Here is a 72,089-nt window from a genome sequence, read left to right as displayed (position 1 = left end):
AGTTCTCAAGAATTCCTCTGAGAAATGGATTTTTTCCCCCATCTTAAATCTGAGTTGAGTCTCTAAAAAAATTCTGTATTCCTCCATCATTTTGCTTTAATTCTCCATTTCTTAAAAAAAATTTTTTAAGTGTAGTTACTGGGGACTGAACTGAGGGCCTCATGCATGCTAAGCACATACTCTCCCAAATGAGGTATAATCCCCCCCTGTTTTTTTTTAAACTTTTCTTTCTTAATATTCAGAGGTTAGAGGCCTCTAATTCTTTTTCTGGAGACTTGTCCATGAACCTGTAAATCTATAATTAATGGACAAAACTTGGTTTATTAAAAAAATCAATAGAATATTCTGCAATCCATCCAAAAGGAAATGCTCATTGATTTAAAATGTTTCTCCTTTAAGGTGATTTCTACTTTTTGGTCCAGCTTAATTTATTAACAGCCATCCTCATCATCATAATGACCAAACTCACTGTGAGTGGACACTTACCTAAGGCTAAAATGCTTTCCTCATGTTTTACTTCATAGCAGGTGTTTGAGGGTAGGTATCAGTGTCTCCTTTTTTGCAGCTGAGGGATTGAGAGATGGGCCAGCTTGTCCCAAATCACACGCAGCTGGTGGTGTCTAGCTCGGTGCTGGAATCCAGGCTGCACAGGATGCAATCTCAATTGCTCCTCTAATCAGCCTCCCATTGAGTGGTTTCCCGAGCTCCTGTGAGTCCATAAATGACCGATTTTAGCGATCTCAGCCTGATGAGGTCTTCAAAGGAGAGACACCAGTGAGAATGTGAGACAGAGTGGCATAAATTAAAATTGTACATTTTCACAAATGTTTTATTCTCAGGTAATGACTTAAAAAAGTATTTTTTTTTTAATTTTAGTGCTTTGTAAGCACTAAAAACAAAACATTTAAAATAATTATTGTGCAAAACAGAAGTGGGCTTTGAAAATCCAACCGTTGCTAATGATGTTATTGTTTTTCTCTAGGGGTGCTTATTGACTGAAAAATTTACAAAGACTGAATTGGTTTTATGTAGTCTTATTATGGAAGAAAAGATTGTCAGTGAGTATTGTAAGTAAAATCCTTACTCTTTTGTTTCCTGATGATGAATATGTTAGTTGTTTTCATGGCTTAAATACATTTCGTTTTTTGTGAAATTTGAGTAATATCGTTTACCTTGTCTGACTGTGAGAGTTAGACGTCTTGTATACAAAGCACCGTAGAGGTGCTTAATAAAAATGTGCTGTCACAATGACTGATACTTTAGAAGTAGCAACTCTGAATACTAAAACGTGTAGCTTATTTCTGATGCATATTCAGTATGTATATATATGATATATATGAATATGGCTTAAAATAACAAGGATTCAGTTTTTTTTTCCTTAGTGCAGTATGAAGTTTTAATGAAATCTGTATCATTCTTGTGAGACAGGGAATATTTAAATTGCCTTAAGCAGACGACCTTGAAGATTATTTACACAGAATGTGTAGTGTTAAAGCTCAGAATTCATGTTGCCGTGTAAACATCCACTCAGACATTTAAATTCGTGGGATTCTGACCAGAACCATTAAGTTTAGAAAAATCCACATTGATCATTTTCAGGGAATAAGCTTCTCTCATATGTGATTAAAGAAAATTTTGATATTTTTTCTGCATTCTTAACAGGTTTTAAAATATCAACATTTTGATTTGACATGTCACATTTTAAATAGAGAGAATAAAGCTCAGGCTGTTTTAATATGTAAATAAATGTTTTTGTATTTCAACAAACTTGTATGATTTCCTGGCTCTTTGAGAAGTATTTTGCAAGATACTTTGATTACCTGCTTTTGGAAAAATACAGACGTGACTTTTATGAATATAGGCCTAGTACAGATCTGTTGGTTTTTGCTACAGTGCAAGACATGTGGCCTAGGAGAGCTTTGCTGCAGATTGCCAGGACATATCCAAGGTTTCAGTCTCCCCTCCTGTAAAATGAAGTGGCTGGACTGGATTCTTTCCTCTTCTAAGATGAGTTTCCATGAGCCTGTGTCTTTTGTTTATATTCAGGAGTATTAGCAATATCAGATTAAATACTGAATACCCCTCCCTTCCCCCAAAGCAAAGTGCAGTATGTGGTACACAAGTTTTTAGTTACCTGATTCTCCTTTCTGATCCTACAGGCAATTTTTGTGTTGCATATTTCCCGGGAACCTGGAAGGTATTTTTAGCCGTAGGTGGCGCTGTTGCACATTCTTAGAGTCTTAATTTTCCTGTTTATAAAAGAAGGCTTAAAAAACATGATTTTATTTTGATTTCTTTGCTTAATGCTTCAGAATACCACAATGTCCATTGTGTCTGTCTACCTGGAAAAATTATTCTGCTTATATCTTAGTTTTATTCTGTCATCTCGCTGTGAACATTTCAGACTTGCTGTGCAAACAATGGCAAAATCGGACTTTTCTTCCAGTGTTAGAAATCAGTGGGCCGGGATTTTATAAAAGAGCAAGAAGTGGCCTCTGGAGCAACTTAAAGCTAAAAAGTGTGTTGAGTTCCCTGAGAATTGACCCCGCCGATGTGTGTTAATTGGTGGGAGATGATTTGGTACATATACAAAGGAGTGTAGTGTTTTGACTTGGGTTTGCGTGCACGTGCTGCCACTGAGCCACGTGAGCCTAAGTCAGTTCGTTCTGAGATTTCCCTCGTCTGTGAGATGGGGACGCTCATATCTGCTTTGTAGAATTGTGAGAATTAGAAGTTATGTAAAGTGTTTACCACAGTGGGTATGTCAAGAGGGCTTATAAACTTTAGCTGCTGTTTTGTGTGAAGACATCATTTGATGGTCTTTGGCAATTACTAAGAAACAGGAAAATAAGAAAAGCTGATTTTATGATGAAAGATATTTGAGGAGGTTCCATAATTCCTATACCCATAATTTAGCATCATCAGAGTCAGAACTGTTACACAGTCGCCCTGAAACAATGTTAACCCACAGAATTCTTTGTTCATATATGTTGGGGCCTAAGAGGATCCAATACTTATACACATGTTGTCTCCAGCAGCCAACTGAGAGATGACGTAAAAGACTAGGCAGGCAATAAATGTCTTCTTTGTTACTGATGAAGCCACGTTCTCCATGAACTTCAGGGCTGTGGGTAAATGAGTGTCGTGATACTGTGTCCCAGAAGTAGAGACTTACCCTGTCCCATGTATCTCTGGGCCACAGCAAGCCTTCCCTTGAAAGGATCTGCCCCATCATGTAAAGGGCTGTCCTGCCATGGAGCTGAGCACCCCAGGTGCTTCCAAAGGGTGGGCAACACTGCATGCAAAGGAAGGGTTTCACATGTCCTGCTTGTCCCCCTGGAAACACACCTCACTCTGTTATTGTGAGGAGGGCTAGCTGTGGACCAGGGGTCAGTGGTGTGAAGGGAGAAGCACTCTCCATGGCCCAGAGGAGTTGGGAGGAGGCATCCCCTCCTTCAGTTTAAACAGGTGGTGGGATGGAACAGAAGGGTACACCCCAAGAGTTTATAAAAGGAGAAATAAGGATTTCCTTTGGGAATTAGTCTAGCCAGGAAACACAGGAGATGATTAGAAAGGAGACTTGTAAACCACTGTAATATTAAGTTGACATTTGTTGAGCACCAAAAATGTGCTACATTCTTTTCTGAGCGTTTTACACAAATGCATCCTTCAATCTTCTCAACAAGCGAGTAAGAAAAGTTTGATTGTTATCCCAGTTTTACAGTGTGGAAACTGAGGCACACAGAGGTTAAGTTGGCCAAGGTCACAGAACTAGTAAGTGGCAGAGCTGGTACTTAAACACTGGCTGTCTGACTTTGAGGCTCCGAAAATGGGCTTTGGGTGTTTAGATGTATCTGCATCCCTGGATTTCTGTACATCTCTGCATCAGTTAGCCCAGAAACGACAGGGAAAGGAGAGTTACACAGGTGCTCACAGTCGTGTCTCGGCCACTGTCCATGAAGAGTGCACCGTGATTAGCGTTAATTGTTTTCCAGGAGGTAGATCTGTTGGTATAACAGAAATTTAGTCCATTGAATTAATCTAGAAACCCTTCCTGCTCTGCTTCTGTCCACGCTTGCCATGTGACTGCCTGCTCGTGATTGGGCCGTTGAGGAGAACATGTACTCATGGTTGAACTCTGATATTGCAGTCTGGTTCATAGTTTCACGTCTTCTGTTACATTAATAAGTTAAATTTCTAGTTTTCTTGCATCAGTGTCTCATGAGTTTGGTTAATGAGAAACCAGTCCATGGGAGCCCAGGGGTAATGACGGTATAATTTCTTAGCACTTTGTGGCACTTCTAGCTGTGCAGACCTGCCTGGAGGATGTACGCCTTCCGCACTGATTTACCCCAACAGCAGGGCCCTCTCCCACCCCCGGATGTGAGACTGGGAGCTCTCTGAGTAGGCCAGTCAGAGGCCAAGACCACCAATCAGAAAATGATGAAGTACCTGGAAGTGGGTTTAATAGAATTAAAGGGCTTCCGGGTAGTCCGATGGGCTGTTTGAGTAATTTAGTGAAAAGCTGTCCACTGTCTGTGGTTGAGCTGCTTCTTTGCTGTTGAAAATTCTGGATTAGATGAAGGGATTTTAAAAAGCAGAAAGGAGTGATTTCAGGTGGTACGTCCACACCGGGGAGAAGTGATGGATGACCGCCTGTGTGAGGCATAGACAGAGTCTTACAAACTTAATAAAACAGCTTTAAAAGCTCTGCCATCTTAATGCACTTCATATTGGGTCCAGTTCATCACTGGTCACGCTGAGAGGGCAAATAATTTATGACGGCAGAAAGGACACAGAGGCAACAAAAAGGTCTCAATCACGTTCCCGTTTTAAAGAAGGTGGCACAGTGTAATATATTTGAGCTGGTTTTCCACTGAAAAATTTTTAGTGTTTTCTGGCTCTCCCCAGTTCCCCAAGGTTCCATGCAGCTGGGTGTCCCCTCAGTGCAGCTCTCTCAGCTCTTGCCCTGGGCTGACGCGTTGTCACGGGGAGCAGGACGGTCAGCGTCCCCGACTCCTCCGAGCTCCGTCTCCTCATCCACAGTGCCGGGTTTCTCATCCGTGTCTACTTAGTAGGGTTGCTGAGAATCACACGTGATGGTTGTCAGATGTGATTTGTGGTTGTCTCTGTGATTGGCATATAGTCAATATTTGATAGAAACACTTGTTTTTTTATTCCAATTGTGGCTCCTAGATTGCAGTGGTTTTTAGTCTGCATTTTTTTATAACTTTACTCATTTTTAAATATGCACTTATTTTTATTTGTTTGGAGGTACTGGGGACTGAAGCCAGGACATTTTGCATGCTAAGCAGGTGGTCTACAACTGAGTATCACCCACCCTCCTTGTCTGCACTTAAAAATAAATATTGCAATACACAAAAGAGCTCTTAATCACCATCATGGGACCTAGTCTCTGTATAGGCATTTGAACATGTATACTATATCAATAAGAGTAAATGTTGTTGGGACAAACTTTTCTGAATCTGTTAATGTGCTTAAAAACGATCATAGCTAGTGATAAACATGAGACTTGGATCCAGTACTTCTTAGGGTCTGTTTTGCCATCATGGGAAATTACATTCTACAGAGAAGTCTAATTGGGTCTCTTTGATAATTGGATGGTTTAGCAGATGTTCAAGGCTTTCAAAAGCTGACAGTTTTGTATTTTAAATTAACTACAAATTTATATTCTAGAAGTTGGAAGTCCTAAGCTTGTGAAGTGTCCAGTAATCCAGGGGGAATATGTCTGTGTCTCTGTGAACGATTGTGTGTGTGTTTTCAGGAAGGTAGAAAGAAGTTCCATATAGACTTCTGATATATTTCTCCTCTAGTTTAAGCTGTAGGCTTATATTTACACAAATAAATTGATATTCTTTTGTCATTTGGCATATTGATGGGAATAAGTCGTTCTCATACTTGTTTCAGAAGGGTTGGGAAGCATGAGCTTAGAAAATGGGAGGAGAAAGAGGCAGGGAGGCCCTTCACATTTTGTGCAGGATGAGAAGCAGTAGCTTTTCTTTTCTCTTTTATTCTAAAGCAAACTGGCACTGAAACATAACATACTGTTACTCAGAATTGCTTTTCTGATCAGATACTAGTGCCTCAGATTTTTCAAGGCAACATGAATGATGAAATGTGTTTTAGCATTTATCTTTAAAAGTAGTTTTATTTTTCAAGGAAAAGGCTATAGCTTGTTCTTTCTTCCAGCGGTACATGAAGTTCTCATTGATCCAGGTACATGATCTATGTGCTTAGTTTCTTTGGGTTTTTTGTTTTTTTTAAGTGCGTGTTTCATTGTGGTGTGAATGAATGTTTAAAATTTCTGGATTTTGATCTTTAGAACATGCTGATTTATCAGAACTGTTAAAAACCTGATTGTTCTTTGGCCATTGTTTGATGGTTCACCCTATTGATTACTGTTGTCTGTTAAAGACAGAAATTCTTCCTCTAGCCTGCAGATCATTAAGTGAATGGTTTGCAGTGTGCCTTTAAATTTCCTTGAATGCATTGAACATGATTGTCCAGTGAATTTTGGATTGACTCATAGTAATGACTTTGCTTTGTTTCTGTGGCTTTTGCTCCTCTCCACAAGAGTTTGAATTCTCTATTGCATTTTGTATAAGTGTTCTTAACAGGGGAAGATATTTTGAATTTTTTACAGAGGTGGGTTTTCCTAACCCCTCTGAATGCCTTCTGTAATTGATACAACAAAAATCTGTTATTGCAGTTCTTAATTATTTCATACACTAGTTTTTGGCTTAATCAGAAACAGTGAGAGAGTGATAATAAAATATAGGAAAACCTTCCTTCCTTTGAAGAATAGAAATCAGGTGGTCAGGCTCACCCATGCTTTACTCTCATGTCATTGTGTATCATGATTCGGAGATGGAGTTGTTTCAGTTTTATAGATTTTTCTTTAAACATTTGTGTTGAATTCTTTCTCCAGGCTGATGTATCCTTTTGGGTTTGTTGAAAGTGTAGAAGGGAAGCAAATGCTTTTTTTTGTTTTCCGGAGGCCTGAGTTGCTGATGATAAAGAGTTGAGGGTGGGCTGAGGAACAAAGTGACACTCCCTCTACTCCCAGCTGAAACTGATGAACAATGAAATCAATTAAGTGTATTGGTATTTGACCAATAGAATTCAGCGAGACCAAACTGGCTAGTTATGCCCAAAGAAAGTACTGAATTCACCTGCAGAATTAGTTGCTTTACCAAGAAGAAGCAGCTTAGAGCAATCAGAAAAATCAGTCCTATAATGAGATATAAAATGAATATAATATCTTTTATTTCTGAAACTTTTCTACGTTAAGTTGTGTAGAGCTAAAATTAAGTTTCAAGCACCAGGAGTTAAGAGTGTGGGTGGTTCTGTAGGATCATTATTCAGGGATCTGCCTAGACCCTGCTAGAGTGGCTGAAGCTGGCAGGAAAAGGCCCAGAGCCAGGATTTGTCACCCAAGGGTGTCCTCCATAATGGTTCCATGTGGGAGCCCATGATTGGGTTAAAAAATTTTAACAGACCCCAGCCGCCTGTCAACATTAAGGAGAAAAAAAGCTTAGTGACTGCTTTGCCAGCAAGCGCCTGTGCATCCTCACTCCTGTCTCCTTGCCTTAAAAAGCAGAGACAATGCTTTGCTTGTGTAGTTGAGGTTTTAGATAGCACTCTGCTCATTGCAAAGCAATGACCCAGGCCCTCAGCTATAAACGCTGGGCTTGTGTGCAGTTAGATAGTCTATTATCCCCAAAACAAGGACTTAGCTGGTCTGGTGGTCTGCTTTGTAATTCACATATCTAAAGAATGTATCTTATTTCCCTCACCCCATGACTTCCCTAAAGATACACTAAGACTTTGTACTCATGGTGGATTCTACAATCTCTTTCTCATCCCTTCTTTCCCCAAGTTCCTGCTTACTATCACACAACTGTTAATGACTTTTTCCTTTGATTATACACAATAAATATGGGAGCATTTGAGAGGCTCGTGGAGTTGGCTCCCTACTCCCTATCAATTTCTGGGCTTTTTCCACAGGGTCTTGAGTAATCATTTACTGTAGGTAAGAATTCTGCAAACCAGAACCCACAGATCCAGGTGAGAAGGATGCAGGTTTATCTCTCCTACCCGAGGGAGAGAGAGTAGAGAATTGAGATCTGCTTCCTTGTGGTCTCTTCCTGCCCCAGGGCAACTCCAGTTCACCTGCAGCCTTCTGGCCTCTGCTCATAGGGCGTCTGTCCCAGGACTGACCGCAGCCTTTTCTTCCCTTGTCAACATTTCCTGTGTCTTTTAGAAGTTGGTCTCTTCTCTGCAATACAACCCTTGAAGATGTGATGGTGGTCAGTGTGCTGGTGGGCAGTCACTTGGGGACTGCCAGGAACCATGCTGATTCTCCTGAGTCTCTCATTTGGGGTTACAGAACTGTCGAGCACCGGAGGAAGCCCATTCACGTGAGGCCAGCACAGCATTGCATCATTTTTATTTTATTTTTGAATTTTCAGTGGAGAAATTATTTGTAGCAAACTGTTCCAGATTTTCGGCCGCCTGATTTCCTCACCACCATTTCCTTGTTATCTCTGGTGCTTGTTCTAAGAACAAGGTATCTTCTCTGGTCATTTCTAGCAGCTGGGCTTGCTAAATCCTTGATCTGCATTTGAAGCAGAATGTTTTTCATGATGTCGAGCTGATTTTCCTATTTCTGAATATTTCGTGTACACTCAGCAACTGTTTCAAGTGAAATGCTCTTGTCCAATTTCAGTTTACCCACACTTGATGATCTCCTGCTTTCATGCTGAGGGCAGTTTCTTCTTCCTGTAATAAAAGTTAGCAATTTGTATCTACTATTTGAAAGTACTGGCCCTAGGTGCTTTTGTCCTTAGCAGTTTTAATACAATTCACCCAATAAAATGTACAGCGGTTTTTACTCTATGCCCAGAATTGTGCATTGCAGTCAATTTAGAATATTTTCATCCCACTACAGGAAGCCCCGTATGCACAAGCAGTCATTCCCATCTTCCCCATCCTCCCCCAGCCCCAGGCAGCCACTGTTCTCTCTCTGTGGATTTGCCTGTGTTGGACATTTCATGTAAAACGAGACATTTCATGTAAATGGAACCGTCTCTTGTGACTGACTTCTTTCACACTGAGTAACGTTTTAAATGTTTGTCCACGTTGTTGCCTGGGTCAGTACTCTATGCTTTGCTATTGCTGAATAATATTCCACTGTATGGCTGGGCCCCACTGTTTACCCATTCATTAGGTGATAGTCATTTGTGTTGTTTCTGCTTTTTGGCTGTGATGAGTAATGGTGCCGTGAATATTCCTGTAGGAGTTTTTATGTGGACATTTGTTTTCAGTTCTCTTACGTGTGTACCCAGAGAGCAGAAAGGCTGGGTCATTCATAAACCAAATGTTCAAACCTCTGAGGACCTGTCAGGCTGTTTTCCAAAGTGGCCACACAGCGTTACGTCCTCACCAGCAAGGGCTGCGAGCTCTGCTTCCTCTGTGTCCTTATTAGTGCTTGTTACTCTTTTTTTTTTTATTATAACCTATTGTAGTGAGTGTGAAGCGGTTTCTCCTAGTGGTTTTGACTTGATTTCCATTACAGCTAATGATATTGAACATCGTTTGATTGTGCTTATTGGCCATTTGTATATTTTCTTTGAAAAATACATTTTCAGATCCTTTATTCACTTTTTAATTGAGTTCCCTTTTTATTGTTGAGTTATAGGAATTCTTTTTTTATTTGAAGACAAAAATTCTTAATCAGATAAATGATTTGAAAAAATTTTCTCCTGTCTGTTGTTTTTTCACTTTCTGGATGGTGTCCTTTGAAGAAAAGTTTTACATTTTGATGAATTCCAATTTATCACTGTTTTCTTTGTTCCTTGTGTTTTGGGTTAATATTTATAATCTGAGGTATTTTATTTAAACCTTTATATATAAAATAACTTAATTCTTAGGACCGTTCTAGGAGACAGGTGCTGTTGTTGTCCCCAGTCTATGGATAGGAGACTGAGATGCAGAAAATTTCACTGACATATCAGTGTCACAGCTACCCAGTGCTGTGGGAGTTCAGACCCTCATGTTTGTCCCAAGCATCTGTGCTCTTCACCAACATGCTCCACTCCTTCCTGAATCGTTATGGAAAAAGTCTTTCCTTTTTTGATTTCTTGTTAGTTTGTTTTCTCATTGAGGAACTCAACTCCTCATTTTCCTTGCAGAGATCAGTGTAGGTTTAGTTTAGGTCTCATGTAGGAAGAAGAATTGCTATCAGTTTACTTCTTTATTATTCACTCTCCATTGATGATTGTTGCTAGTTGACCTAATCAAGTCATGCTTAACTCTTTCCTGCTCATGACACTAAAAACAGAGTTATTACTTAGAGAATACTCAAAGAAGAAAGTACTTGAGTGATTTTATTTTTCTAACCAATCAAACCAATCAAATAAAAACCCCGGTGTTAGAACAGATTATAAGCCCTCCAGAATAGGGTCACTGTCATCCTTGTGTTTCATTTGTTTGTCACAGTGTCTGGATAGTGCCTTGTTGTCCAGCAGTTATGTTAGGATACGGTGCTCGTGAATCATTGTAAGGACAGAATTTGGCAACAGATTTTGTTGTTCATTTCACGAGGGAAAAGATCATATAGAAATACTGCTCAGATGTATTTTAAAATTAAGCTTGGAATTTTGAGAAGAGTTCAGGGAACCATACAAAGATCTTTTTCACTAATTTTAGAACTATCTTACACATATTATGGTTACATAGCAGAGTAAATTATCAACTAGATTTGACAAGAGGAGTGTATTATTGATTATTTGTTTTAGTTGAAATATTCTACCTGGGATAAAGTAATCAGTGCCCATAAATGAACAAATATGTTTGTATATCTATGCAACATGGGAGCAGACTTCATATGTTTCTATATAATATATATGACTGTGTGTTTTAATCTGTCTGTCAGTGTTTTTATAGTTTTTCAGCAATGTTGTAACTTTAGAATTCTTCTAAGAAAATCACACCCAATTCTAGTGCAGTTTGTACTGTGTATCCTGTCTTATGCATGGGATACCACTCTCCCCTCAGTGAGGAATTTCCTCTCCTATTAAGTTAGTAGCAGAGTTAAAGGAACTGTGATTTCTAGGCCTTTGCTCTCCATGTGTTTGCAGTTGGCTGTCAATCACGATTTTCCCTTTCTTGAGTTTTCATTGTTCAATTAGAATTTTTGAAAATAACTATTAATATGTTGCATCGGTCTCCCTAGAAACTTGATGTGTTTGTACTTTTCAGTTTTCAATTTATGAAAAATGTGAATGCACTCTTGTTTTAAGTAGTCCTTTTTCACTAGATATTTGTTTACCTCTTTATAGTTAAAATATTACTTTCCCAATGAATGAATCGGTGTGCATGTTTAAAAAAATAACTTACTTTTTATTTTTCTTATTGTAACAGTTATTTTCATTGTAGAGAATTTAGAAAATAAGGATAAACACAATAATAACTTAAAAATGGCCTCTAACCTCACCTGGAGATACAGTTGTAAGGTTTGAAATTGAGAATTACAATTCCTCTCATGTTGTTCTTTTACAAGCACATTTTGGTTAATGAGACCCTTGAATTCCCATATGAATTTTAGCAGCAGCTAGTTAGTTTCTGCAGTGGAGCCGGCTGGGATTGTGATCGAGACCACGTTGTATGTATGGATCGCTCTGGGGAGCACTGCCATTCCAAGAGGGCTGTCTTCTGATCCAGGAATGTGCGTGGTGTGTCTGTCCAGGTATTTAGGTCTTCTTTAATTTTTTTCAACAATGCTTTGAGTTTACAGAGCATTATTTTACTTTTTTTTTTTTGCCTTTATACTGAGGACAAGTGTGCCAGGTACCGGGATCAGAAGTTTCTTTGAGCCCCGCCACTTGCTGCCACCATGGACGCTGCGCTCTTGCTTTGCCCTCTGTACAATCTTGCACAAAATAGGACCTCAGTAACTCTCTCTTGAATGAATGATAATATGATTGTTGAATGATGCTTGACAGTCCTTGTGATGATGTCTTTTTCCTAGCCTTTCCCCTATTCATAACGATGCCCTTTCCCTTCCTTTCCTCCAGCCTGGTTTTCAGCCTGCCTGTGGCATTGATTTTCCCTGTCTGTAGACTCTTCTTTTCACTGGTTCACGATAATGTTACATGTGGGCTGTGGAAACTTGCTAAATGACAAGAAAGAGCAAATCCATTGCATGCTAGTATTTATAGAGTGTGTTATTCTTTTATCGATTGAAATTAAATCAGGCTGACCCCCTGAGCCCTCCCATGAGCTTTTTCCGCCTTCCTACAGGTGATACTGCTCTGGTTGCTGCATGTCCCTGCCCCCAGCCTTGGTTTTGGAGTTGAGTATGTCACCATCAGTGGAGCAATCTCTTTAAAAGTTGAAGACAACATTTGCTCCTTCTCCCTCATTGGGGACTTGGATGAGATGAGGTACCAGATAAAGAATGGAGCCCCACCTCATTCTGGCCCCCGCTCTTTCCATTCCTTTCTCCAGGGGAAAAGAGTACAATTCAACAGTATAAAGATTGATTGTGAGCTAATGAGATAGACAAGACAACCGAACATTTATTAAATATCCTTTCATGCCAGAAACAAATGTATTATACACACAAAAAGCACACAGAGCACGTAATACCGTGGTTACAAACGTGGGTCCGTGTTCGAGTCCTGCTCTGGAGTGACCAGTTCTGTGAGATGGAGAAATGTTAGGTCAGCTTAGCCTCTCCCGGACTTGTTTCCTGTCCTGCAGAGACGGGGCTCGCTAGGCGTCCTCCGCCGTAGAGGTGCTGTGGGTGTAAATGGCGCGCGTGGGCAGCCCGAGCACAGCTGCTCGTTCCTCGTAAATGCAGGATAGAATGGATTTGTGGAGACAGCTTTATGGCCGCACCGTGTAGACTCTCAGTGCTCTAAAGGGAAGACTTGTGGTTTGGAGATGGGATTCTCACTTCTGTAAATACCCAAGGATTGTGTTATTGGGCTCTTCTGATTTGAATCTATTCTTTAGAAAGTACATATCATAGATATATTTTTTCAAGCATGCATGCTTTTTTTCTTTTATTATTTATAGTTCTACCCTCTCATCTCTTGGTGTGACTTTTCATGGAATCCAGGAAACAGCCCTAAGCTACCTGCCTCTTCACACTACTCCGTGGTGGTTTTCTTCCCTGACTAGAAGAGGGTTTTGCATAGGAAATTTTCTTTGTTCCCCTTTTCTTGCAGTCTCTCTGTCTGTCTGCCCTTCTACGCAGCGCTCGACTGTCCATTTATCTACCCACTCATTCTTCTGACATGTTCCAAGAAGCACTTCAGGCAGCTTACAGAAGAACAGATACCAAATAAACAGGTGAGAACATGGGGCCAAGTTCAGACAGGGAGGCTAGGAAGTGAGCCTCTGTGACGGTTGCAGGCGTGAGACACACGCCTCTGCCCTGTGACTTATAAGATCGACAACAAGAGTGTGCCTGAGGCTCCCAGCAGACACAGGGAAACAGGGTTTGTGGGAGATGCTCACTGGCTGTGAAATAAATAAGTGGTTTAGGAGAAGCCCAGCCTTTCCAGCTCCTAAGGCTTAGGAGAATATTTTGAGTATCTTCCAAAATCAGTGTATTTCATCTTTTATTTTGTCAGAGTTCTACATATTTTTGGTTACATTCTAAACCTGGAAATTTCTCCAAAACTCCTTCCCACATGAGTCCCATGGCTCAGGAATGGGGTGGTCCTGCTCATTGACGGTGTTTGAACAGAAACAGAAAATGACAGCCTCCAAGGAGCCTGGGATTTTTCAGTTATGTTTTGTCAGTGCTGTAGATTTCAGACAATGTTTTCACCGTTTCTTTCCATCTGAGGCAGCAGTGTGCTCTCTTAGCAGCATCAGGAGCTCAGTGCCACGGGATGGTGAGTGCTGACTGCACTGCCTTCAAGGCATCTAAGGTAGTGACTGCAGGCGTGGTGCTTTTACATACGGCATTTCATGTTCTTTAATAGAAGGTTTCAACAGGGAGTTAATTGAGTTAATTAACATTTAATAAATATGATGCTTTGTTGAAAAGACAGTTATAAGCAGAATATAAGCTGTGAAGATTTTAAGAACGGTTTCATTACTGAAATTTCAGTAGGGAAGATTCACAGTTTACCTTATTTATGCCTCTCTTTTAAAGTAACAAAGAAACAAGACAGAAAAAGCATACGATGATTTCTGTTCTTCCTCTTGGTTTACAGGTGCCCTCACCTCCAGTGACATCCATCCAGACACCAGCACTGACACTGGCCGTGCTCAGAACTGCCTCAGCCCTGAAGACACAACTGACAAATAGAAGGGGGCCGTGCCCTGTTACAGCAGGTGCTCTCACTTAGTGGGTCCTTATGTAACTGTGCGGTGTTAATCAGGATCGCCCATTCTACATTGTGTGGCACTGCTGAGGTATCTCCTAGTTACTTGTTTCTATATGTACTCGTGTATTTTCTCCAATGTGAGGTACTACACATCTTAAAATGCTTTCTTTCAGATGAAAAATAATGTGTATTTAATATAATAAGTCTGAAAAAAGGGGCAAAAGAGGCTATCCTGATCCCACTACTCAGAGATAATAATTAACACTTTAACATCTATTTTCTGTTCTTTACATCAGTGTGTATCAACTCTCTCATAAAAACCAGTGAGCACTCTGTGCCTGTTTACTTTGTGGAGACCTCCATTTTCCATTCAGCTTATTACATGTTTTTCTACAATATTCTAATTCCCCTGGCATGATTTTTAATGACCAGTATAGCATTCTGTCTTGTGGAGGCATCGTCCATTTTACTTTGGACTTAAATAAACTTTTAAATTCCAAGTATACTTAACTGAAATACTGAAAAGAGAACTGTGGTGGTACTTAAAGGCCCCTCCATCCCTTCCCCTTTTTTCCTGAGGGCAAAACTTTTGGCAATGTGGTGTATATACTTCATGACATTTATGCCTATGACATATATATATACCCATACATACATACACGTATATGAGAAATCTATGTATATGTGTGTGTATATATGCTTTATTGAAAAATAAGGCCATAATATAAGTTTTATGCAGCTCGCTTTATTCACTCAGGGGTATATCATAGACGTTCTCCCACTCCATACTCACCCGGTCCTTTCAGATAGAGTGGAGGGGTCCCCTGATGTGCAGTTGTGTTCTCTTGTGCAAGGACACCTTTGTTGGGAGAGTGCTGTGGACAAGGCCTTGGACCACGCCGAAACGCTGGCCCCATCAGAGCACACAGCTCGCCGTGTTTTACCGCTTCGTCGTCTTGATGGTCGATACTTAAGTTTTCTCCATTTTCCATTGTCAGAAAAGATGTTTGACTGGCATCCTTCTTCTGTAAATATTCCTGTGATCTCTTATGAGTATTCCTTTAGTTAAGGCTTCTGGAAATTTAGTCCCTGGATGTGACATTTACATTCATCACAGGCTCTTTTCAAGTGACTCTAGAAATTGCTTCTCCAGTGAGGAATGAAAAGATGTAGAATTACTTATGTAACCATTTCTCTATCACTGGATTTGATTTCACTTCAGCTTTTCTTCCCACCATTGTAAACAGTGCTGTGAAAATATCCTGATGAGTACATCTTTTTGAACTGATTTTTTTCTAAATGAAACGATTCCTAGAAGTGGAGTTGAATCTGTGTGTACACACGTTTTTCAGAGTTTACATATCCATTGACATGTCATCCTCCAAACACGTTGCTCACAGTTTGTTCTCTCACAGATGGACATTAGCTAGAATAACTTTTGAAAATATTTGCCAACATGATGAGCAAAAGTGCTTTTTCATTGTTTTAGTTTGCATTTGATGACCAGTGAGGTATTCAGCATTTTTCACTTATTAGCCATCTGACTTTTAAAAAGTGAATGATCCCTTTTGTCCTTCGCACACAGTTAAGTGAGGGAGCTTCTTGTTGCTTTGTGGCAGCTCTTTGTATGTTATGAACATTAACCCCTTGACTTCATCAACATGTATCACGCAGCTTTTTCTTGTCATTTCTTGCCTTTCATTTTGTTCAGTAGGTTTACTTTTGTTGTGGCCCAAAATATACTTAAGATAGTAAATGTTTTCTTTTTGGGTTTTATTTTTGGTATTATTTTAGAAATACTTTCTTATAATGGTACAAATCTCTTTTGTAGGTTTTTTAATCTCTAAGATGGAGATGATAGTAGTACTTGTTATAGTGAGAGGAAGTTGAATTAATATGAGCAAATAGTTGTATTTGCTGTTATTAGTACTTTTTAATATTTACATCAATATCTGTAATTTTTCTTGTGGTCATTATGACAGGAATATAATTTGTTCTTTCCAGGTGATTCTCTGATTGTCCCAGGACAATTATTGAATTCATACTTTGCTCTTTGATTTGAAATCCCACCTGTACAAAATACTTATGTACACCAGAGTCTCTTTTTGAGCTCATGCTTTATTTCTGTCAATCTTACTTTCTTACTCCAGTGCTATATCTTACATATTGTAAAATTTATTTAATATCTGACAGTGTGATTTTTTTTTGATTCTTTTCTTCCATCCCAATTTTTCTTGGCTAGTATTATGACTTTATTATTCCTGAAGAATTCTAAAATACTTTATTCAAGTTAAAAAAAAAACAGATAAGGGTTTTCATAGGATTTTTTAGTAAGTTTTGAATTATCTTTAGGAGAACTTACATCTTTACAAAACTGCTTTCCTCCATGCAATATGTTGATGTCTCTATATTCACATCTCTTACTTTACCCCTCAGTACAGTCCTGTAGTTTTCTCCATGTAGAACATGGGCATTATTTTTGAGTTTAGCCCAGATTACTGTTTATGTTTTAGTTAATTTTGTAAGTGAGAATTTTTTGCTATTATATTTTTTAACTCTTTAAACTGACACCTAGGAAGGCAGATTCGGTTTGTAAATACTCACTTTGTAACTTGTCATTTAAAATTGTAAGTATTAAATACTTGTTCCAGAATCCTTTCTTTTCTGTTTTTCAAAATTTGCTTCCAAGATTATCAAAATGGTCATAGCTAAGTAGTATATTTGGGGAGACTGATGGAGAGAGGTAGTGTGGCTCATGTACAAACTCTGAGCAGTTTCATGGCTGCCTTTAGGCTGGAGAGGCCTCTGAAGAGCCCAGGTAAGACCAGGGATGGCTTTTTATTCACTTGAAAGCCAGCATTCCTGCCTTTATGGAGAAGCCTGTTGGACGTGACAGGTAGATGATCAAGGTCCAATGGAGGCCATTGGCTGCACAGAGCGCTGTGACTGTGAGAACTGGAGACCATCACCATGGGAAATCCTTGGCACCAGGAAAACTGCAGGGGAGCTGGGGAGCCTGTGTGTTAAGGATTTTCCAGTCCTGGGAGTGAGAAGAGCAGACTCTGCATTCAGATCTGAGTTTGAATTCATCCTCTCTTGTTTACTGGTCCTCTGACTTTTTTCAAGTTATATACCTGCTTTGAACTCCTGTTTTCTTGTGTCTCAAAATAGGAGAATTACAGTCTGCTGCTAGAGTGTTTGATCAGGGTAAATGATTTGTGTCTATAAGATGCCACGTACTGTCACAAGTTCAGTGAGAAATGGGCTGTTGCCTATTCTGCAACTCAGTGTTCGACAAGACATTGGGGGAAAGCCAGTCCCTAATTTGTGTGTGATGCAAGTAGGAACAAAATTAATGTCTTGCTTTTCACTAGCAGTATTCTTACTCCTTTGCTTCATTTACTTCTTTCCTCCTTTCATTTCCCCTTTCCCCTCCTCCACCAAAAGAGCCTGAGAATGTCTCAGAACACTAGATTCAAATTACTTTAAAGGTTGTCTCAGCCTCATGAAATGACAGTAACATAAAAAAATCTGTACACATCCCAGAATTCATTGTATTTGATTTACACACACACACGCACGCGCACACACACACACACACACACAATCAGGCTACCTCCCACTTACTGAGGAAGGAGAACCACTTATTCTGAGTTTTCATTCACTGACCGTGAGAGCAAAGTGTCTTACGCAGACTTTCACCTGGCTTCATGCATGGTGTTTTAGTTGGATTTCTGCTTTGTGGCCATAGAATTATTCTACTAACAGAAGAGAGGAAGTGGAGACATAGACATTCTGCTGAGATATTGGTGTCATCATATTTGAGTTGGGAAGGACTTAAGACAGCATAGAGTAGTAACTGTTTATGGGTGAGAATCCATGATGTTGTAACTTGGACAAGAACCTGGATCATCTACCATCGTGTCAACGCAGGTGAAGAGGCAACTTGGTGGGGGATGGCAGTGATCCTTCTTGCTTGAGTTCCAGGGTCTTGCTAGTTTTCATTGCTCACCTGCCTTTAGTTTATGTCCATGTGGCCTCTCATGGGAAGGTCACTCTGTTCTGATAAATAAAGTTACTAATCAGCAAAAGCTCTGGAACCACTAATATTTCCTAGAGTTTTTCGCTGACCTGCTGACACTTTATATAAATGAGACCTAAGAAATTACTGGATATAAAATCCTCTGTGTTATCATTAGCCCTCGAGTTCCATAGGAATGGGGTGCTGTCTCAGGCTGTCTAAGGCTAGATCTGAATAAAGATAGGGTGATAGACTTTGCTGCTGGACCCTCCACAATCAAATGTGTTTTCCACCTTAGTGTTTAGAATCAGGCAGATGAGATCAAATCTTGCCTTTACCAGTTATTAGCTTAGTGACCTTGGGGAAGAAACTGTACTTATTTGTGTCCAATTTTCTTTGTTTGTAAATAAGTTCAGTATTTATTTTAAGGTTTTTGTTTTAGAATTGAATGAGCTAATTTCCTCATTTATACCTAAAATACAGATCGCGTGGCTCTATGATGGTGCCTTGGTTGTTGATTACTAAGGCACTCGGCAGGGAGAAAGTGGGTGGGGGACCCCTGGATTCTAGAGCTTATATTCCAGGATATGCTTGTAAAAGACTGGATGTGCAGTGGATTTTTAGTAAATATCCATTCCTTTCCTAATCTGCATTGATTGTGTATATACCTTTATATTAATATATGAACAATTTTATAATGCAATTTAAATCTTTCTGTAGAATTTAAAATATGTAGTTGTAACAAAAATACATGAAATAAAATGATTTCACTTTTATTTTCTTTTCAATAAGCAAAACAAAATAAAATATAAAAGAATAAAAGGTTTGAAGGAGTAGAAATAACTTTGTTTCCGTAGAATCAATTCCCTAACATAGATTTATAGGTTGTTTTGTTAAACAGCATATAAAATTGATAGGTTGTGACATATTGGAAATGAGGAAACAATGGAGACATACTACCACCAATGCAGTCATTTTGTTACCAAGTCCAAACTCATTCTGCTTGCTGCATGACAGGCCAATAAATCAGGAGATGAGGTGTTGGAGCAAAGAATAGTGACTTTATTTGAAAAGCTGGCAGACTTAGAAGATGGCATACAGATATCCTGGAGAACCCTCTTCCCCAAGTCAGAATTAAGTCTCCTTTTATACTAAAAAGGGGCAGGGGTGTGGTTGATTGTTGCAAACTTCTTTCTGTATGAATTGTTTGTCCTTGGAGTCCTTTGTTCTTACAGCTGTCCATGTGGGTCAAATCATGTGCCCCTGTAAAACCTCCAAAAATAAACAAAGTTTATTCTCTGTTTTAAAACTTGCCATCTATATATAAGTGCAGAAGAGCTAACATTCTTAAAGATCACAGCCCGGAGAATAGTCTCTCCTGGATATTTCAGCCTAAAGGCAACTTTCTTTTACAAAAGGTCCAGAGCTAGCAAGTCTGAGCCTAGAAAACAGGGCAGAGGTTTAAAGCCAAAGGAACACATCTAATATGGAGTCAAATTTGTTCTTTTCTATTACAATTTCTTTTCCCACCTCATAAATAATTTTAGTAAGAAACATGGGCAATTTTTTTTTTATTTTTGCTTCTTAATAACTGATAAGTGGTCCAAATACATTTTTGTGATCAGGGATGCTGTGCGTGCCTTGGGGTCACAGCAAACTCTTGTTGGGGGTGGTCGACACTGCAACATGCCTGATGCCCCATGAGTGTTGGTGAGGGTCCCCCTAACCAGGGGCTCTCTTCAGGAACCAGCATATGGACATTGACCTCAGGAGACCTCTTTTTCAGGTGCAGGAAATTTTTTCAGATTCTGTGATTGAAAAATCACTCCAGCTTGGGAAAATTAGGGAATAAAGGAAGAGGAAAAGGGCTTGGAGTAGAGTAGAAGAGAAGGACAGAAGATTAGGGAGCCTGGAGGCTTGGCAGCGTGGCCTCCGGAGAGAGAGAAGCAGGGGTGGGGAGGTGCCCGGCTCCGGAACCAGCTCCTGCACCTGTCCCCGCGCCCAAGCCACACAGCCTTTAATTACCCAGGACTCTCTGCTGTCTGGGCATCACCCTAGGCAGAACCTTGAGAATCAAAATTAAGGGGTGGGCAGTGCTAGTTAGGGGGTCACAGAGGACTTTGTTAAAGTCCACGGTGCGTTTTCTGGTCATGTGTCTTCACTTGTCCTTTATCTTAGGATCTGAGGAACAGGAGCAAGGAACTCAGAGAGAGATCCAGGAAGACATCTGAGTGTGTTAGGGGGGACATTCACAGCGACACGGGGAGCGAGGACACTTGCAGCAAAGAAAAATGACTTTACAACTATTGCATCAGAGCTGCAGGTGTGAGAGAGCCTAAGCCTGTTTCAGAGTGCAGGGGACAAGCGGAAAGGAATGGTAAAATTTCCACTGACAATTGAAATTTTGTTAAATAGCCTGCTACTCTTAATTGTATCACTTGAATGTAGGCAGGTGTATTTCTGTGAGCATTTATAGGTTCACACAAACCCACCAGCCCCTCTTGCCCCCATCGGGGATAGGCTTTCTCAAGCACAGTGCACCTCCTGCTTTGGGGGACCACGCTGCATGTCCTCGCCTGGGGCTGGGCTGCTGCAGGGCACTGAGTCCCCGAGGCACGGGCTGTGAGACACGACAAAAACATCTCTGCTCATGACTGAGAGCCTCCGTTTCCCCCTGCAGTGTAAGGATGCAGGTGACTGAGTTAGAAGCATGCTTCGAAGCTGTCCGTGTCCTTGTCATCCAGAAGCGGAGCCTGGGAGCTTCCGAATTTCTCCAGAATGTGGTTTACATTCACCTTCAACAGGTGAGTGTATGTCCACTTACAAGTGGAGGAATTACTGCAGTTTTTCTGAAACTTACTTACCACTATTCGATCTGATTTTTCTGTGCTAGGATTCAGTATACCCTGCTAAAAATTCTGGAGTCAGATCTTGAAACCCTGATGAAGAGGACTATTTATCTTATTTCTTTATATGATAGTATTTTACTTTCAAAATTCAGAGTTTTCAGTTCCTTGAGGAATTTTTTCGGGGGTTGGAGAATCAACTTTGCTATTACCATCTTTGTGACCTGTTGCTATATGCCTCTCACCTGTCTTCTGTCACTTGTGAGGCAGTTCCATTTGTGACCCTGTCCGGGTTGTTCATGTTATAAAAAATAAAGTCTATAAAAGTACAGTCCCTTTTACTCTGAAGACATTCCACAAGTACTACTTAAATCTGGGTGTGGTTTTTAGAAGACAGAATCATTAGAACATGTACTTGCAGGTTGCTAGTGCAAAACCCCCAAATCAATATTCTAGCTCAACATCTAAAATCTTTCTAATCTACCTTGGATTTATATGGACAAGTGAAGCAGTTTGCTAAGAACAGAAGACCAGGTTTACAATACAGGCTGGTGTAACTCAGCAGGTCCTCCCATGCTGAAGCTCTGCCAGAGGGAAGGGGCCGACCGGAGAGGGCGTGTCCTGCCCGCCCTGAGCTGACAGTTTGATGACAAAGATCTTCACCAGGTGAAGAACTGGGAGATTCTTCTAAGAAGAGTGGGTTTGAAAAGAGGCCTAAAACCGCGGGAGTGACACAATCCCATTTGTCTCAAGTAGGGGGGAGCAGCTGTGGGGCCACTTGGGAGACTCGTGAGTCCAGGTGGTCAGTGTTGGTGGCTTCCTCTTGAGTGGTGCGACGGTCAGTGAGTAAAAGCGAACAGATTGAAGGCATGTTTAGATTGTTAACAGGAAAGGATGAATGATGTCTGTGAATGTAGGATGGAGTAAGGCCCAGGTTTCTGTGTGCATTAATGAGGTAAATGATGGTCCCGCTGTGCTCTGAGGAGGGAAAGCTGCAGAGGGATTTCTGGGGGAAATCTGATGAGTTCAGCTGTAGGTAAAGTGAAAGGCTGTTAGATGTGTGGTCTGGGATCTCCGGTGAGAGCCAGTAATGAGTAGGGTGAGGGGAGAGGGGGGGAGAGAGACTTTCAAATCATTTTGTCTTGTGAACATACAAATAAGTGTGAGCAATGACACACTTTACACATCTATATTCTGGATTTAAAGCCCTGTAACATTTTGCTATATTGACTGCAGAGATTCTTATTTTTTTAATAGAAATAAAATAAATAGAAACAAAATAGTGGAGTTAATGAACATCTTAGAGTTGATGTGTGTCCTTGTATATATTTTGATACCTCATCTGTTTATAACCATAATCTACAAAAAGTTAACTTGCTTAGCATAAGAGTTAAACATAGGGACGTGAAACACACTGTTGGGGGTTGAAGCTGATCACCTTGGGCAAACTATGTCGCCTCTCTGTGCCTTAGTTGCATCTTCTGTGACTGCCCCCGGGCCCCTCATCACAGCTGATTTCCTAGACTAGATGTTGGGAGGGAGGCTGCTGAAGGGAGTAAGAAGAGGCAACTGCTAGGGATAATGAAGAGAGAGACAAAAACAGATTAAAGCCGATAAACTGAGTGCAAATACCCTCAAAAGAGAAAGAATCCCACAGTGTTTTGAGCCACTTAGCGTAAGGAAAACAAAATCACGTGAACCCAAAGCTCTTGAGAATGTGAGTATTGTGGGTAGGAGGGTGTCATCAGAAAACAGTTGAGAAAAGGCCTTTTGTTTTCCCTTGATGTTTCCAGTAAGGATGGGGAGCAGAAGCTAAAACCAACCGCTTCACAGTGGAAGCTGCTGTTTTGTGCAAAACTGACCAAAGGTTGGAAACCAGTCATCAGCGGTGCTAGCAAATGAAGAGACTTCTGGATTGGGTGGGACACTTGCTGTGACTTCCAGGTGAGCTGCTGGCTGGGGGCTGTGAGGTGGGCAGTAGGTTTGCAGGGTGACCAGGGCATAATCCCTGGCTTGAGACTGCTGGTCTGATTAGCAGACCTGGGCACCCGCAGTCCTAATGGGGCAGCTAGGGATGTGGCCTGGGACATCTGCCATGCTGAGGGCGAGAAGAGGTCTCCCCTGAGGGGGTGTCCCTGCGGAGAGTGGAAACATCCTCCTGCAGGGGAGGAAGAGCCTCTGAGCAGGGGGCCGGATGCACAGGCAAGACCAGCCTGAGCACGGAGGGTTTGGGAAGCTGGAATTCATACAGTGGCCCAAACAGCCTTGTTCCTGAGATACTGGAGGGAAAAGATGATGATAAAGGAGGGCTAGGGTCCGAAACTCTGTTGGGTTATGAGTGACAGGAAAGGACTAGACGGGCAGGCACGAGAGAACCCTGTGGGTGTCCCAGCTGGGGCGTCACACCAGAGGGAGGAGCAGAGTTATAGACTTTGCCACTTATTAGCTGTGTGACTTTGAGCAATATCACCCCACCTCTCTCTGTATGTATCTTCATCTGTAAAGTGACAGAGTGACAAGCTCGTGTCATCAGAAGGCTTAGTTTAGCTCTGATCCTCTGTGTCCAGTCCTGTCAGTGCTGCCCTGCAAGGTTCTGCAGCGGCTGCTCTTACTCTGAGATGGGAGAGCATAGATGGACATTGTAGCACCCGAGGGCAGGAAGGGGTTGCTTTAAAAGCAGACATATAGCTTCCTGCAGCTGCAGACCTGCAGTCAGTTTGATTGATGGTCGTGGAGAGGACTTTGGAGGCCTTAGCTTTGTCTTAAGACTTGTTTTCACTTGGGGACCAGATTTGCCTTTGCAGATTAATATTGAAAATTTGGGCTTCTAGCAAAGCTGTTTTCAGAGATGGGTATATACGTAACATATCATATAAATTAAAATGATTTATTTAACGTGTGGGACTTTGCAACTTTTGGGAACAGCTCTCTTCGCCTGGTCTCCACGGAGGACTCTAGGGGTCAGCAGAGCGTGCGGGAGGGCAAGCAGCCCGCAGTGCTTTTGCCGGCTCTTCTCCCCAGTAGGGCAGTCTGCTGAGTTGACTCTTCTCTGAGTTTGGTTGCCAGATGAGCAGACAGCAAAGTAATGAGTTCTGGTGGGATTGTATAATGACAGGAAGAAAGAGGAACCCGTAGATTTTTGAGACTAGAACACGCTTTTGGTTCCTGATCCAGTGTGTTCCATTACAGAATTGGTGAGTTTTGTCTATTCTGGGATTTGATTGAAAGAAACGTTCAGCCTAAAAGTTAAGAGTTATGTTTTATTTGGCGGGAGGACTCGAGCCGGGATGACAGCCTCTCAGATCACTCTGAGGGACTGCTCCCAAGAGGTAGTGGAGGAGCTAGGATATACAGGAGCTTTACAACAAAGACCAGGTAGTTGGAACAGTAAAACAGTGCTTGTTATCTAAAGAAAGCCAGGTATCTCAAGTTCAAGTATTTAGTGCTTTTCTATGTATGGGAAGAAGCAAACATTTTGGTAATCGAATTCATTCATTTTACAAGCACCTAGCTATCTAGGGCCAGTATCCTGTCGTTTCTTATTCTGAGTCAGCTCAGAGGGCACCACTGTGATTGGCTGAGAGGTTGGGCTGCAGGAATGTCCTCGCTGGGGAGTTGCAGCAGCCACTGATGACTTGGGTTCAGCATTCTTTGTTTATTGACATGGTTGCAGTATTTTCATTCACATTGTAGTACTTTCATTCACAGTACTACCCCTTGGTCCTAAATTCAACCAATATTTTGACAGACATTTCATGACCTATTTTGTCCCACGGTGCTAGGATGGCTCATTCCTAGTTCAGGTGAAGAATCTTCTGAGCTGTCATTCAAGGTGTTAGTTTTTCTATCAGGACCTGTTGATACTAAAAGTTCTCTGGATCACCTGTCTTACTAGTCTATTATGATCCAGGAAATGTTTAGCCTTCGTTGTGCATTCCCATACCTAGAATCACACTATTACAATTATTTTATGCAGGGTTATAAATTTTATCTATTTCTTCAAGATGTTTGCCACCATCAATCTTTTAGGCCTAGTTACACATTGGGAAATGTAACAGACAAGTTTATTATATAGACAGGATATAAGTAATTCAGCTAGTAACGTTAATAAAGTCATGAGTAAGAATTTAATATTCAAGAAGTTATATTTTTTGGTTAAAATATTGCTTGTGTTTCCGATTGAGTTTGAGTGATCTTATGAGAAATTTCATATTTATGGTCAGGGTCAGAGCAGGTATTAATTGGCCAGGTGAGGTCTCCCACCTTGTAAGATCAACAGTGGCCTAAACAGAACTATAATTTCCTTTTTAGAATAACGTTTCTGAGGGCTATCTAGTTTGTGCCTTGGAGTAGGGAAACCCACCAAGGTAACACAGAAGTACTAGACATAGGTAATTTACCGTAAACTTAACAATTGGAGTAGTTCATAATCAAAGGTAGGGGAAATTATCAAAGTAATTGGTATACAGGCCTGGTCCGGTGTCTTGGGTCAGCTGTCTTACCTCAGATGTCGTCTTCTTCTCGTCCTGTCCTGGGTAGCTTTTTCTCCATTTGGGCATTGTTTTAAGATGAGCAGTGCTCTATAGGTCAGGGCACTGTAGGGTCTGATTCTGATAGGAAATTAATTGGAAAGTCTGTTTCCTTCAGCTTTTGTGTGTATGGACTAGTTAAGAGTACCTGATAGAGGGTCCTTCCATTCAGCTTGGAGACAGTTCTTTAAGTCATGCCTGTTCCAGTATGTATAATCCCCTGGCTGCAGGTCTTGGGGCATTGGAACTTTACCCAAGGATAGATTACTGAGCTTCAGAAACAAACCTAGAGTATCCTTTTCATAATTCAATTAAACTTTACAGCAATGTGACATAACAGCAAGGAATGATCTGGGAAATGTCTTATTAAACATAGACCTCAATTAACAAAACTAGAATTAAATATCCACTAAAATATACTCCTTTTTCTCTCTAAAGTTACCCTCATTTTTCTCAAATATAGCCAAATCAAGATTAATTTGTTTACAAGTTAAGTCTGACTATTTGATCATATAGGCTTTTTTAAATTGGCTGTGTTGGAAGTTTTAATAAGGAGTCTCAGGGTAGAATGTTAATAAGGTTTCCAAAGGCCAGGAAAGCCACGTCAAGGGCTTGTCATGGGTTTCTGCCTTACAGATATAGGTAAATTCTTTTCTCTTTAAAATCCTTAAAATACCTTGAGATTCCTATATCTGTTAGGAGATAATCTTCCTAATTTGTCTGATAGAGCCACTGGGGACCTAATAGTTTTTAGTCTCTTGAGGGATCAGATAGAAAAGATAACTGTTCCAAGTCGGATTACATAGGTATAATTTATCAAATTTCTGTGAATCATAACTAGCTTAAGCAGAATAGTTTCCTTATGTCTGGGAAACAGGTTAAAAGCCAGTAGTATTTCAATCAAAATCAAAAAGTATAACCATATTCACCAGTTTACTGAGTCCCATGTAACTAATTCATTTAATCAGAGTTTTCATTAAACCTTTAAAATTTCTTACCCAATTTACTTCAGTGCTATAGTTTGAAATTTATTAGAAATCAGTAAATCTCCTTGAAGAGAAAGCATTTTTCAAACTCATTAGAAGAAAACAATTAACTGTCTATAAATGACAATAGATTTAAAAGCATGGTTAAAAACCACTACACTATAATCAATAAAGAAACCTGGTCACTACAACCAGAATTATGACTGGTAACATTTCAGATATACCAGAAATTTAGGGAGTCCATATAATTTCTAGAATATCTATATTAATAATACTTTCTCATACAGTATAACCTAGGAAGATTTATTATTCATTTGACAATACCATGTTATTTAACATGCAAAATGAAACTTACTAGTTTAAAATCTCTCTTTGGGATGTTTCAGGGGCCCTCTGTAGCATCCCAAACTTAACTGGAGATTAAAAGAACTTTAATTAGAAATTGATATTTGGGTAGCTTGTTAAAAGATTTGAGAACACGTGGTCAGATAAACGTATAGGTCACTGTAAACAAGTACTTATTCATTAACAAGAAAATACATCAAAGTAAAGGCAGAACAGTTCAGGTAAGTGGTATAAAAGCTTTACAATTTGTTACTGAAAGTGGATTAACATTTTAAGAAAATTTTGTCCTCTTAACAGTGAGAAAACCAAATCTATTCTTGTACCAGCTTGCCTCTAAGATTAATTTACTTTGCCCAAGTTGATTCTAAACTTAGCCAATTCCGACCACGTACAAAACTCTTTCCTCAGGGTTCCTCTTCCACAAGCCTTCCACAGCTTTCTATACTTATATTAGTGTGTCCCTTATTTTCTCTTCCATTCATAAGTAGCCAGCTTCAGGAGAAAGTCACTATTTTTTATTAACTAAATATAATTCCATTCTTATATCTTCCTTTACACGTTTATCTTACTTTCCTAGGATACTTAGATCATTGCCTTAATAATAGAGACTATTTCAGTGTGGCACCAACCATTTATTAATATTTCTAAACACCTTTAGTTTCTCTGTAAGAAGAAGTTAAATGTTAAGTAATTCATATTTCAATCTTATTTTATCTGAAAATGGCATAGCTATTTAATAAAATCCTATCATTTAACTTAATTTAGCACAACTCTAGAATTTAAAGATAACAAATATTTAGAGAGTATCTTAACCATACATTTTAAAAATATATTTTAAAAATTTACCCAAAGCTCTCATCTCATTTGCATTTAATTTACTTCAAATTTTACTACACCACATTACTATTTTTTTTCTTGACAATTCTGCAACAGATATAACAGGATCTTATTTGACTTTCATTAAAACTAGGTACAGTAAAGGTATTGTACTTAATATTGATGACTTTAAAGATGTCTATATTAATTAGAACATACTTAAACTAAACAATACCAAGTGTTATCTTAATATTGAATATTTTCCAGTTCACGTGACGCTGAAAGTCAATTTGGTCAGTTTTTATTTTAAAAATACTTAATTTGTAAGCTCTTATTTTTTTTACGTCAATTAAGCAGAGATCTTTGACTTTGATTTTTTTTTCAGCTGTAGAAATATCTCATATCTATAATGTGTACGCAGGCTTATAAACAGACAAAAGCTAGAGATCTCATAGGTTCACTTTAAAACTTACTTATAAGATAGGTATAATAATAGTTGGAGTAAGCTGAATTTGCTTGCTCAAATCACTAAGGCTTACTATTTATGAAACCGACATTTAAGATTTCTTGACAAATGCTGAAGGACGTGTCAGAGTTATGAGTTCTAAAATGCCAAAAATTTCTTCGCCTTAAGTATTATCTCGTTGAGCTAATTAGGCTCAGTCCTAGGTCACTGTTTGCTGTATTTATATTTCTGATCTGCAAGACAAAGACAGAAGCTTCCAGTTCCCCAGAGAACTGCTCTGTCACGCAGGTCCAATTGTATCTCCTTAATTGGCTTTTTTGTATCAGTGAGAAGAGCTGTAAACAAAGAATTCCATGTTTTAAAACTTTAAGATTTACTTTAGCATGTCTTCCAAAGCTTGGATAAGGTATTTAGTGAGGTCTCTTTTCCTTGAGTTATAAGTTAAACCCAGGGTAAACCTCTTATTTTATTGTCTATTAGCCACTGAATATTAGTTTTTAATTTTACGTTATATTGGAAGGCTCACAAAACTCTATTGGTTTCCTTCACTTTGTTCAATTAATATTTTCTAAGGGACAGATATGTGCCCAGCCTTATAATACCAAGAAGGGGAAGCGTTTTTCCATTGAAATATATCTATCCCACAATATAATTAAGCAAAAGTTTTATATAAAGCCCATTTAATATACCAATTTTACAAACTTTTATCTCAATTTTATTAAATCTTGTACCTTTAATTTTTATATTTATTAGGTTTAATCAGTAATTCCTATTTCTAGAAGGAGTGTCAGAAGCTTTTTTTTTTTTTTTTTTTTTTGTGCACTGTATCTAATTACATAGAAAAGTCTCTGGGATTCCCAAGTTTCAGCCAAAGAGCTTAGGCCCTTCTCAATTTTCAATTTGATTAATAGGTCTGTTGTCCCAATCATTGATCAAGTATTTCAGTCTATAAATATGTATTTTTTTTTAGCTCTATAAATACATATATTTTAAACTGTGCTAAAGCGGACTTGTTTGAACTTTAATGTTGGGGGGCAGTAGGTGATCTCTTTGGCCCTTTTTTTTTTTACTTTACATAGTGTAATATCAAAACCTTGTATCTAAATCCAAAAATGTCCATTTTATTTATCTCATTCAAAATAACCATATAAAAATATTTATCCATTTGGGATAAGCCCCTTATCTTTTTTTTTTTGACATTTTTACAATCCTTTATCCAGTTATTCAGCATAATTAACATTAATTATTCTAAGTATTAATTAGCATCTTCAAAACCATTGATAGGAAAAGAAAAACACAAATGTAGGTTTTCAAACCATTTTTTTTAACTAATTTCTTAGGTTAACCATTAGATATATTTTTCTACCTTTAAACTTGATTTTAATAGGTACCAATAAAACGGCTGTTTATAATGAGAGCTCTTTCAACTTTCACCAATTTAAAAGTTTTCCCAAATTAAAGGATCCATCATATGGCCATCAATTTATATATATATATATATATAGTGATTTTAAACCAATAAGATGAAGAGGCTTTTCCACATGAGAGTGGGGGTGTTGCTTAAATAAAATTCAAAAGTTTACTTTCCAAAAGCTAAAAGCCTTTGTGGTCCAGGCTGATGCAACAACGGTTAAGATGGCAAAATATCTGAAAATTGGTACAATCAAAGGATTTTTGAGAATCCCAATTTATTTGCGTGGCCACAATATGTACACAATACTTGTACCTTTTGTATGACAGAGTCCAAGGTGTCGTTTAAAAAAAAAGAAACACATATATACATACATACACACACATAAAACACCCAGAGAAAGATAAAACATTTACATTTCAAGGACACAGGAAGAGAAATCCAAGTTCCCCCTAAATGGGATTTTGTTCTTATAAGTTCAGAATTCCAAAAAATATTTTATCAGGCCTGGTTAGTTACTTTCAGGGTGAGTTTTTTTTTTCTAATTCCTAATTAATGTTGTAAGTTTTGTACGTATATAAACCTGGCTAGTGTATTAGTTGGAGGCTGGCAATCTGTCATTTCTTTTTCTTTTCTGTTCTGTGTTTTTATTTTTTTTTTAATTTTTTTTGAAATTTCTATTTCCCATTGTAAGTTCGGGTTCTCAGAATAAAATTGCTGGTAAGATTTCCCGCAGGGACAACACTATGACATGAAGTCTTTGCCTCTACCATTCCTGAAAGTTTCTCCATCACCCAAGAATGCTGTTACCAGCCAGGAGGAGGGTCCCATTTTTGGAGTTGAAAGGTTCCTCATAAGAGTTTTACTTTTATTCCGAAAAATTCAATGGAGGTAACCAAATCGAGGACAACATTAGACCAGCTTCTTACCTAACCACTTAGTCCTGAACCCAGTGTCTTTCAACTGGGACCCACTCAGGACGTTTTCACTGGGTGAGTATTTTCCTGGTATGTTTCCACCAGCCCCACTTCAGACGTCTCCTCAAGATGGGTGTTTCCTGTTATCTTTCAACCAGGCCCCACCCAGTATGTCTCCACTGGGTGGGTTATTCTCCCCCAGTATCTTTCAACTGGAGGGCCAGGTACCTGGATACACTGCCAAATAAAACTCAGGATCATCAACCAATATGGGAGATCCGAGAACTAGGAGAGACTCACCCAAATTCACCTGGATTCCCCAAGGAGGCAGATGGGCACAAAGTGCCAATGCTGGTACCAAGGCTCCGGTAACTCTGAGAGTTCAGCTGGAGAGAAGTCTGCTCTGGGTCCCTTCCTGGTGTCCAAAACTTTTGACTGAAATACATGTGCAGCCTAAAAGTTAAGAGTTATGTTTATTTGGCGGGAGGACTCGAGCCGGGATGACAGCCTCTCAGATCGCTCGGAGGGACTGTTCCCAAGAGGTTGAGGAGGAGCTAGGATATATAGGAGCTTTACAACAAAGACAAGGTTGTTGGAACAATAAAAGATTGCTTGTTATCTAAAGAAAGCCAGGTATCTCAAGTTCAAGAATTTAGTGCTTTTCCATGTGTGGGAGGAAGCAAACATTTTGACTCACTGAATTCATTCTTTAGACAAGCACCTAGCTATCTAGGGCAAGTATCCTGTCCTTTCTTATTCTGAGTCTGCTCAGAGGGCACCGTTGTGAGTGGCTGTAGAGGCTGGGCTGCAGGCCTGTCCTCGCTGGGGTGTGTTGGCAGCCACTGATGACTTGGTTTCAGCATTCTTTGTTTACTGACATGGTTGCAGTATTTTCATTCACACTGTAGTATTTTCGGTCACAGAAAGATTATGGATAATCTGCAAACTTGGAAAGCAACCGAGATGGAATTACTTCAGGTACCTTCTAATTTAATAAGCCGTGTGCAAACATAAACATGGAGGAAGCATACAAAAGGATTTGGTGGTGTAGGGAAGGTGTTCTGCACATTCCTTTTCTTTGTGGGCAGGGACGTAAGCCCACCTTTCTTTTCCGTAGTGGTTTCTGAGAACAGTTTATGGTAATTAATGAACATTGAGAAACGGTGGCAAACATTGCATTCAAGAGCTGGCCGGCTGCAAACTTGTGTATTGGACAGGTGGATTTCATAGGCAAGTGGTCAAGTGGATGGGAGAGAGATGGAGCCCAGGCCTGGGCCCAGATTCAGGTTTAAATTGCCATTTCCTCACCATGGGGCCTTGGACTAGAATGTAACCTCTCCTAACCTGTTGGTGAATCTGTGAAATGGGCATGAAAATATTGGTTTCTACCTGGGATTGTTGTAAGTTTTAAAGAGTATTATAGCACACATGAAGCACTTAACACACTGGCACTTAGCAGTGTTCACTGTGTGTGGACGTCCTGCTTCACGTGTGTCAGAGCCATAAAGGCAGCATTTGTCTGTTGAGGATGCACTGATAGCCCCTTGAATAGGTTGTGAATTTGGTGATTTCCTTTTATCTTGGTAAATCTGTGTGCCATGGGCAGTTATTTTCATGGACAGATGAGGAATCTCAGGGTAAAGAAGACTGTGTAATTTGCCCAAAGTCAGACCATAATTTTGGGTGCAGGGGCCTCAGTTCAGCATGGGCCCCTGGGCCTTCTGCCCTCTCCTTTCAGCACCTGAGCCAGATGTGTGCTCGGCTGTCTCCCAGCCCAGAATATCCAGCAGGGAGCAAGACATACCTGGCCCTGTGCTGCTTGAGCAAAACTCAGGGGTGGAGGCAGTTACAAAAAGGATAAACATAAAAACAGATGACTGCAAACTGTGATCATCTCTGAGAAGGAAAGGAACAGGCCTCGCCGTGCAGCGCTGGGAGCTTACCCGTCGGGGCTGCTCTGGGGGCGTTCAACTCAGCTAAACAAGCTCTGCTGCTGCACCAAGGCAGGAAGGCAGGGCACGTGTGACCAGGTAGACTGGGCCTCGTTAGTCATACTCATTCCCCATTAAGCGGCAGCTGTCATGGGCACTTACCTAGTAAACAGATGTTGGCCATAATCATCACGCACTTTTCTTGGTAGTTTTATTGGCCCCACCTTTGAGATGAGGTCATTGAAGCTGGGGAGTTTGCTGCATGCCCGTAATCAGCTTGGAAATACCCCCACTGGTCTTTCAACCTAGACTGGTTTGGCTGTCATGCCCCAGCCCTGTAAATGGCATCGTGTAACTTCTCCCAAGTGGCCCAAATGACTGACATTGATTTTCTTAATTCGTAGGAAATGGTATGTGACAATAGGAGAAAAAGGTAGTAAGAAATTGTTTGGAAAACTAGAAAAAAATTGAATTCTTCCCCAGCTGGGGGAGCATACCCTGTGTTACTCACCCCACTCACTGCCTGGCACCTCCTCCCTGCTGACTCCCTGTTCAGAAGCCACTCTGAGCCTTTGAAGAACATTTTGCCTCATGACACTCTTGACTAGGACCTGCGACCTCTCTGTCCCTGGTTAACAGTCTATTCAAAGCCATTTAAATTTTATGCAGGCTTCTCTGCTCAGATGTAAGAATAGCCTCTTTAAACTTCTTGATGCAGCTCCTTAATGAAGATCTTGCAAAGGAAACCTAGCCAAAACCTGGGAGGTATGCACACAGTGACTGCAACCTCAGCACTTTGTGAAGTTCAGAATCAGAGGGGTGGGAGACTCAGGAAAGGCTTTTTAAGGTAGAAAAGGGAAAGTGAAAGGATGATGGCTGTGTGAGACTGAAACATCTTTGTCCCAGCCAGCAAGGCACCTCAGTTCACGATGGTGTGTGGAGAGTGCAGAGTTGTCACAAAGAAAGAAGTGGTGGGATGGGAGGGAGGACAGTTAGGTTCTTTATTGGGGAAGGAAAATTTGGGCTGAGCACTTCCTGGTTGAACAAGAGGATTGTGACATGATGTGCTTGTATTTTGGAGAGAAGGGTTTTGTGGGGACAGGCCTAGAGAAAGCTCTCTGGATGGGGAGTCAGCACAACAAAGAAACACAGAGAACCAGGCAGACCCCAGGGCCCCTGCTGGGGGAGAGGTTGCCCGCCAATTAGAGCCCTGGGGGCTGCTTCTGTCCCTTAGCTGGGGCCTCAGAGCTCCCTTCACAACACAGTCCTGCTGATACAAGAAAAAATACGTGGGGCATGAGAAAGGCTGTGTCCCAGGCTTTGGTTGAAACCCTGGGATGTGCCCCGCCAGATGTTGGTCCTTGGCTTCATGCAGGAAAGGATTCAAGAGCAAGCCAGTGTTGAGTAAAGGTAGATTTATTCAGAGAGATACATAGAAAGGCCAGAGAAACGCCACGAGGTGTGGGGGTTTGATGCTCAGATTAAAAGTAGGTACACAATCCACAGACAGAGTGTGGGCCTTCTCCGAAGAGGGAGAGAGAGAGGAGTGACCGAGAGGTGGCGCTGTGTTGCTGGTTTTCATGGGCTTGGTTGTTTCATATGCTAATAAGTAGAATGAGCAGCCTAAGGGCAAGGGGCTGGGATTCCCAGGGAGTTGGCCATTTCCCACCTTTGACATTTTGTGGCTAGCCTTGGGACTGCCATGGTGCCTTGGGGCATGTTATTCACCATGTTACTATTACAACGGATGTATAATGAAGCTCAAGATCAGCTAGAAGTTAAATCTCTTCATCCTGAGCCTCAAGGCCTATTGGGGGTTGAATCCTTCACCATATTGATGTTAATTGCTGTGGCCTTCATTGAATGGCTGTGCTCTGCCCCCTTCCATCCTGTCTCACTGTGTTGACACAGAGAGAGCAAAGGCCGGGCCCTGCCTGTGCTCCTGCATTTAACAGGGGGAGGGGTGGTGTGGGCTGAGGATGACTCTGAGTGGTGTGAATGATGTTTCAGATTTTCCCACGTGGGACATGGGGACGTGCCAGCAGCCACCGCAGATTTATCTCATAGGCATTATCACTTGTGTCACTCATTTGTTTCTATTTTTCTTTTTTTTTTTCAAGTATTTAATCTAAATTTAATATCAGGATTTTTTAGGAAAGAAATTTTTCTTTTTCTTTTCTTTGGGGCTCTTTTGAGGGGTAGGTAATTTGGTGTATTTATTTGTTAGTAGAGGCCCTGGCGCTTGAACCCAGGACCCCATGCACGCTAAGTACACGCTCTACCACTGAGCTCTACCACCCGCCCCATCATCTTTTTCTTTTTGCTTTAGCTGCCAAGAATCTTACAGCTGAATTTCTAATTGGCCTTTAACACTTACCCTGACGTCATGGCATTCGTTTTTATGACTTTACCTTCCCCTGGTTTCATTTAAGTATTGAATCTCCATTTTCTCTTCACTCTCAATTTTGTCTTTTTGTTGTTATGGTTGTTAAGTTGTGTTTAAAAAATTGATTAATTTCTCTTTTAGCAGAAGGCTAAAAGTAAATAACTATGTAAACAAACTTATCACAATTTAATGTTTTATACATTCTAAGCTGTTTAGTAGTTACTTAAAAACCGAATTGAATACTAAAGTGATAAAATTTTTAAATTATTTTTTAATTTTTTATAAAGGTAGAGCTGATTTACAATATGATATAAGTTTCAGGTGTACAATAGTTGCACAATTTTTATTGTTATGCTCCATTTATAGTTATTGTAAAACATTGGCTATATTCCCTGTGTTGTAAGACACATCCCTGTAGTGTGTTTATGTTACATGGAGAAGTTTGTATAAGAAAGCTGGTTATCGCAGAGTCTGGGGCGTGGCTGTGTCTGACCCAGGTTCACGCTCACCCTGCCTGTCAGAGCCCAGGCCCTCACTCCTGCCTGCAGGGCCGCAAGTGGAGGCAGGTCTCATCAGCGCTGGCACCACCCCCTGAGTGGCAGTGACAGCAGTGACTGTCTGTGGACATGCAAATTGTTGTTCCAGGAGCTTTACATGCATTTCTGCATTTAATAATTAAAGCCCTCCTGTGAGGAATCGTTTTATGTTTTTAATGAATAATACATTTTATTTTGATTTTGATAGAATTCAAACCTCCGGAAAATTTATAGGAATAGTACAATAAACGCTTAGATACAGTTCACCTAAAAGGGCACAATTAGCCCTTTTGTGTCTGGCTTTTTTTAGCATAAAGTTTGAAGGTTCATCCATGTTGTAGCGTCAATCAGTACATTATTCTTTTGGTTTGATAATATCCTTTTTCTTTTTTTTTTTTTTTTTGTCTATTTAAAAATACTTTCATTGAATTCTAGTCAGTTTATAATGTTGGATCAGTTTCTTGTGTACAGCACAACCCTTCATTTATATAGAAACATACCTGTATTCATTTTCATATTCTTTTTCAACATAAGTTACTGTAAGATATTAAATATATTCTCCTGTACTATACAGTATAAACTTGCTGTTTATTCTATACATACTGAGTATCTGCAAATCTTGAACTCCCAATTTATTCCTTCCCACATCCTCTTCCCTCTGGTAACCATAGTTTGGTTTCTATGTCTCTGTGTCTGTTTCTGTACTATAGATATTTTTATCTTTTTGTTTGTTTTTCCTTTCTTTTTTTTTTTTTTTTGATTCCACATGTGAGTGATCTCATATGTTATTTTTCTTTCTCTTTCTGGGTTACTTCACTTAGAATGACATTCTCCAGATCCATTGATGTTGCTACAAATGACATTATTTTATTTTTTTTTTTTATGGGTGAATAGTAGTCTATTGTACAAATATACTAAAACCTCTTTATCCAGTCATCTGTCAGTGGACATTTAGGTTGTTTCCATGTCTTGCTATTGTAAATAGTGCTGTTGTGAACATTGGGGTGTAGGTGTCTTTTTGAATTACGGATCCTACTGGATATATGCCCAGGAGTGGGATTGCTGGGTCATATGGGAGGTCAATTTTTTGTCTTTTGAGGAACCTCTGTACTGTTTTCCACATTGGCTCCACCAAACTGCATTCCCTCCACAGTGTATGAGGGTTCCATATTCTCCACAGCATCTCCAGGATTTATTGTTTGTGAACTTCTGAATGGTGGCTATTCTGACTGGTAAGAGGTGATACTTGATTGCAGTTTTGATTTGCATTTCTCTGATAATGATATTGAGCATTTTTTCATGTGCCTATTGGCCATTTGTATGTCTTCATTGGAGAAATGTTTCTTTAGGACTTCTGCCCATTTTTGAATTGAATTGTTTGTGTTTCTTTCTTATGAAGTGTAAAAGCTGTTTACATATTCTGGGAATTAAGCCCTTGTCAGTTTCATTCATTGCAACTATTTTCTCCCTTTCCATAGATTGTCTTTTTGTTTTGCTTTCTGTTTCCTTTTCTGTGCTAAAGCTTGTAAGTTTAATTAGATCCCACTTGTATATTTTTGCTTGTATTTCTATTGCTTGAGTAGATTGCTCTAGGAAAACATTGTTGAGATGTATGTCAGATGTTTTTTCTATGTTTTCTTCTAAGAAGTTTATAGTGTCTTGACTAAATGTTTAAGTCTTTAAGACATTTTGAATTCATTTTTGTGTATGCTGTGAGGGAGTAGTCTAACTTCATTCATTTACATGCAGCTGTCCAGTTTTCCCTACACCATTTGCTGAAGAGGCTGTCTTTACTCCATTGTATGTTCTCACCTCTTTGTCAAAGATTCAATGACCAAAAGTTTGTGGGAATATTCTTGATAATTGTGTTTATCCATTCATTGATGGATGGATATTGTTTGTAACCTTTGGCTACTCTGAATGATACTGCTATGAATATTGATGTGCAAGATTTTGTGAGAATACGTTTTCATTCGGTTGGCTGTACAGTTGGCCAGCCATATCTGTAGTTTCCACTTCATGGATCCAGATGGCTGATTGTAAAGAGACTCGAACATCCTTGGATTATGGAATCGAGGGTGGGGGGTTCCTGAAACCAACCCCCCGAGGATACTGAGGGATGACTCTACATGTAGGAGTGGAATTGCTGAGCCATATAACTCTAACCATTTGAGGAAACACCAGACTTCTGCAAAGAAGCTGCACCATTGTCCCTTTCCACTGGCCACATATAAGGTATCTCTTCCTCCTGAACAACACTTGTTATTGTCCATGTTTTGATTATAACCATCCTAGTGGGTGTAAAATGAGATATCGTTTTGATTTTGATTTGGCTAGTGATGATGAGCATCTTTTCGTATGCTTATTGGCCATTTGTGTATTTATTTAAATCCTTGGCAAATTTAAAAATTGGGTCGATTTTCTTTGTATTGTTCAGTTGTAAGCATTTGTTATATATCCTGAATACTAGTCTCTTATTAGATACACGCTTTGCAAAATTTTTCCCCTATTCTGCAGATTGTCTTTTCACTTTAGTTTTTTAAACATTAAAACAGTTTCTTTATAGGGGAGGTAATTAGATGTATTGACTTATTTTATTTTTCTTGCTAAGCACGCACTCTATCACATGAGATACCCGATTCCCCTGTCATTTCACTTTCTTGATGATGTCCTTTATAACAAAAAGGTTTTAATTTTGATGAAGTCCAGTTTATCTGCTTTTTTCTTCTATCACTTGTGCTCTTCGTATTGTATCTAGGAAACCAAAGCCTATCCTAGGGCCACAAATATTTATACTGTGTCTTCTTTTAGAAAGTTTATAAGTTTAGTTTTTACATTTCTGTCTGTGATCCATTTTGAATTAATTTTTATTTGTTATATAAAATATGGGGATCCAGATTCCACATTCATTCTTTTGCCTGCAGATACCCAGGTGTCCCTGCACCATTTGTTGAATAGACTATTCTTTCAATGGAGTGTTGTTGGCACTCTTGTGGAAAACTGACTGTAAATGTAAGATATTTCCCCCTGGATTTTTATTGTGTCTCATAGATTTATTTATCAAAACTTATGTCAGTACCATAATGACTTAGTACTATAGATTTTTAGTACACTTTAAAGTGAGTCCTCCAAATTTTCTCTGCTTTTTCAAGATTGTTTTGTCTGTCCTGGGCCCCTTGCACTTCCATATGAATTTTGGTATGTTTTTCAATTTTTGCAAAGAAGTCAGCTGGAATTTTGATAGCGATTCCACTGAATTTGTAGGTCACTTTGGGGAGTCTTAACATTTTAAACAATATTGTCTACCATTCCATGAACATGGGATGTCTTCCATATATGTAGATCTTTTAAATTTTAATTCCGTGATACTTCAAAATGTTCAATGTACAAATATTGTAAATTTTTGTTAAATGTATCTCTCATTTTATTTTTAATGCTGTTGTAAATGGAAAGGCTGAGCTTCTTGAGGGTAGGACTATACATCAATTTGTTTATTTCTAGGATTCCTACACAGCAAATCCCCTAGGTTTATATTTGCTACATAAATCTATCCACAACTCTTACCACCCCCGTGTTACAAGAAACCAAGACCCAGGTTAAGCTACCTGAACAACTATGTGGAAGTGAGAAATGAGACATTTTTGTGGGGCTTTGTGCAGATGATACTGAGAGCTTACTTAGGATGGCTTCATCTTAATTTCTTTTAAACAACACTTTCGGTGTTGTCAGATACATTAAGATCATGCCTTTTGATGTGCAGAGGAGCTAAGACTATCATTTTCAAATAATTTCTAGTGAGACTGTTGTACTTGAAATCTAATTTGAATCAGTCTTTGAAGATTTATGTTTCAGGAGCTTTGACTAAAGAACACATGTCTTTATTCATTAATGACAACTAAATGCTCAAGCAACATGTAAGAGTTTGAGCAAACTGCCCCCGCCCCGTAGTGCTGGGTGGCTGCAGCTGTAACTGGAGTCAGCGCTTACCTCTACCAGCATGCTTGGGCTGATCTGCTCAAAGGGGTTCGTCCAACAATTTATCTGTAGTCTGTTGGACAAAGCCATAAAACACTGAGTTAAGATTGCTGGAATGCAATATATTCTTATTAATATTAAGTAAGCACATATTGAGTTCTTACTGTATGTTGGGAATTGTCCCTCAGCCTCACATGAATATTATTTCACTTAAAACCTCACATATTTCCTTGTTATTCTCACTTTACAGATAAGGAGGCTGAGAATTAGGTCTTCTTTCTTTTGGGTGGAGCTCATTATCAATGATGGGAAGTTGTAAGGAAAAAGATATTGATTCACCCCGAGAAAACATTTTTCTGAGAGTCAGCAGTGAAGAGGGTGAACACTGAAGAAGGTGATCATTGTTTGATTGAGATGAGCCCCGGGTTGTACGGAGTCAGCATCCTTGTCCTGGGCACAGCCAGTGTAGTGCTGCATGGTGGGTGAGGCAGCGCAGCCATGCAGGGAACGCAGATGCCAGGCCGTTGGGCTGTGCTCAGGCCCGGGGGGGCTTTCTCCTAAGAGCAGTGGACTGTCATTGACAGATTTTAAGTAGGGGAGTGGGGTGCTCTTGTAGATCACTTTTGTCTTGTAGAATGGTTAGAAACATTTAGAAGGCTCAGCAGGAGGTGATGTGATGAGTCAGAGTAGGGTGGCTGCCAGGTGTAGGAGTGTAGAATTTTCAAGTGGTTTTCAGTCCCATGTTTGTGGCTCAGTAGCCATGTCACTTTGGATGATGCACTCAAGGAAGTGAAACAATTTATCTAATCAATTCAAGCAGTGATGTACCGACCTCCCAGGACTGCTGTGGAGATCCAGTGAGATAACGTGTTCGCAGTGTGCAGCGTGGTCCCCAGCACAGAGTCAGTGCTGCGTGAGTGCCAGTGAGTATCTGGTAGGACAAGTGTGGGTGGTGGGCCTCGGTAACTGATGAAATCTGAGGCCTTAAGGAGGGGTCCAGTCACATCTGTGAGTGATGGGCCTGAGCTGGGAGAGGCAGAGAGACCTTGCCCCCAGACCAGGGGCCCAGGGCAGGACGGCTATGGGAGGAGAACCGTGAAGTCAGCTCTTTGCAGGTGGAGTTGGAGTTGCCCTTGAGACATCTAAGTGCAGTGTCACAAGCTGAAAGTTTAGGTCTGGGCCTGGGCTGTGAATTTTCCTATAATCTTAATCCCTGAGGATGCTGAGATATTGATCACTGAACGTGAAGACATACTTTACAGGACAAGTGAATAGTAGTATCATCTCTTTCATCAAAGCTCACGTCTCTTTATTCATCACTCACTTTGCTATTTGGGTACTTACAGAGCTCACTTCACCGCCCTCCCCTGGGCTCAGGCTCCACAGTAAAGAGCTGGTGAGACTCCCTCCTTTCCAGAAGAAGACACATTTAGCTGGTAGCCTTCTGTACCTCGCCAGACTTAGAATTTTAGTTTGTTGTTTTAATTCTATTTTCTGTTAGCCATCTCCTGACAGGAGAGACGTTTTACATCATGGTCATATTTCAATTAGCTGTTACTGAGAATTGCTGATCTGATCCATAGTGTAAGTATTATATTAACCTTGTAGAGTATTTATCATTCTTCTGTCTTTGCCCTTTAATTTTGTATGCCCCTTCAAGTCTCTATCCTATTTGGGGCCTTATTTTTTTTAATATAAAAATGTCTGTTGTAGTTAAGAGAATGAAAGAAAAAATACACATGATAGCTAAACTTAGAAAATATCCATTGTGTTTTCTGTCTTGGCAATGGAGTGTTGTAGAAACTCGTGAAAACTTTCATTACACAAGTTTCTTAAAATGCTAATTAAGAAATAAAACCTTCCTTCCTCATCTTTCAAGCTGCACAGCTAATTGTCAAGAAAGTGAGGGGAAATCCTCAGAAGCCAAGACAAACCAGAAAGCAGGGATTCTGGGAGATACGTGAGCCTTAGAAGCCCTGGGGTGCCTGTTGGCTCCTGTACTGAGTTTCAGTTGCCCTGGCAGGAGGGCAGGAGGTGAGCCCGAGGCCTCTCACACTGGGAGTTGGATGACTGATCATATGTAAGGCCAAGCAGAACCCGAGAAGCATGGTTTACTATAGGGTGAACTAGGAAAAAAATTCCTCAAGACAAGACAGTAAGGAAAGTCAATTTTGTTGGAAGAGGGGAAAAATAACAAATCCAAAGTAAGGATATTGTTTAAAGCTGTTCTGGCATGAGAGTGACCACAAACTCCTGGCAGAGAAGCACAGCTACTCCTGGAATGAGAAGCTGTGGTTTGAATAAATCAGTGAGCAGCCATTCCGAAAAAGGCCTCCAGAGTCTTGTGGATCAAGATACTGGACCGCAAACACCTCTCTTCCAAGGTCTCATTCAAATAACCAGAAAGGTTTTAAAGGAAAGAAGCCATAATCATAGTTCTATTTATTGACATTACTATATGCTAGGAATTCAGAGGTGACTATGGAGTTGTCTCCTCTTTTATGGATCTTACTTTCTCCTTGGGGAGACAAACTGACATAGTCGGGGAGCTTGGTGGAGGGGGGTGTTAGTCTGTTGCAATTAGCCAGGAGAGGGGATTAAGAAAGCAGTGAAGGGTGGGTGAACTTTTTACCTGAGGACAGACAGTCTTGTTCAGTTGGCTTTTAATTGCAGGCTCAATGAGCTGTCACTGGAGGGAATAGATCTTATGGAGGATGGACTTAGCTCAGGCCTCTTTAGAATGGACAAGTGAACCTGGACAAAGACAGTCAAATCTGTGCAGACATTGAAGTTCACTTGAATGTGCTCGAACCCTGAGCCAAAGATAGGACAAATATGCAGCACTTCTTGAGGACAGAGGAGTGGTTTTTAAGGTTCTCCAAGAATGAATCCCAGGGAACCGAGATGGCCAGTTGTCAAACTGTGACTTTGCTTTTTCGACGGTGTACCCACCAAGTATATTGGACTTTTATAGGTTTTCATTTCTCTTTAATACATGTCAGGTGATGAGGACGTGGGCACAAGTGTTTGACACCTTGTCGAGGTGACTTTGTGTACCTGCCTAGAAGCACGGGCACAGCTATGGCTGCATCATACATCTTACCGCCCATCCCGCTCCCCGGATCCGTGATCACGGCAGAGTGGTCCCTTGTTGACCTGTCCGTCTCCTCTGTGACATCATAACCCATGAAAAGACCAGAGCGTATTAACTTGGCTTTGTTAAAGTCAAAGGAACAGATCAAATATGGAGTCAGATTTGTTTTTTCCTATTTCAGTAGTACCATGGAGAAGGCAGTTTGGGCAGCTTTTGGTAGGGTCCTGGAGGCTTTCTCTCTCAGCCTCTGGGCGCCTCTATTGAAAACCCTTCATAGCTGTCTGGCGTGCTGGAAAACCACTCCGACTGTTTTGCCCTGAAGATGTGCTCTGTTTATAACTCATCTCTACTCCTTGGAAAACAACTCAATAAAAACTCAGTTGGTTTTCCACCAGCCATGGGCAGGGGTGAGGGATACCTTGTTATTATTTCATAGAATAACAATAACAGAAATAATAATAATAATAATAATAATAATAATAATTAATAAAAATAATAAAAGAAGTCTTAAAACACCACTGGGCACATTGGAGAGAGTCAATAAATGCTTCCTGGCTTAAATCAAAAGTGATGACTCAGTGATTCCATGGCTGCTGTATTTGCTGAGCTAATTACTCCTTTGCTCGATTACACATTTTTTTAACTGAAAAAGAAATACATGCAAATTTTTTTAAAAAATTCAAACAGAGCACAAAAATACACAAGTGAAAGAAGTTTCCTCTCATGCTCTCTTCTTTCAGCCCTCCCTGGAGATGCCACTATTTACTAATCTTTGTGTGATTTTCCAGATAGGCTATGCACATTTCCACCTATGTATGTAAATTCCTTTAAAGTTTTAGTTATTTTTAACTTAAAGGGATTTAAATCCTCAAGTGGCTTCTGCCTGGGTAATAGAACAGAACAAATCTGACTCCATATTAGATCTGTTCCTTTGACTTTAACCCTATGCTCTGTCTCCTAGGCTTCATCTTGCTTGTAAAACAATGTTGCCTAGAGCCTGAAATATATAGGAGAGCCTATTCTGAAGGCCCTGACCTTTAAGGATATTTAACACTTTTTCATTCATAAAAAGATAACAAATTGCAGAATAGAAAATAACGTTTGTTTTGTTGGAGGTTTACAGGGATCTGACCCAGGCAGATAGCTGCAAGAACAAAGGATTCTAAAGATAAGGAATTCCTACACCAAGAAGATTGCAACAACCAAGCATGTAGGAAAGGAGCCTGAATTCTGACTTGGGGAGATGGTTTTCCAGGACATTAGTTTGCCATCTAGGTCTACAGAAACTTGCTATTCCATGCTCCAACACCTGGTCTCCCAACTTATTGGCCTGTCCTGCACTGAGGAGAATGAATTTGGATTTGGTAACACTCTTATCTACCTAGCAAGCTGGGCACTGGAACTGAGTGTTATGGAAACAACAGGCCAGCCAAGAAACAAGCACCACTCGGAGTGTTGGTGTACTCAGATTTATTATGCCGGCGGACTCAGACTGGTTTCTGCTCCGAAGTTATGAGCACCCCGAGACGTGCACATGAGGTTTTAAAGGGTTAATTACAAGTAAGGGGGTATTAGCCAATAAGGCTCAAACAACAAAAAGCAAGGAATCAGTACACTAGAGCTTATCTACTTGTAATAGTTCAGGTTACTGACAATTGTTGAGCTTGGATTTACGAGTTAGCTTGTAAGCCCAGTAAACTGACACTAAACCTCAGATTTATGAGTTAGCCCAGCAGAATTTAGATCAGTAAACCGACACTTATCACACTTAGATTTGTGACTTAGCTTGTTAGCCCAGCTTGGCTTTTCCTTCACATGAGGATAGCTCTCCCACACCCAGGGAACTACTGTGAGCCCTTGATGGTTCCACTAGGGTGGGGTGTGGTTTACCCAGGAGGGATGGGGACTATGCACCAACACTCAGGCAGTCTGCTCTGTCTGGGGCTCTGATCTTGTACCACCCCGCTCCCCGCCAGCCCAACACCTGGGACAGTGGAGCTAAGGCAGAGATCGTGCCTGCCTGTTTCCCAGCGTGTAAAAGGGGAATATGTACCCTTCCCAAGGTAGTTCTGAGCGACAACACCTGCGGGTGCTTGGTTCCCAGAGAAACAGAAAACCAAGCTCCGTGTGGGGCAATGGGTGTGATAACCCTAGGGGTTCTGCAGAAGCATCGGAAGGAGGGCTGGATCAGAGAGGTAAAACGTGAGCTGCGGGCCTTGAAGGGTTACAGAAGGGTACAGAGGCAGGACTGCCTCCTCCTTCGGGGTGCCCCCAGAGGTAAAGCTTTTTCTCTCCATCTCCGCTACTCCCCTCCCCTCTCCAGATCCCTCCCTTTTCTCTGCTCTTCCTGTCCATCTGTCTCCCTCCACTTTTCCCCTCCTCCCCTCCCCCTCCCATCTTCTCCCTCCCTCGCTGCCCCACCTTCCCTCACAGAACCCAGAGGATCGCTGGCCCTCCTGCGCATGGGCAGTCAGTGCCAGCTGGACCCCGAGTTGGAAGCTCCAGCTCCGAGCCAGGAATCGGCCCCAAAACCTTCTCAGCTCTGTCGCCCGGTAGGCCTTTGGCTCCTGCCCTGGGCCGGGGTCACCGGCTGTGGAAGTGCAACGTGGGGTTTCCCGGGAAAGGGGTCAGGCGACTGCGAGAGGGCGGTCTGCGTGTCACAGCCCCCCAGGGCGCCAGTCAGCCTGTGTTCAGCTGAATTGCTCGGGCCAGACCCCTCTGCCTGCGCCACCTGCCCCGGGGCCCCGGCCAAACCTGTCCAGGGCCAGGTGTGCACCTGCCGCCTCTCACCCAGCCGGGCACCACTCAGTCCGCGGGTGGCGTCCCCTTCCCCTCTCCCGCCCGCGAGTCCTCTCCTCCCGGGCTTCCTCTCCTCGGCCGCCGGGCAGTCCCCACACCTGGGCGGGCTGTGTCCCGGGCGGGCGTGGTCTGCCGACCCGGATGGGGGCGGGCGGCTGGGGCTGGGGCTGGACTCCGAGCGGGGCTGCAGCCCGCGTCCCCAACCCCCCGCTTTCCCTGCCCCGCGACCCCGGGGCTGCCCTCCTCTCCCTTTCCCGCTCCCTCAGGACCAGCTCAGTGGCGTGGGCACTGCTCCCCCGGCTGAGAGCCCCCGGCTGTAACGCCCAGCTTCTCCTAGTGGAGTCGGGAAAAGGGATCCTCAGTGTTGAGCGAGCTTCTATCTCCTCCCTCAGTGTTTCTGCCGCAGGTAAGTATCTTGAACACTTTCAGGTGTTATGATGGCGGTGCTTGTTTATGTCACTTTTTTTATAGTGCGAGGGATTACAGTGTTGAAAGCAGGGCTTGGTTCAGTTAAAAATGTGCTGAAGCTATGAGGCTGTGACATCCTCCTTCCTTCCCTCTCCCAGGGTGAAACGTGTGACCGTCGATTTTAAAAAGATAGTTACCGTCCCTAACTAGAGCAGCCCAGCTAGGGTATTTTAACAGGAACAGCACCACCAGGGGCGTTGGAGACCCAGGGATATTGCAGTCCTAAAGAGCTCCTGGCACAGTTTGGCTTGTTTTGGTTTTTTGTTTTTCTTAAATTGTAGGGCAGACTAGTAGTATAGAGGGAAAAATAATTGTCAAGAAATATTTTTTCATATAACAGCTTTATTGTGATATTTTTCACACACCATGAAGTCCATCCATTTATATGGTACAATTCAGCAGCTTTTAGCATATTCACAGTTGTGCAACAATTATTATTCCAGAACGTTTCATCACATCAGAAATACCAGAGGAAATGAGTGACCTATCCACCCCTCTCCAGTGGTGGTTCTAAAGAAGGTTCTTGGCTATTCCTGACCATAAAATAACTTGTTACATTCCATGAAAAATCTGGTAGGAATTCTAATCAGAATTGCAATGCATTTGTCTATCAAAACAGGAAGAATTAATGTCTTTATGGCATAAATTTCTTCTAAACATGAATATATCTGGAACCGTATCTTTCCATCTCTCCAGAGCCTGGCCCATGGGAAGCCCTCACTAATTTTTGGGCTTGTGAATGATGAGATTCTATACATCGTTAGTTGCTACTGTTGCCTTTCACAGGGGAGGAAAGTAACCTCAGTGAAGCCAAGTGACTCTCTGATGGTCAGAAAGAGTGACAGCCAGTGCTGGAGTGATCCAGTGGACTTGGTACTTGCAACCAGGATTCTCCAGCACCTACAGCTAAGGGGATTAGAGTATTCTTTTATTTTTTCTTAATGGCGTTGCTTTTATTTTTACTTATTTTTTAAAATTATTTTTTATAGAAGTGTAGTCAATTTACAATGATAGTTTCAGGTGTACAGCAGAAATTCAGTTATAAACATATGCATATGTATATACATAAGTTTTAGATTGTTTTTAGTACAAGTCATTACAAGAAATTGAATATAGTTCCCTGTGCTATATAGTAGGTCCTTGTCATTTATTTTATATTTATTAATGTGCATCTGTTAATCCCCCCTTTCCTGGCTGCTAACCACAGTTTGCTTTCTATGTCCATGAGTCCATTTCTAGCAGCACCGTTTTTCCTAGTAATATATGCTCTTTGGCTGCTTTCAGCTTCAGTAATTCCATCTTATCTGTGGGCACTTTTCTTCTGGTGGCCTTTATGTTGTTTGCACACATGGTAATAGAGATCTGTATTTGGGAGAACTCCAGGCCTAGTGTACTCCCTGGTACAGAGTGCCCACTGAGTTGATGCTTGAACTGGGAAAACAACATAGTAAATGTTGGAATTTCCACTATGGTTGAGACTTCCAGGTTTCTATAACCTGTTTAGCCCACCTTAATATTGGCTGCACCCATAATGGGTAATTTGGTGGAATTTCATGGTATGGTGGTGTAGAGACAGGGTCTTTTATGCTTCTTCTCTTTCCGTTTTCTAACACTCATTCTCCTGGGCCTCCCAGATCCTCCCCTAGAAGTTCCCAGGGCTGGCTTGGTGCTGCGCTGAGGCAATATTTATTAATGAGGACCTTTCCTCATCTCTTCTGACCCTCCGTTTCTTTCTCTGCACAATGAGGGCTTAGACTAGATAAGTGATTTTCAGTTTCTTTTAAAGCCATATTTCCTTTGAGAAACAGAAAATGCAAATCTCTCCTCCCATCCCAACCCTTTAGATTTTGATACGTCCTCCAAGGAGTGACATTGCTGTTTGTGGAAAATTGATGTGATTGTGATTCCAGGTGGCACAGAAAAGACTCTTCAGAGATTTATTGCAGGGAGAGGGCAGGAAAGCGGCAGTATGTCACACTTTCTAGTGTGAGCAGTGGAGCAGGGGCTTGGATTTAAATATGGTGTCTGTCGTGTCCTCTCTTTAATCTTGTACAATGTGATAAACTTCTCTACCTCAGTTTCTTGATGTGTCAAGTTGGGGTGATAATATTTTAAGGCTTTTGTGAAACATTATACACATAATCCATTTGTGTCTCAGTAGAACCAAGACCTGCTAGTGTTTCAGGAATTTGTTTAAAAAAAAAAATCTTGTCCATAGCACTCTGTCGGTGTGTATTTTGAATTTCCTGGAGGGTGAGGGTTGAGTCTAAAGTCCATCTAAAGTCCATCTGGGGCTTGAATCCAGACCCCGTGTATGATATACACATGCTCTAACACTGAGCTCTACCACCCGCCCCTTCATCTTTTTCTTTTTGCTTTAGCTGCCAAAAATCTTACAGCTGAATTTCTAATTGGCCTTTAACACTTACCCTGACTTCATGGCATCCATTTTTATGACTTTACCTCCCCCTGGTTTCATTTAATTATTGAATCTCCATATTCTTTTCACTCTCACTTTTGTCTTTTTGTTATGGTTGTTAAGCTGTGTTTAAAAAATTGTTTAAATTCTCTTTTAGCAGGAGGGTGAAAGTAAATATTTATGTAAATAAATATCACACTTAAATGCTTTTATACATTCTAAGCTGTTTAGTAGTTACTTAAAAACCGGACTGATATTAAAGTTATAACATTTTTACATTATTTTTTAATTTTTTCTAAAGGTATAACTGATTTACAATATGATATGTTTCAGGTGTACAATAGTTGCTCCATTTATAGTTATTGTAAATCATTGACTGTATTGCCTATGTTGTAAGATACATCCCTCTAGCGTGTTTACGTTACATGTAGCAGTTTGTATAAGAAAGTTGGGTAACACAGAGTCTGGGGCGTGGCTGTGTCTGACTCAGGTTCCAGGTCACCCTGCCTGTCAGAGCCAAGGCCCTCACTCCTGTCTACAGGGCAGCGAGTGGAGGCAGCTCTCATCAGCGCTGGTACCAACTTCTGAGTGGCAGTGACAGCAGTGACTGTCTGTGGACGTGCAAAGTGTTGTTCCAGGAGATTTACATGCATTTCTTCATTTATTATTTAAAGCCCTCCTGTGAGGAATCGTTTTATGTTTTTAATGAATAATACACTTTATTTTTAATTTGATAGACTTGAAACTTCCGGAAAATTTACAGGATTAGTACAATGAACACTTAGATACACTTCACCTAAAAGGGCAGTATTTGTCCTTTTGTGTCTGGCTTATTTCAGCATACTTTTTTAAGGTTCATCCATGTTGTAGCCTGAAACAGTAATTTATTCTTTTGGTTTAATAATATCTTTTTTCTTTTTTTTTTGTTTTTGGTCTATTTAAAAATAGTTTCATTGAAGTCTAGTCAGTTTATAATGTTGCATCAGTTTCTTGTTTACAGCACAACACTTCAGTTATATAGGAATATACATGTATTCATTTTCATATTCTTTTTCAACATAAGTTACTATAAGATATTAAACATATTTCCCTGTACTATACAGTATAAACTTGCTGTTTATTCTATACAAAATCAGTATCTGCAAACCTTGAACTCGCAATTTATCCCTTCCCACACCGTCTCCCCTCTGGTAATCATAGTTTGATTTCTATGTCTCTGTGTCTGTTTCTGCTCTGTAGATAAGTTTCTCTTTCTTTGTTTTTCTTTTTTTTTTTTAAGATTCCACATATGAGCGATCTCATATGGTATTTTTCTTTCTCTTTCTGGCTTACTTCTCTTAGAATGACATTCTCCAGATCCATTGATGTTACAGCAAATGGCATTATTTTATTATTTTTTATGCCTGAGTAGTAGTCTATGGTATAAATATACTGCAACCTCTTTATCCAGTCATCTGTCAGTGGACATTTAGGTTGTTTCCATGTCTTGGCTATTGTAAATAGTGCTGCTGTGAACATTTGGGGGAAAGTGTCTTTTTGAATTAGGGTTACTTCTGGATATATGCCCAGGAGTGTGATTGCTGGGTCATAGGGGAAGTCAATTTTTTGTCTTTTGGTGAATCTCCATACTGTTTTCCACAATGGCTCCACCAAACTGCATTCCCACCACAGTGTAAGAGGGTTCCACTTTCTCCACAGCCTCTCCAGCATTTATTGTTTGTGAACTTCTGAATGATGGCTATTCTGACTGGTGTGAGGTGATACTTGATTGTAGTTTTGATTTGCATTTCTCTGATAATGATATTGAGCATTTTTTCATGTGCCTATTGGCCATTTGCATGTTTTCATTGGAGAAAAGTTTCTTTAGCACTTCTGCCCATTTTTGGATTGAATTGTTTATTTTTCTTTCTTATCAAGTGTAAAAGCTGTTTGTATATTCTGGGAATTAACCCCTTGACAGTCTCATTTATTGTAAATATTTTCTCCCATTCCATAGGTTGTCTTTTGGTTTTGCTTACTCTTTCCTTTGCTGTGCAAAAGCTTGTAAGTTTAATTAGACCCCACTTGTATATTTTTGCTTGTAATTCTATTGCTTGAGTAGACTGCTCTAGGAGAACATTGCTGAGATGCATGTCAGATGTTTTGCCTACGTTTTCTTCTAAGAGGTTTGTAGTGTCTTGTCTACATGTTTAAGTCTTTAAGCCATTTTGAATTTATTTTTGTGTGTGCTGTGAGGGAGTAGTCTAACTTCATTGATTTACATGCAGCTGTCCAGTTTTCCCTACACCATTTTCTGAAGAGGCTGTCTTTACTCCATTGTATGTTCTCACCTCCTTTGTCAAAGATTCAATTTCCAAAATTTTTTGGGACTATTCTTGATAATTTTTTTACCCATTCATTGATGGATGGATATTGTTTGTAACCTTTGGCTACTCTGAATGATACTGCCATGAATATTGATGTGCAAGCTTTTGTGAGAATATGTTTTCATTCTGTTGGCTGCACAGTTGGCCCGCCATAGCTGTAGTTTCCACTTCATGGATCCAGATGGCTGGTTGTAAAGGGACTCGAACATCCTTGGATTATGGAATCCAGGGTGGTGGGTTCCTGAAACCAATCCCCCGAGGATACTGAGGGATGACCCTATATGTAGGAGTAGAATTGCTGAGCCATATGATAACACTAAACTTTCGAGGAAACACCAGACTTTTCCAAAGAAGCTGCACCATTGTCCCTTTCCAATGGCTGCATATTGAGGGTTCCCTTTCCTCTGCCTCCTGACCGACATTTGTTATTGTCCGTGTTTTGATTATAACCATCCTAGCGGGTGTAAAATGAGATCTCATTTTGATTTTGATTTGACTAGTGATGCTGAGCATCTATTCATATGCTTATTGGCCATTTGTGTATCTATTTAATTCCTTGGTAAATTTAAAAATTGGGTCGATTTTCTTTGTATTGGTCAGTTGTAAGCATTCGTTTTATATCCTGGATACTAGTCTGTTATTAGATATATGCTTTGCAAATTTTTTCTACTATTCTGTAGATTGTCATTCCACTTTACTTTTTTTAAACATTAAGACAATTTCTTTATAGGGGAGGTAATTAGATTTATTCATTTATTTAATTTATTTATTTATTTTTTGCCAAGCATGCACTCTATCACTTGAGCTACCCACTTCCCCTTTCATTTCACTTTCTTGATGATGTCTTTTGTAACAAGTGGTTTTAATTTTGATGAAGTCCAGTTTATCTGGTTTTTTTTTATCACTTCTGCTCTTGGTATTGTATCTAGGAAACCATAACCTATCCTAGGACCACAAAGATTTATACTATGTCTTCTTTTAGAAAGTTTATCGGTGTAGATTTTACGTTTCTGTCTGTGATCCATTTTCAATTAATTTTTATTTGTTATATACAATAGGGGGTTTCAGAATCTAAATTCATTCTTTTGCCTGCAGATACCCAGCTTTCCCTGCACCATTCATTGAATAGACTATTCTTTCAATGGAGTGTTGTTGGCACCCTTGTTGAAAACTGACTGTAAATGTAAGTTTCCCCCCTGGAATTTTTACTGTGTCTCATAGATTTATGTATCCAAACTTATGACAGTACCATAATGACTTCAGTACTATAGATTTGTAGTAAAATTTAAAGTGACTCCTCCCACTTTGCTCTGCTTCTTCAAGATTGCTTTGGCTGTCCTGGGCCCCTAGCACTTCCATATGAATTTTGGGATCAGTTTTTCAATTTTTGCAAAGAAGTCAGCTGGAATTTTGATAGCAATTCCACTGAATTTGTAGATCACTTTGGGGAGTCTTAACATTTTTAATAATATTGTCTACTATTCCATGAACATGGGATGTCTTCCATATATGTAGATCTTCTAAAATTTTTTCAGTGATACTTCAAATTGTTCAATGTACAAATCTTGTAAATTTTTGTTAAATGTATCTCCCATTTTATTTTTAATGCTGTTGTAAATGGGAAGGCTGAGCTTCTTAAGGGTGGGACTATATATCAATTTGTTTATTTCTAGGATTCCTACACATCAAATACACTAGGTTTATATTTGCTACATAAATCTATCCACAACTCTTCCCTCCCCTGTGTTATAAAAAACCAAGACCCAGGTTAAACTACCTCAACACCTATGTGGAAGTGAGAAATGAGACCCTTGGGTGGGGCTTTGTGCAGATGATACTGAGAACTTATTTAGGATGGCTTCATCTTAATTCCTTTAAACAATCCTTTCAGTGTATATAGTCAGATACATTAAGAACATGCCCTTTTGATGTACAGAGGAGCTAAGACTATCATTTTCAAATAATTTCTAGTGAGAATGTTGTACTTGAAACCTAATTTGTATCTATCTTTGAAGATTTATGTTTCAGGAGCTTTGACTAAAGAACACCTGTCTTTATTCAATAACGACAACTAAATGCTCAAACAACATGTAAGAGTTTGAGCTGTAACTGGAGGCAGCACTTACCTCTCCCAATACACTTGTGCTGATCTGCTCAAAGGGGTTCGTCCAACTGTTTGTCAGTAGTCTGTTGGACAAAGCCATAAAACATTGATTTAAGGTTGCTGGAATGCAACATATTCTTATTAATACTAAGTAAGCCCATATTGAGTGCTTACTGTATGTTGGGAATTGTCCCTCAGTCTCACATGAAATTTATTTCTCTGAAAATCTTACATATTTCCTTGCTATTCCCACTTTACAGATAAGGAGACTGAGGATTAAGTCTTCTCTCTTTTTGGGGGAGCTCATTATCAATGACTGGAAGTTGTAAGGAAAAAGATATTGATTCATCCTGAGAAAACATTTTTCTGAGAGTCAGCATTGAAGAGGGTGACCACTGAAGAGGGTGATCATTGTTCGAGTGAGACGAGCCCCGTGTTGTACGGAGTCAGCATCCCAGTCCTGGACACGGTACTGTGCTGCGTGGTGGGTGAGGCAGCGTGGCCACGCAGGGAACGAGGATGCCGTGCCGTTGGGCTGTGCTCAGGCCTGGTGAGGCTTTCTCTGAAGAGCAGTGGACCGTCATTGACAGATTTTAAGTAGGGGAGTGGGGTGCTCTCGTAGATCACTTTTGTGTTTGTAGAATGCTTGCAAACATTCAGTAGGCTCGGCAGAAAGTGATGTGACGAATCAGAGTAGGGTGGCTGCAAGGTGTAGCAGTGTTCAATTTTCAAGTGGTTTTCAGTCCCATGTTTGTGGCTCAGTAGACGTGTCACTTTGGATGACGCACTCAAGGAAGTGAAACAATTTATCTAATCAATTGAAGCAGTGATGTACCCAATTCCCAGGACTGTTGTGGAGATCCAGTGAGATAACATTCGCACAGTGTGCAGCGTGGTCCCCAGCACAGAGTCAGTGCTGAGGGAGTGCCTGTGAGTACCTGGTAGGTCAGGTGTGGGTGGTGGGGCTCGGTGACTGAGGAAATCTGAGCCCTGAAGGAGGGGTCCAGTCACATCTGTGAGTGATGGGCCTGAGCTGGGAGGGGCAGAGAGACCTTCCCTCCCAAACAGGGGCCCTGGGCAGGACGGCTATGGGAGGAGCACCGTGAAGTCAGCTCTTTGCAGGTGGAGTTTGACTTGCCCTTGAGACATCTAAGTGCAGTGTCACAAGCTCACAGAGGAGGTCTGGGCCCGGGCAGTGCATTTTCCTATAATCTCAATCCCTGAGGACGTCGAGGTATTGATCACTGAACGTGAAGACATACTTTACAGGACAAGTGAATAGTAGTATCATCTCTGTCATCAAAGCTCACATCTCTTTATTCATCACCCACTTTGTTAATTGGATACTAACAGGGCGGTTCTTCACCGCCCTCCCCTGGGCTCAGGCTCCACAGCAAAGAGCTGGTGAGCCTCCCTCTTTTCCAGAAGAAGACACATTTAGCTGGTAGCCTTCTATACCTCGCCAGACTTAGAATTTTAATTTGTTGTTTTAATTCTATTATCTGTTGGTCATCTCCTGACAGGAGAGACGTTTAACTCATGGTCATGTTTCAATTAGCTGTTACTGAGAATTGCTGATCTGATCCATAGTGTATGTATTATATTAACTTTGTAGAGTACTTATCATTTTTCTTTCTTTGCCCTTAAATTTTGTTTGCCCCTTCAAGTTTCTATCCTATTTTGGGCCTTATTTTTTTTAATTAAAAAATGTGTGTTAGTAGTTAAGAAAACAAAAGCAAAGAAACAATGCACATGGTACCTAAATTTAGAAAATATCTATTGTGTTTTCTGTCTCGGCAATGGAGGTTTCTAGAAACTCGTGAAAACATTCATTACACAAGTTCCTTAAAATGCTGATTAAGAAATAAATCCTTCCTTCCTCATCTTTCAAGCTGCACAGCTAATTTTCAAGAAAGTGAGGGGAAATCCTCAGAATCCAAGTCATACCAGAAAGCAGGGATTCTGGGAGATACGCGAGCCTTAGAAGCCCTGGGGTGCTGGTTGGCTCCTGAACTGAGTGTTAGTTGCCCTGGCAGGAAGGCGGGAGGTGAGCCCCAGGCCTCTCAAACTGGGAGTTGGATGGCTCATCCTATGTAAGGCCAAGCACATCCTGAGAATCCTGTTTAATAAAGGGTGAATTAGAAAGGAAGAAAAATATCATTCCTCAAGGCAAGAAATTAAGGAAAGTCAATTTTTGGGGAAGCAGGGAAAAATAACAAATCCAAAGTAAGGATTTAGTTTAAAGCTGTTCTGGCATGAGAGTGACCACAATATCCTGGCAGAAAATCACAGCTCCTCCCGTAATGAGAAGTTGTGTTTTGAATGAATCAGTGAACAGCCATTCCGAAAAAGGCCTCCTGAGTCTTCTGGATCATGATACTAGACCCAAACAGCTCTCTTCCAAGGTCTCATTTAAATAACCAGAAAGGTTTTAAAGGAAAGAATCCATAATCATAGTTCTATTTATTGACATTAGTATATGCTAGGATCAGAGGTGACTATGGAGTTGTCTCCTCTTTTATGGACCTTACTTTCTGTTTGACATAGTTGGGGAGCTGGGTGGAGGGAGGTTTTAGTCTGTTGCAATTAGCCAGGAAAGGAAATTAAGAAAGCAGTGAAGGGTGGGTGACATTTTTAGCTGAGGACAGTCCTGTTCAGTTGGCTTTTAATTGCAGGCTCGATGAGTTTCACTGGAGGGAATTGATCTTACAGAAGATGGACTTAACTCAGGCCTCTTCAGAATGGACAAATGAACCTGGAGAAAGACAGTCAAATCTGTGCAGACATTGAAGTCCACGTGAACGTGCTGTATCCCTGAGCCAAAGATTGGACAAGTAGGCAGCACTTCTTGAGGACAGAGGAGTGGTTTTTAAGGTTCTCCAAGAATGAATCCCAGGGAACCGGGATGGCCAGTTGTCAAACTGTGACTTTGCTCTTTGGACGGTGTGCCCACCAAAGGTATTTTCCGTTTATTAGTTTTCATTTCTCTTAAATACATCTCAGGTGATGAGGACGTGGGCACAAGCATTGGACGCCATGTAGAGGTGACTTTGGATACCTGCCTAGAAGTGCGGGCACAGCAGCGGCTGCGTCGTACATCTTGCCGCCAACCCCGTTACCCGGCTCCGTGATCACGGCAGGGTGGTTCCTTGATGACCTGTCCGTCTCCTTTGTGACATTGTAACCCACCAAAGACCGGAGTGTATTAGCTTGGCTTTGTTCTTTTCCATCCTTCTCTTTGAATGGACTGATAGTGGACCCAGTTATGTTAGCAGATGTTTTACAAGTAGGGCTCTCAGTACAAACCTTGTAATCCCCGCTGTGTGATCTAGAGAAGAAAGTTACATTCTTTCCAAATTGTTTTGATGCACTTATGTGGGAAAATGGTGTACGTTTGAATATGTATTTCCTCTCTGAATCATCATGGCTAGAGATGAATGTGGGCAGACATGGAATGTGTTTTCTGTATTTGAAATGTATGGTCCCCTAAATTCTCCCCAGCTTTTTAAAGTCATCACTGGAGTGCTACCTCCAGAGTGTCCCAAAGCATCCACCACTGCCTGTTCTTCAGACACTGTGAGTTTCCAAGTTGGAGAAGGCTGCTAGCTGGTGAGGCATTCTCTGGCACATCTCTGGCTGGCTGATGTGGGCTTAGCACCCAAGACTTGGCAGACAGTAACTAACCACGATCACTTCCATTTCTGGGACACTCATTAAGGATTTTAGATGTATGCTAGTGGCATACGTTATTTCAATTAGTTTTCCCAGCAATCATAATTAGATTTTTTCACCTGTATTAAAATGTAAACTGTCAAAGCGAGTGACGTGCAGACTTTGGACTGGAACACGGGTCTTTCTGGTCCCTGTCTCTGTTCCCTCCCCGGCCTATCCTTCCAGATGGCCAGGAGACTCTTCCTCAGTCTTGAGTTTCCTGCTGATATTACCACTCTCTTTGTTTCTAGGAGAGGAAAACAAGTCTAAACTTACTTTCCAGTTGGAAATGGAATGGAGAGTTAACGTTGGAAGCCGGGAGCGTCTGTCCTGTGATGAAGCGGTCTCCAAGCCACTTCCACTGGGATGTCACGTCACTGTCTGGGCCCCTTTCTCAGCCTGTGCACAGGTGACAGCACAGATGTGCCGAGCCGTCCTCCCGGACAGGGCAGTGGGTTGGAAATGAGTTTGGGGATTTGGTTTCATTTCATAGGTTTCTGAGGGCCTTGGCCTGGCACTTCGAGTGGGACCATTCCCTGTCCCACATACTCGTGCTCTGGGCCCGTGCAGACCTGATGTGGCCTCAGCCTGAGGCTCAGGGCCCATGGTGAAGTGGAGAATTTTAGTCCAGGGTCTGTGGAGGCACTGACAATTCTGGGTCATGGGACATTGTCCAGGATGATAATAATTCCTCCCCGAGTTTCAGATTTCCTTGCCTGTGAGACGGGGTAGTAATAGTTTCTGAGATGATTGTAATGATTCAGTAAGGGGCGCAGCGTGTGCTGGCAGGTAGCTGGTGCTTAAGGAGCAGAAGTCGCAGTCACTCTGTCAGCCTCTCACTGTGTGCTCTGTGCTTTGAGAAGATGTGTTTTTGGTGAAAGTCCTGCCCAAATACTAGGGTCTAGATGAAACGTTGTTCCTTTACTTTTCCTTTCTTTTGCTCCTTCCTTTCTCTGCGTCTCATGTGTAGGGAGCAGATTCCTCTGTTTCAGGGAATACAGGCCTTTCTAGGAAAAGGACAGGATGAACGTGGAGAGGTGGGGCCGGAGGGGGTCTGGAGCATCTGCACAGCGCTGCTTCCCTGCATTTCTGCATCCGGTCCCATCAGTGCATGAAGTCAGCCTTCCTCTTCCTTCCTGTGTCATCAGGTCTCTGTTTTATGGGAAAACCTTTTTTACGTGTCTTTTTTCACTTACATGTTTCGTTCAGATGCTTGTTGCTTTTCTCCCTGTGCTTCAGCGTTCCTAGGAGAGAATTCAGCAGTGCAGCATCTTCTCCGAGCTCTATGAGTTGATCGGCTTCCACTGCAAGTCCATCTTCTTCAAGTGGGTGGCCCCCGTGCAGCGCATGGCCCCCGGCATCCCGGAGCCTGGCGGGAAGGCCTGCTACCGACTCCTTCTGCAGACACTTCCTGGCTACAGTCTGTCACTGATTCTGCAGGACTTCAACAAAGGTTTTGGAACTAAAACATTGCTTCAGTCCGATTAACCATGCCTTGTTTGGGCCCTGCTCTCCTGTCTCATCAGGGTGAATTGTGATTCGTGTAGAGCAGGACACAGCAGACTTTTTTCTGTCAAGGGCTTGGGAGTCAATATTTCAGGATCTGCAAACCTCCTGATCTCTGGTGCAGCTGCTCAGCTCTGCTGTTCAGACGCCAGAGCAGCCAGACAGTCCACACACCCACAGAGCTTTATTCACAGCAGTGGCTGGGGCTGGATTGGGGGTATGAACTGCAGTTTGTCCCCACAGCCTCCTCACTATTGACGCCTGCACCAGAGCATGCATTTGCGACAATGGGTGAACCTACACTGACACGTCATCATCACCAAGTGCCCATACTTGACACTAGGATTTACACTTGGTGGTGTGCACTCTGTGGGTTTGGACAGATGTACAATGACACGTTTCTACCATCACAGCATCATACAGAGTAGTCTGTCTTAGTGACCCTAAAAATGCTCCGTGCTGCACCTCATTCATTACTCCTTCCCCTCTAGCCTCTGACAGTAACTGATCTTTTAGTCTCTGTGGTTTTGCCTTTCCCAGAACACCATACAGTTGGAATCAGACAGTTGCGGAACCTTCCCAGATTGGCTTCTTTCACTTAGTAATATGCATTTAAGGTTCCTCCATGTCTTTCCATGCCTTGATAACTCACTTCATTTTAACACCATAAATAGTCCATTTTCTGCCTGGACCACAGTTTATTTATCCATTCACCTACTGAAGAACAGCTTAGTTGTTTCTGAGTTCTGGTGATTATGAATAAAGCTGCTATTAACATCTGTATGCAGATTTGTGTGTGGACGTAATTTTCCATTTTGTTCAGTAAACACCAAGGAGAACAGTTGCCAGATCATATGGTAGGAGTACGTTTAGTTTTTAAAAAATTGCCAGACCGTCTTCCAAAGTATCTGGGCCATTTTTCATTCCCACAAGCAATGCAAGAGAATTCCTGACACTCCACATCCTCACCAGCATTTGGTGCTGTCAGTGTTCTGAGTTTTGGCAGTTATGACTGGTGTGCAGTGATATCTAGCTGTTTCAGTCTGCAGCCCCTTGATGACAGATGCTGTGGAGCATGTTTCCATAGATTTCTTTGGCATCTAGTTTCCATGTTGAGGTGTGTGTTGAGGCATTTTGCTCATTTTTTAAGCAGGTTATTCATTCTTCTTGTTGAGTTTAAAGAGATTTTGGTGTATTCTGGATATCAGCCCTTTATCAATGTGTCCCTGCCCTTCACCTGCAGCACCGGAGTTGTCCTTTGGGTCTCAGTGGAGTGTCAGCTCTTCAAAGAGGTTCCCTGTCTTCACTCACCTAAATACTGTCCTTGAATTTTTCACTTTCATTGACTCACTTTGTTCTTTTAAAATAGCATTTCCCATAATTTGTAAGTACATTAAAAAAAAAAAGGCAATGATTGAACACTGCCTCCCCCACCAGGCTGTGTGCCCTGTGAGAGCAGAGACCCTGTCCCCACTCACCATGTCCCATGACAGCACATGTCACATGTCCATGTAAATGTGTGTAACATGGGGCCAAACCTGATGAGCAGCTATGATGACATGTGTTGGCTACCATTCATTGAATAGAGTTTGTTTCTTGATCTTAATTTTAAATCACATGAATGAAACATGTTTCTTTTGAAAAATAAAACAACAAAGCACACCTCCATGTGATTGGTACTTTCTACTTAGCCTTCTGACCCAGAAGGGGACATTCACCATCATTTTGTGGAGGAGGTTGGGGAGGTAAAGTAGGAGAGTGAGATCAAATAAAGTAAAAATGATAACTATCAGCTGGCTTTATTTTCACTAAGACAAATGTTACTTTAAACCATATCTCAGCTGTTGTTCTGTTGTTTTAAACACTTCTCATAGAATTAAATGGAAGCCCACTAAACCCTGAAAGGGAAATTATGTGCTCAGGTCCTGAAAAGTGTTTATGTCTATTTCTTGAAATGCACATTTTCCCTGCTGGTTACAGAAAGTCATGGCGGGAACACAGCCGTGAGCTGTGTGTGTCTGCCGGCTTCACGGGCTGCTCACTGTCATTTTCATTTTCTTGTGTTGCAGTGTATGAAGGTTTTCCATCAGACTGTTTGCTCAGCCCCTTCCTGAATGAAGGATTGAATTTTCCACAGGAAATCTTATGGAAGAGAGTGACAAGGCACATGGGTTTCCCAAAAAGCAATATTTGTTGTAATAAACTCTCACATTGGTGAACTTTTTGAATACAAGCGAGTTGAAAATTTTATCACTAGGTCATATGCCACAAATCTGTCTTAAGAATAAAAAGATTCAGATTTTATAGAAGAAGCAGTTTGAATCAAGTATAAATTACAATTTGTACACTAGTTGGTGTTAGAAATTATACTCACTCTTACCATAATTGCCTGTGGTAGGAACTGGATCATTATTTATTTATTTAAAAAAAATCCTCAAGGTTCTACTTGCCCCATTCTTGATGCGGCAGTGCTGAGGTTAGTTAAGTTGGGACATTTAGAATTCTTGGCTAGGTTTTCAGGACATTGATTTCAGCCTCTTTATCTTTTTTAGAATCTCTTCTTTGTGTCGGTCTTTGGTCTTTTGACAATGTGGAAATACTGCACAGATCTGTCTTTCCCTTTTTTCCTGTCTTTATGGGAAAAGATTTCTGTAAGACACACTACTAGGACATTAAGGATTTTGTGTGGGGTAAGTTTGGTCGGCTCAAAGGATTTCAATTAATACGTATTAATACTTGCTATTCAGCTAATGATAAGAAAATTATAAAATAACTTAAGTATACATCAATAAATATAGTACAATAAGCCCATCACCCAGATTAAGGAATTCACAAACATTTCCATATTTCCTTTATTCAGACCTTTGTTCTTTTATTTGTCCTTTGTTGAAGTATTTGACAGCAAATTCAAGAAAACATGTCATTTTACCCTATGTACTCAAGTAGGCATGTCTGAAAAATGAGGGCCATTTCTTTGATCAGGTTTTTCCATTTGACTTATGTGCTCGTTAAGTACCAGCTGTATCAGGCATCTCACTAGGCATTAGGAATCCTTGGGGCAATGAGACAGTCCTGGCTCCCAAGGAAGTTAAGGGCTGATGGAAGAAACCAACACAGGAGCTTAGGTGCCTCACCTAAGGTCCCTGCGGGATGACACCAATTGGAAAAAAATTTGTGCACAATACAGTGGGATTCACAGAAGGGACTGGTCAGACTAGTAGGGCAGGCCGTGAGAGAGGCGGTCAGCAGGGCTACAAGAGGAGGAATCATTTGATCAGAATCTGAAATCTTTTCTGCCAACCTTCCTACCAAGCCCCTCGGGCCCATCACACACAACCCTATGCTGTAACTGTTTTTGATTCCTGTTACTACGTCTCCTTCAGGAAGGATTTTAAGGTGGAAAATATTTAAAATCAGTAATTGTTGCCAGAAGGGACATAGAACAAAGAACATGGAAACAACACAAATGTCCATCAGCACATGACTGGATAAAGACAAGGTGATACATATCTACAATGGAATACTACTCAGCCATAACAGATGCAATTTGCAGCAACATGGATGGACCTGAAGACTGTCATTCTAAGTGAAGTGGGGTGAAAATAGAAAGAAAAATGCCATATGACTTCATTTATGAGGAATCTAAAATTAATAGCAATAATAATAAGACCACAAATGAACTAATTGTTATTTTGATTTCTTGAATATGCTTAAGCACATATGACTGTCCTTTGTGATTGGATTACCATATTCTGTTTATTATTCTTTTGTAGTTGGCTTTATTCCTCTGGTAACTATGTAAGTTTAAAAATCTGAAACTCTAATCTGTTCTTAGAAACAATAATTAGTACATATATGTAACTAAAAAAATGCAGTATACTCTGTAAATGTATTTACATGCAATGTGTATGTGGAGTTGAACTGTAATAATTATACCTAATAATACTGAAAAAGAAAAAAAATAAAATAATATATAAAAAAAACTAATCACCCCTCTTTAAATATTAAAACATTCAGTTCTGAGATTCTGTGAAATACAGCATGGAAGTAGGTTTTTAAGATTTTCTCCTTGCTCCTTGGTGAGCAGCCTGGGCTGCACAGCTTGGCCGCCACAGGCACCCAGGACTTGCCGGCTTGCTCCTCACTTGTTGGGAGGAAGATTAGCTGCTTCAGGAATATTTATGCTCTTAGAAGTTGCTGAAAACCCACAGAGCTTCTGTTTACATGGAGTGTATCTGTCAATATACCCCATTTTAGAAATTTGAACAGAAAATTTAAACCCAAGAACTGACAAGCACACGCTGCCCCAGCACGTGGTCAAAGCAGTGCTGCCACGGTGGCGTGTGTTGGTTCTAGAAAAAATGCACCATACACTCAAGAATGAGGGTGAACCCACAGATCTCATCTCAGCAATGCTATGAAGAGGTGGGATCCAAAGCCCCTAAAACAGTGCTGAAGTCCCCAGATGTCCCAGAACACACAGAGCCATGGGACCAAGAATCCAGTGTCTCATGGATCATCAGCCGTGGAGACCACGTCCTGGGTCAGGAGAAGCAAAAGTAGGGATACCAGGCACACAGTCCTATTACAGCAAAGCTTTAAAGGTGTTGAATTGACTAAAAGAGTGGCAAAGATTTGCATTTAGAATACTACATTTCCTCTCCTGGAGACGTTAGAATGATAACACTGATTAACAGAGGATGATTGTAATGGATTAACTATGATACTGATGACATGAGCTGCTCACACTAACCCTGCACTCAATGTAGACTAAGCCTTTTATGCACACACTTCATTAGGTCTCCACATCCCTGCAAGGTGGCATTAAGCACTCATACAACCATGAAATCAGTGACTATAAAACAGTCACAAGGCTTTCTCTGCAGCATGAGGTAGCAAAACCAGCAAGGATTTTCAATGACAAAATCCAAAATCATATATATTTGGGAAAGAAAGCAAACAAAACACAGAAGGACAATAAAACAAAAGAGCAGATGGAATGGAAACTTTTATTGAAGAAAGCAATGATTGATTCAATTACAACAGGTAATGTCCCTGGTATAATTGAACCATCAATCCAAATTTTTGGAATAGTGAGTTGTGAAATTACTGTCTCAATTAATATTGGAATTCCTAGTTGGACCAATTTGATATACATCACTGGTGTGATGTTATCTATTTAGGTAAATAACAATATTCATATTTTTTAATATTGTTAACAGGAATCATAACACAGGACTCCAGATTTAGAGAATTCAAACAACTACTATCATACTCCATCCAGTAAGGACAAGTGTCCCTGCGTCACCAAAGCAATGAGAATTTGCACACAGAAAACACAGTTCTCCAGTTGTGACAAATACAAGACCGTGAACCATGAATTACGAGAAGAAGCAACTGTTTAAATGCCATGGGCAAAATTTTTTATCATCTTGAAAACATCACTGATGCACTAAGAAAAAAAATTGTTTTACTAGCAAATCTAACTGACACAGGGGATTTTCCAAGTGAGAAGGTAATTCCAAAAAGTGCAGTAAAATGAGTTAAGATGATCTGTGCAGTGAAGGAGCTGATATTAGACTGACAAGCATCACGATTTCCGGTTTTACACTTGCTCTCTTCTTGTCACCTCTGACACAAGAATGAATCATATGATTTTTTTCTTTAGGGAAAAAAAGATAAATAAAATCTAACTAGAAGATGTGGTATGGAAAGCAGTAATGAAGTTGTCTAACCTAATAATGCAGCCAGTGTAATGTAGCACTTATTCGGGCACTAGAATTTTTTAAATCATGAATTATTTTATATCCTATTTCTATCCTAAAGGAGGCACTTAAAGTTTTCTACTTTATTCAACATATCTTGTGGGGGTTGTGATATATACCGGTATGGCAGTTTTCAGAGATTCAAAATCACCTCTGTGGTTGTGGTCAGGAAAGGCAAGGCTCCCTCACTGCTGCGATGGAGAAGGAATCCCCGGAGTCAGCCTCCGGGCAGCTTCCGAAACGCATTTGCTTGCACTTAGCACAGGACACCATCAGCAAGTGTAAATCTGACAAGATTTCCCTGGGGACCTGGGAGGTGCGCTAACATTCTGAAGCCACTTGTTTCCCAGTTAGGTAAGGCTTGGAAAAACAGTTTATTAGAAGTGACTCCCTTTGTATGTGCCTTTTGTCCTGAGAGGTCACTAATTAGCATAAATATAAAATACCCCATAATATAAGAATTTAGGTACCCCATTTTTCAATCTACCTGTCTATTTGTTTATCATATTTATGCTTAGGTTACACTTTCCATGATGTTCAATTCCGGGCACCAAAAAAGAAAGGTTGCAAAATATTTCTTATAAAAAGCAGGAATGGGTCTAAGGTTTAAAAACCACTACTGCTAACAACAAAAGCCAGACAATATTTTTAACCTCAATTGCATCAGACCTTCCCGAATTCCTCCCTTAAGTTCACTGTTACAACAATAATGGAATCTCTGTCCTTCCAAGACTCGGGCCTGATCGCCACCCATCCAGATATCTTTCTGTGGGTCCCTACTTGTCCTCGAGGCCCCCAAACACAACTTACGGGTTGAAATTTCTTCAGTGTTCCTACTGTAGGGGAAACCTGGAAGTCTCAGGCACTGTCCAGGAGTCACACCTACCTGCAAAAATCAAAGTCATGTGACTGTAACGGGACAACCCAGGTTGTGTGGTAGGGCTGAAAGCTTACCAAAAACAGCTTTGGGGGCCTTACCTAAGCCCTCCAGCTCCTAACATGAAGAGGGACAGGGAGGCCAAATTAACCACGAGACTGTGTGGCTTAATTACCCCATGAATAAAGGATTTGTGCCAGTGCCACCTTTAGACAGGGAACCCCAGAACCCAGACTTGGAAGCACCCTGTCCCCTACCCTCTGAACAAATATTCTCTCAAGACACATAGTGGGAGATGGGAGCCCCGGTGAGCTCTGGAATAAGATGCGACCTGAAAGACTGCTGGTAACAAATGGTGTGCAGCTCGGGCAGCCCCCAGGACCACCAGCCATTCTGGTACCACTGATGCCCACACTTCCATCCACAACAGTTTCTTCAGGACACTTATGCACATATAAACATCACACAAAAATGATTGCTTAGACATATTTTAAGAGAAATATCATTATGAGAATGCCAAATTCATGACATGTCAGAGTCAAGACCCCAGAGTATTTACTGGATGAGATCTCACGTGTGCCCCGCAGTGAGCTTTAAACCCTTAGGACACAGTCATGGAACAGTAGGCATTTTCTTTCTTTCCTCCAAGTTGGCTTTACTGGAGAACTCCATAGACACAGGAAGACTCTGTTTCCCACCTCTACTACTTACACAAAGGGCTCATCATGTGGTGAGGGATCAGCGCTGGTGCGACCGGCTCCAATGTGAGCACTGCAGTGCCCAGCTCCTTGAGGAGCAGAGCTCCACCCACAGGAGCAGAGACCCCCCAGGAGCAGAGCGCCCCCCACGGGCACTGCAGTGCCTGCAAGAATCAGGAGTCTGATGAGTGAGCCAGGGGTGGGCAAGTCATGAAGCAAGCACCGCTCCCTCAAGCTCTGCAGGGGATCTCTGTGTCATCTTGAATAAATAGAGTCAGCGTTAAAGATGTTTGACAAGAGGGTAAAAGGTAAGGCCTCCCCAAATCTCCTTGCATTCCTTTAGTTGGAGACCTGGTAGAACACATGGCGACAAGAGACTCTGGCTTTTCATGCCCACGTTGGCCTCAGGGCTACAGGGGAGGCCACGGTGCTGCCTCCGCCCCACCTCCTGCCTTCATCCTGCAGAACTCACAGGGGCCGCTGACTCGTTTCTCTGACTTTCTCTCCTTGGTTGTGCTGCTCTTCCAGCTTTTAAAAACTCACAAAATCCTTACCGGAAAATCTTTATCAATGAACCCAAGTCAAATGAAATCAACCAAAGAGGCACACTGCTTTCTTCATTACTTTATATTTTAGGATGAAATTCTTGAAGACGACACCCTGACCTGAAGGGGTAGATGGAGGAGAAAAGAAAACAAGACAAGCATTTTTGGGCCCATAAAAAATGAGAGGTAACCAGATGGTGTCTAGTCTTCATTGCACCTCTCTGCCTGCCCCAATTTCACATGCCCTTCCCAATTGAACTCATCAGAACTCGACTGAAGGAGACGGCTGTGCAAATTTATTGGAAACCAAATAAATCACTACGGAAACAGTCTCCCAAACCCAGCGAGAACACTGTAAGCTGACCAGTGCCAGGATCTGAATACGTGCAGATCCAAATTCCAATCCCCTCCCTGGTGGGTGTACTTACAGTGGGGGTGTCGCCGTGCAGTTTGTCTGCATCCAACATATAAAAATGAAAGGGACTCCAGTTTTCAACATCACAGTCCCTCTGAAACAACTGGTGGTCAATTAGCGTTTGTCGCCAGCAAAACTCGATTTTCTCCCCTGCACGTGGAGGTGAACACACAGAAGAGACTGATGATCCCCGCTGCGAGTGTAGCTAAGTGTGTCTAAGCAAGCTGGCTCCATCAGCATCCTGATGAGCAGGGGAGTGTGTGAGCCGCGGGGCTCTGCAGACTAATGGCCAGGCAAGGAGGGCACTTTCTTACATTGGGGAGAAAAAGGCTGAAGCAGCACTCGCTGGAAATAAATTCTAATTAAACCTTCAGGTGCTGTTCCTGCAGCAGAAGCCACGCCAATAGATGAGGCTCCCTCCGTGCTGTCCAGTCATGTGAACCAGGCTCATTAATATACCTGTGTGTTTGGTTTAGCAAGTGAAACATGTCTGTTTTCTGGAAATTACATGAGGGTGGAAAACCTTCCAAACATGTTCATTTATTTGCTGTGGACTTTGTTTAATCCTCTTAAGAGCATTTAGAATGACAAACTTCTTAAATTAGCATGTTTGCCCGAGAGACATTTCCAGGCACATGGGCCGAAACCTAGGACAACCCAGAAGCAAATTCAAAACCGTTCCAGCTGCACAGCACTGCAGAATGTGTCCAGTTTGAGAATCAAGGATTTTTTCTCCACACACTTTTCCTCCTCTGCCCAAATTAATCAGCCTCTGCTGCTCTTGTATAATGAGTATCGTATGACTCATCTTCTCTGCCTGTAAAATAGAAATGGGAAATACTTCTGCCCAATAAAATGACATAGAACTAACCCCCCAAATTATATATATTTAAAAAAAAAACAGGGCTTTACGCTGTCCAGGGATATGAATCATTTATTTAATATATCAATTGTTACTAGAATAATCTTTTCAAAATATAACCCCTCCTCAGAAAACTTCAACTACTATTCGATAAAAATATCACAGAAAATTTCTGAAAAGAATTTAAAGGAAAATCATTTTTAACTGAATCATATTCTAGGCACACTGAATAAATTCTGTTTAGAGAACTACTTGTTTTTAATAAATGACCTATAAAAATACACCCAGCATTAACCAGTAAATCTTCATTCCTTATTTTAAAATTCTTAAGGCATGCTATATTTCTTAAATCAAATGAGGAGATATTTGCAAGCCAATGGACAATGGAATTACCTAAGAAGACATTATAAAGCAGCAAGAGCAACTAGCACTTTGCCAAGCATTCTGCCTGAGAGTCACTCGTACCATCTTATTTTGACCTGACTGCTTAGAGGTGAGCTCCATCAGCCCATTTAACACATGGAGAAACTGAGGCTATGTGTGGTCATGTTTCCAGTACTTGGTGGAGCCAGGATCCAAACCCGGATCTTTGTCTATAGAGCCTGTGCCTTTACCAGATCACACTAAATTTCTCACTCTTCAAATGCACTCAGTCCCCGAGGTAACACACCTTCCTTGCATTTCTAGGAGTTTTAGGAATTACTGAATTACAAGGACTAATCAGACATTTGTGTGAGCTAATTTTTTATTTTCTGATTTTCCTGAATCAGTTCAGGCTGAATTCATTCTACTTACGAGAAGTCCTGAGGCAGAGGAGAGAGGGGAATATAAGCCAGACATAAACAATTTCAAGAGATCCACTTCATCAAGGAAGCAAAGTATTAAGTAAACCATTCTGCAACATGCTTGTCAATAAACCTTGGTGTCTCTGTCTCAGCCTGAAGGAGGGTAAGCCCTCCAGCACATCTGCCTTCCAGCCACATACCCTGGATGATCTTGGTTCCCTCACCGGTGACACATGTGTTCTCCTGGGACTCTTTGTAGAGATTAAATGATAAAACTGTATGCAAAGGGGCTACTTCATTGCCAGACAGTAGGCACTAAACAAATAAAAAAATTATTTTGTCTCATGAAAATGGGAGGCAAGTCTCCCAATTAAACATTCCTGATAGAATCCCAACAAGCACTTTAATTTATCTACAAGAAATTGTAAAATAGCATTTCTTTTTTGAAGGCCGTATCCATTCTCCCTACTTTTTACCAATCCTGGTTGTTATCCTGAAAATCTATTCCCAGAACGTGGCATCCATCTCCCATATTTAAATCCTTTAAGTTTGAAATTATGATGAAGCTTGGGCACATAAAGATTCACACCATAATTCACAGAATAAACAAAGACCACAGGAACAGGGCCACCTCCAGACCCCATGTGCTCAGGACAGGCTCCAAACTTCACAAAATCAGAAGCATACTGTTTGAAGAGAAAGAAAATTGAATGTGATCAAGGAGGCTGACATAGAGCACTGGCCGGCTCACAAGGCGACCCCTTCGCCCCCTCGTCTGACCTAAGTCATCGAACACAGTTATCCGTTGATCTCTAACTAAAACTAGAACACGGGTAGGGTTGGAAAGTAACATTTTTTCCTACAATATATACATATTTTCAACTAAAAATTGGCACTTGTCATCTGCCTCTAATTTGGTTAAGTCATGAGCCACTGCAGCTGCTGACCTTCAAAACCCTCTGAAAGTAGTTAAGTGTGGAGATCAGGAATGGGGCGCTCTGTGCTCTGGGAAAATGGGCAGAAGAGTCTTCAGATAGTTAGACATTTTCAGGAAATTTTATGCCCCCAAATTCTTGCATCCCCTCCTATCTAGAAAAGCACTAATATCATTAACAGAGACACCTGCTTCTTGACTAGCAGCAGCCTCTGCCTAAACTTGTATTTGACCGCACGTCCCCCTTCACTGAAATCTTATATAATTCTGAGCTCCCCCTCCTCTTCAGAGCAGTTCCTCCGAGCTCTCTGAGATGCTGTCACCTGGGCTTTGGTCCTTATTTTGCCCCAGATAAACTTTAACCAACAAATCTCACTTTTTGTGGTTTATCGACAGTACCACAAAAATTAAGCTTACATGCTTGAACTCAGAGTAAACATTCAGTATCAAATATTTCTTGACTTAAATTCCTATTTAAATGTAAATAATTATTCCATTTCTTAAATATAACATCTTTAAATATAAATTAACAGATATTTGTGAATCTTTGAAAAATATAGTCTAGAAAAAAATTTTAGCAATTAAAAAAGCTATTGTGTGGAGCTTTAGAATTTCAAAAGTGGAAGAGAATAGTATTGTAACTCAAGTTCTTGTTTTAAATGCAGAGATCCTGAGGCCTCAAAAGACATATCAATTTGCCTGATTTTATACACTGTCCTTTAACAGAAAAACTTGAACTAAGTTCCTGGTCTTTGAGAAACCAAGACTTGCTCTGCTGGTGCAGGGCTGAACTTTATGAAAATGGGTGGTGAGAAAGAACCAGAATGCGGGGGCCTGGGAGAGGCAGCGGAGGAAAGGAGGGTCTCACCTGGTCGTGGGTGAGAAATAGGCTCCCGCAGTGCTGGTGTGATGGGCATCCCTCAAGTGCCTGAAAACTACTATTTGGCACACCTGCCACCGAAACGCACACAAGCTGTTTAACTAGAAGGCTGACCAGGAGGCTTTCTCATTGACACAACAAGCTATTTTCAAGTTAACTCTACAACTACAGGAAGAGAAAGAATAGAAAGCAGATATTAATTATTAAAAATTTACACCAAGAACCAAGGAAATTCCAGGAGAAATATAAAGACGTTGGACGTTTCATTATGCGAACTTACTGCCAATTCATTTGTCTTAAAAGCTGTGCTATAAAATATATTGTCCTTTGTTGTTCCAAATCACATTTGAAAGAAATAATGTTTCTTAAGGGTGTTTCTGGAAATTTCTTCTATTTCCTAACACCAAATCTCAGACCCTTAAAGAAATGGGGGGTTGGCATTTCGTCCACTGTTCTCTAGGCAATTTGTTTTTTCCTTCAAAGAACAAGGGGGGAATCACACAGAAAAGAATTTGAACATCAGGCTGCTTACATTTCCTCCGGGAGTCTTGGAAAATAAGGTGGAAATGAACAGTAGGACAGAAACATGGCGGGAGAGTCACTGGCTAGAAGGTGAGAACAAATGTGTTCTCCAACGTGCTCTGGTAGCCACTAGTTTAAATGAACCGAACAATTGTTCGAGCATACACGCACTTCTATGGGAAAATCTCAACCGTTACCAACCGATCAGTGCAGCCCGAAGCAATGGACGGACTGCGGAGGCCCCCGGCATCTCATCGTGGTGTCTTACACCATGTGCAGGATGAGCAGTGCCTCCCCGCCCCCTCCCTCCCCTCCCCTCGAGGGAGATGGCTGGTCCTGAGCTGAGCTTACCTCATAGCAAGCTGTCTCTCAGCCCTCTGTCTAAAGCAAGATAAAAGCAGGAAAGCTACCTGGGACTTTACAGAACCAACCCAAAAGGGAACTGAAGCACCTTTCTTCCCTCCTTTCTGCTGCCTGGAATGTGGGCCTGATTTTTGACCCTCAGTCAGACACTTTGGGCCATCAAGTTGACGGGCTGAAAATAAAAGGCATCTGGTTCTCTGACCCTGGGACCTTCATGCAAACCAGCCCTGTGGTACCGATTGCTTGACTTCTTTATGTAAGAGGGAAATACAAGTTTAGCATGTGTAAGCTACCGCTGTTATCTGGGGAAGTAGGTGTTGTACATTGCCACGATAAGTCCTAATAATAAAGTTAAAGATTCACCAAAAACTATTTACCAAATAGTTAATAAATGATAAAGAGTTCCTGATTTTTGTTTTAATGCTATGAAATGTAAATCAAGTTTCAGCATATGCTAGTAAAACAAGACACTGTGGAGAAAAAGCAAAACAGAGATTATAGAACAGAGACACAAAGCCTCCTCTTCTCCAAGGCACAGGAGGACAGCCGTGACTCTACGTGCCAAGGTTGGAGTCTCATGGGCTCCCTGTTTTCCTTGCCTTGGGTTGTCTTTTCTTTCCAGCCTTGGGAAAAATGGATAAGGCTGCTGGTCAAATCATTTCAGGAGCAGCTTCCATCGTGTAGAACCCCTGTCTCTTCCTTTCCTCTGCCTCCTGGAATGTTCTGACACAATTAATCAGTCCAGCCTTCTAAATTGAGCAAATGGAGCTCAATCAATCTGCTTTTAGACAGAGTTAGGAAACAGACATTAAAAAGCATAACTAGGAAATCTTATCTTCCAGAGGTCATTGCACAGATGAAATAGGAGAATATCTGTGAATCACTCTGTAAACACTAAGTACAATACAAACAATATTACTACTGATTCTATGTCACATTCTTCAAAAAACGAAAACAGAATAGTTTTCTACCAGAAGGAGAAGGTGCTTTGCAATTTTCTGTCACTTTAATTCTTCAAAAGTTTCTATAAAATTGATGTCTTTAAAAAATCAATGCACATTAGGGACTAAATTTAATTCCTTCATCTTCCCCTGTTTAACAGATATCAAGAATGATACCATTTCTAGACATTTTATCTAGGAAAGCCTTTGGTATACATGAGGCACAGAGCATGACAAATTGTCACTATCACTCAGGATAGGAAACCCATGTTTGATACCCGAACTTGAAGACATGAAGAAGATGCCTGGCATGTCCCACTGACCTTTCAAGCTGTTATTTTTGAAACACTTGTTTCTTCTTGGTCCAGAACAGACCCGCATTTGTTGATGTGAGACTCTTTAAGTGAAAAGGTAAACCCATCATTACACTTTAGAGACTGAAACTTTACCCTCCTCATCCATGTGGACATAGCATCCTTACTGATTCCTAACATGAAAAAT

At 41.0% G+C, this 72,089-nt stretch overlaps 1 long non-coding RNA gene across 3 annotated transcripts; it reads left to right on the top strand.

Moving 5' to 3' along the window:
- Positions 1-22,654: 22,654 nt before the first annotated feature.
- On the top strand, positions 22,655-57,718 carry LOC135319032 (uncharacterized). 3 transcript variants are annotated; one of them, XR_010377603.1, is made up of 8 exons: positions 22,655-23,180; positions 44,952-45,180; positions 45,694-45,833; positions 51,776-51,863; positions 53,045-53,334; positions 55,460-55,742; positions 56,747-56,904; positions 57,466-57,718. It is a non-coding gene; the product is annotated as an uncharacterized LOC135319032 (long non-coding RNA). The 3 variants fall into 3 exon arrangements; XR_010377604.1 differs by adding an exon at positions 40,355-40,457 and having other exon boundaries at positions 56,747-57,718; XR_010377602.1 differs by having other exon boundaries at positions 22,657-23,180; positions 56,747-57,718.
- The last annotated feature ends 14,371 nt before the right edge of the window (positions 57,719-72,089 follow it).

Source organism: Camelus dromedarius, chromosome 23 (assembly GCF_036321535.1).
Source record: "Camelus dromedarius isolate mCamDro1 chromosome 23, mCamDro1.pat, whole genome shotgun sequence".
Lineage (NCBI taxonomy): Eukaryota > Metazoa > Chordata > Mammalia > Artiodactyla > Camelidae > Camelus > Camelus dromedarius.
This window is presented reverse-complemented; position numbering and strand designations above follow the sequence as displayed.